Source organism: Dermacentor variabilis, chromosome 7, assembly GCF_050947875.1.
Source record: "Dermacentor variabilis isolate Ectoservices chromosome 7, ASM5094787v1, whole genome shotgun sequence".
NCBI lineage: Eukaryota > Metazoa > Arthropoda > Arachnida > Ixodida > Ixodidae > Dermacentor > Dermacentor variabilis.
The window spans coordinates 121,068,614-121,140,702 of NC_134574.1; the positions used below are offsets into that span (position 1 = coordinate 121,068,614).

The 72,089-nt window shown below is 43.9% G+C and overlaps 1 protein-coding gene across 1 annotated transcript; it reads left to right on the forward strand.

Moving 5' to 3' along the window:
• The first annotated feature begins 17,316 nt into the window (after positions 1-17,316).
• LOC142587080 (sulfotransferase ssu-1-like) lies at positions 17,317-31,805 on the forward strand. Its single transcript, XM_075697968.1, has 2 exons — positions 17,317-17,772; positions 30,798-31,805. Exons 1-2 carry the CDS (start codon positions 17,317-17,319, stop codon positions 31,284-31,286), a joined length of 945 nt encoding a protein of 314 aa, XP_075554083.1. The 3' UTR covers positions 31,287-31,805.
• The last annotated feature ends 40,284 nt before the right edge of the window (positions 31,806-72,089 follow it).

The following is a 72,089-nucleotide window of genomic DNA, read 5'->3' on the forward strand; positions in this document are numbered from 1 at the left end:
GAAAGAGGGAAGAAAATGGTGTATGATGGGTGACGATGACGATAGAAGCGTGGCCGTACGTACAACTCATGTAGGTGAGCACGAGGGCATGATTCTTTATCATGGCTTAATATATCCCCTCAGTAAACTAAAATGAAAGAAGTAGCTCCAACATGGAGCAGTAGTTGCCGTGCTTCATTGACAACCACATGCAATACAACAACATATTTTGCGCTTTAACAGATGCTTACCGACAAAAGCGAACAAAATGTAAGCGTCTCTGGTATAACACAGCACTCAAAACGCACAACTAAATGAATGAATATTAGCTGGGAACCAAGAGAAACCGTTGTGAATCTTGACTAATTCACAAGCAGGTAGCTTGTGAGTAACCCGTGAGTTACTTGCATGAAATGAACATGTATACCATAAAGATCCCGGAATATTGAGTAATATCATAATCGTCTGTTCCAGACGGCGCTCCGAGGGATGGTTAATGATTTCGGCTAGGAAACTCGACTCTGTGATGCTGCAACGCAGTTTACGTGGGGCCATCACTATTTTATGAAATGTTATAATTTGATGAAAAGTGTCAATGAGGAAATTGTATAGTAACACAACATGAACACCTCCAGATCTAGATTTCTGTTGCCCTATATATGTGCTACACAAAAGTGCTTTTGCAAGCGTGAGAGAAGCCCACGAACACACGAATAATCTGCCGACCAATGGCAGCTCGCGACACGTCGCGTGTATTCGCGGGCTTCTCTCATACTTGGAAAAACAATTTTATATAGTGTGTATTGAGCAATGTGTGTATGGGAAATCTTATTGCATAAGCATTCCTTGACGAGCATTCCAGCTAAATATATTCGTCGCGTGATACCTTATACCGGCAAAATAAATGCATAATTGGTCAAGGTAATACATGTAATCGTTATAATATTGTAAGAGTAGGTAACTGATTGCATTAGAAAAAAAACAAAAAAATAAAAATAATTCGGACCGTGATTTGAACCATGGACCGCAGCTTGGCAACCACATGCCAGTGTGGGCGGCATTGCATTCATGGGAGTGAAGTTTGCTCTGGGCTCAGTTCACATCACGCCCGGTTCAAGTGAAGGGGATAATAAGAGGTTTCTCTACATTTTGTTAGTTTCCTATAGTCGCGCAGTAATGCATACGCGTTTTTTCTCAAAAACCCCAGCGAAATCTCTCCGTCCCGTGTCGCCTTACACCCGCAATGTAAGTGCATGATTGGTCAAACTAAAGCACATGATCATGATAATAGTGTAGTCGTAGATGACTTGGTAGCGGTAGAAAACATGAACAAGAATATGAAACTAAAGAAGCTGGTTACGTCACCGTCACGGTGTATAGGTAGTAACAAAAATGTAACAAAAAGAAGTTAAGCCATGCAATCGGCATAGCAGCGTATCAGCAGATACTGGTAGCGTTACACCTGCGGTGACGACTGCGATGTTACCGGACGTCGCAGTCGCCGCTTTGAAGTCGTAACAAAAAATGCAAGTATAAAGCTGTGGTGTGGTAAAATAAATAAAAATCGGCTGTGATGTCGTTTTGCGTCAGTTGATACGATGAACCTGCAAAATAAATCATAATTGGTCAAGGTAGCTAATGTATTTGTTATAATAGTGTAACAGCAGACGATTGGTAGCGGTGGGTAGATATGCATACGATAGCCAAATAAGCAAGCTAAAGCGAAATAGAGCGGCTAAACCAAACAATCCTTACGCAGTAAGAGCCAATTTTCAGAATTATGCAGGGTGTGTCATGTTACTCTACAATTTTTTTTTCTTTTACACACATCATCTGAATATATTTCAGAATTTCATTATTTATTTAAGACTAATTGTGTGATTGGTTCTTTCTAGTTTCCATTCCTTTCATCTAACGTACTAAGTATCGTACATCTAACGTAAAAACTAAGTAAGAGAAACATGGACGGTAAGTCCATGTTTCTCTTACTTAGTTTTTTTAATGAATTATGGATGCATATTTACACATGCCCTTTCCTGCATGCGTGTGGTATTTCGTAGATTCTCTTCTGCTTTTTTTTTTAAAGTGAAACTTTTTGACGTTAAATTTTATTTAGTAGGGCTTCTCTGCTGCTGGATCTGTTTCAGTCTGGAGTATACACACTCTTTCTTGCCGACGTTAGCCCTAATTACGTCTCTGATGAACCACAGGGCGTGGTTTTCTACGAAGATGTTACCGTTATCTTTTGTAGCCATTGGCGAATTTTTAGTTTATGCTCCGAGTGCCCTTACTTGGTTCCAATATCGTTTGCGTGGGCCTTTATCTTGTTTTGCGAATGTCATGCGCCCAACTTCCACTTGTACACATTTTTTTGCACTGGTTCGCTCGCCACCTTTCTTTTTCTCATTTCTCGGTTCTTGCTACATCTAAAAAGTACCTCTTCATCACTTAATCCTAATTTTTTAGCTTCTCGATTAAGTCTACACGCCTACTCACGTGCTTCAAAGCCTGGTTTATTTCATTGTTCCATAACCTGCACTGTTCCCTCTTTCCATTGTAATGATATTTTAGTCGTGCATGTCTTATCTTCTGCTGCGTGAGGTCTACAAATTTTTGCAATGAGAAACTCCTGTAGAAAAGGCCGGCATTTTTTTCACTGCGCTTTTTGCTATTTCTGATTTTGCAATTCATTTAGTTTTAGGAATTCTGCTGCTGTTGTTACGTGTCGTGTGTCGATGTCTGCGGTACAGGCTACGCTTATATGCCTATGTTCGCTATCCATGCTATATGTACCGTGTTCAACGATGGTCATTTGGCCTAGTCGTCAGTACAGTCAATAGGTAAACGACTGTCTATTTCTGCACTGTGACCTTATGAATTCCATGACACTGATTATCCTTGCTAAGTACTTAAAGGTTCTATTCCTAATGAACCATCGTGATCAGCATATCCGGCTTAATCCTTTATGTGTGCATTGATGTCTCCTACTAATACCACCTGGCCTGATTTTCTAATCTCATTAACATTCTTTCTGATACAGGCAATCAGTTCCCTATTTTGACCTCTTGTATTGCTACCTGTCCATAGGTAAACTACTTCCAGCCACGTCATTTTTTTCATTCCCATATGCAGCAAATCTATAAATGCCCACAACATGTATTTTTTTTACTTTGTGCTACTTGATACCTGGCCTAGTTAACATGCCTACACCCCTGCCTTTGTTTCACCCAGTAATTCTATTGCACCCTTCCTATACGCAATTTTCATTAACAGGTGGTTGCTAGAAATATTGTAGACGCACTTTTGCCAACATTTACACACTAATAACTTTGGCATTCAGCTGGGTTTGAATTTCCAGACTTTTATCCAGCTTGCTAGCACCCTGCGTATATATGTAAAAAATTTTACGGTCTACATACTTATACTGTGCGCGTCTTTTTTAAGTACCCGTGTTTTTCTTCTGCTCTATGAGACAGGGGACGCATCTTTGACACATCACGGCAATTCACGAGAAGTGTAACATCACCTTCAATCAAGGGTTGGCCCTGTTCTGACATCTGTGGAGAGGAAGAAGAAATTCGAGTGAATGATTGTTGTAGAATACGGGGGTTTAGTGCTCCTTAAGAGTCTGAGAAGTCGCTTGTACCACTTCGCTCTGCTTTATGTGTCCAGTGCTCAGATTGGGGAACATTTGTGAAAGTTTCCCTTTTTTGCTTGCGTTCTTGGGTGTTTAATTTGTTCGTTGAAACGCAGTCTGCGGCATAAAAACATTTCTGTCGCGCGGCACCCAAGTGAAAGTCATTCTTATTCTTAAAAGTTATTCTTAAAGCAACACTGCGAGCAAAGAGAGAATTGGGTGTTTTTGTTTATGTGCAACTTAAATGTTGCTATGTGAAACGAGATGACCACGCTCTTTGGACACAAAAAAATTAAAATTTTCTTTCACATAACACTTACAACTCCTAACAAAAGAAATTAAAATGGCTTGCCATGCTTTATTTGTTACTTCGTTGTCAGCACTCATTCCGCTCTGCACCGAAAATGATGACGTGTGATTGTGCGTTTCGCTTCACAGTAATCACAGAAAGATATTCAGTAAACAACGACACATTTGTCGCTGGGGACGCAACATCATCGGAACAATTAGCTTGCAAGACAGGACAACTTTCTACTTCTACGCGCTGCGATTATTGCACAACTCGTTGTAGATAAAGCAGCATCGGTTTACCATATACCGAGCAATATATCGGAGCTGTCCGGTCTGAACTGACGACGTTTTACCTTGTGAAGGAAATCGCGAAACTCATAAAAATACGTTATGATGAATTACTAAGCATTCCCGTTCATAATCGTTTATGGATACTCAATTTAGGGAAATAGCCTGTTGAAGTGAGAGAAATTGTTATGAAAATATCTCAAACAAGAACTGCGTTTAGCACAAACTGGAGAACAAGACAGCCGAATATAGGGTTCGAGAAAAGTGCTGCCTTACAATTAGGTTTAGCGCTTTTGCTTAAGTTAGCTCTTTTGTTCCGACCTATTTTCGCTCGCCTTGTTCGGCTGTTTGTGCTAGAAGTTAAAATTTGCGATAACTAGCTCACTCGCATTGCTGGCTAAGTTAAAGGATACACAGATGTGCAAGCGCGCATACATTCAGATCGAAAAACGCACATGCACTCACATAAGAAACAAAAACATTTTTTTTCCGAATACCTAAGAACATATTTACCAGACGGACGCTTCTTTGTGCGTGCCTTTGTCCAAATATCATTGTTCACTACATAGAAAGTTCTCGGAACGAAAACAATTTAAAATCGTGAATATTTGCTTCACTAGCAGAAGCCATCCTCATTACAGAAAGAGTTGTTGGAAGTTATCTCTTGCTCCTCGCTTCATCAAACCTTTCTCTACGAAAGTGTAGGCGTTGCTCTTTTCTTTGAAAGGACTCTCCGTACGAGCACCGCGCTTGCCTGCTCGAAATGACTTTCTCGAGCAAGGCAATTTCAGAACCCATCGAGCATGCACGAGGCTTCATTAGAACTAGCTGAAAAGCGCGTTCGTGCTCTTCTTAATAATGTATCTAGTACGCGGCTTTCTAACCTGAGGTTTTTTTGTTCCCCCGATGAATGGGTATTAGGCAATTTGTTATGTTTATATATGGAAGACCAACCTGGGAATTTTCGAATAGTCATGTAGCATGCAAAAGTTTGAACCATTTCATTTTTCCTTTCAGTGTAAACTGCGTCCTCCATATGCGGAAGACTTCTTTCTTAGCCACGTCACAGTGTGCTTTTTCAATTTTTATTTTTGTAGAGCGAACGTCTCACAAGTAAATGGCTCTGGTAATTTAAGAGCGCCTTGTCGCAAGAGCAATCAATTGAATGTTCTATGCGGCAACGACTTGTGCAGGATGCTTTGCTGGGTGATTGATTATTCAAATGGTCACTGTTTTGGCAATCGAGGATCACACAACAGTGTTCAAAGACGCCACTGTGGCATAGAGTTCAATTGCTTGAGATTGGATGGTAACCAAGGTGTAGCATTTTGTTGTCCTTAGAAGTTAGCTTTTGTTTATAAGGAAAGTTGAAAAAACCTTCAAAAGACAATTAAAGTTAAGAAATACTTGCTGCTGATTTAAATGACACATCTAAACACACATAACCACCGTGTAATCATAGAATACCGAACAGTGTTCAAATGCAAGTAGGTATAAAGCGTTGCCAGTAAATAATGTGAGAAACAGGCACATAATTCAGTACGCAGAGTGCACATAAGATCCCAGACACATTCTCGTTGCGAAATGTTGAGCCGCTGATTGCTAATATTTAATGAGGTACTGTAATAAAACTTTCGCGTTCCTTTATGTTTTTGGTAAATAACTTTGGTTGATTTCTAAACTACAAGTATTATTAGTCTATGATTCGGCTGTATAGTTACTAGAATGGAAACTCGACGAAGAATTTTCAGCTTCACTTCACGGACCTTTATGAGTGGCGATGCCACGATGCAGAAAGTTACTTAGGAGCAGACCATAGGGATGTGTTCGCACTCATGATTTCACTCTGTAGTCCGCTAAGCTGTTACTCGTTGGGGAGACCGGCTGTAGCAGCTTATAGGCCACTGAGCACGCAATAGCATCAGCTTGAACATGGTGAAGTTCAGATGCCACCTGACCTCTTTCAGTGCCACGACACCACATCGCATACACCTCTTGGGAAGAAAAACTGAAACCTCACAAAGAAAATTGTGGTCAACGCTGAAGACCTCGTTTATGTGCATATTAGTCCCTTTGAGCTTATTGGCGTTTTCGAGGATGACACTTGTAGTCTCTAAATCCAGAAGCCTAATTTTTAGCGATCGAGTTTTATTTACATTACTGACAGCAAGTTGTTGACGTCGTCCTACGTTTTGTTCAGTCAGCTTCGTTGTCAACAAATCAGACACAGAATGAAGCAGTTGCTCATTGCACTTTCATGGTGTCTCGGTATTCTGTTTTCTAGGTGATCAATGTGATCATCAAGCTTTCGGACCTAACCAGTCCGAAAGAATTGTTTATTGAGAAATGTGTATTAAGACATGTTTGGACATCAAAAAGGTCAAAAAGCTCAGTAGCAGTTATCTATCCATTCTCAGGTGTACGTATCAGCTTTGTGCAACAACACAGTAGTTTTACAGTTGCAGTTGTTTGCTCAATTGTGCTTGCCTTGCACATCTTTACCAGCTGCTTGTTAACAAAAAATTTTGCGTCCTGGTGTGCATACACTGTGACACAAGTGGAAATGCTTTGTGGAACCAATATTTACTGTAGTGGGACATATTTGGAAAAATATTTAAGATCAATGAGTATCTTGTATTAATGAAATGGGAGACCAAGCTATTAATAATGGCGCCTAAAGGATTAGTCTTGTTAATAGCCATGCTCGAAGAACCTACGATTGGATAGCTAATTGCTTATTGCCAAATTTTAATGCAAAACATAATTAGGGTATTAGTTACAGATTCTTCCGAAAGCTTGACTGAGTGTTTACATATTATACTGGAGTTAATACGTTGTGACGTTTTAAAGGATCACATTGCGCACCAACCGCATTCAAAGTGGATGTAATGTTTAAGTAAACGTTGCTCCCAAGACATTTGACTCACAACTTTCAAGAAAAGAAATGACAAGTTAGGACAAACAAGCGACTAGCATTGTACATACAGAACACACACTCACTTGTCCTGCTCGCACGGCTCTCTTCGAAGTTGTGGCCTACAAGTTAGCTAGGATTCAGATCATGTCAGAGTTAAATAATAAATTAAAAACAGAAATTCGAAAAAAAATGCTTTATTTGTGCAAAAGACAAGCTATAACGATTTTCCTTTTTTTGTACCTTGTGACGCTTCTTCTGCAAGGAGACCGGCATACTAGAATGAAGGTCAAACATACGTAATTTCGGCTCACAATATCTCGGAAAGCGTGAAACCGTGATTCGCGGAGATTCTGGAGACACTGAAATGCGTTGACCATAATGGGAAGACGTGTCCATGTCGTGTGCCACAAGATCACGCGGAAAACGTTTCCACATAGAAATCTTCATCTACACAGTCAGAGTTCAAAATAAAACAGTCATTTTTTATTCGAATGAACGAAATGTGCTAGCGTTGTCTGAATGAAATCCGTGAGCTGGAAAGCGTTACGAAGTTAGTAGGAACAAGCAATTGCACATTTATTGGCAATTGATGCCGGCAGTGAAGCATTTACGCTCTCCTTTTGTTCTTTTCACATGTTGTCCTGACGAACTACAAAGAAAACGCACCTAATGGGAGTTTATAAACGAGTGCCTTCCGTCGTTATTACACCACAACTGCCGGTCACTGTCAAACGGTTAACACAGTGGTCTTGATTGGCACGTTCCTGCCCCTGTGCTGCGATATGGTTCAATGCCGGGCAACTGTCGGCCCCGCACATTTTCGCTTCGACATGCATCGGCACGCGGGAAATTTCGTAAGTACAGAGGTGCGTGCCCGCAGTGCACTGTTGGCCTTGCTCTAGAATTTCCGCTTGCTACGCCGGGACACCGTGTTTGAATACTCAACACAGTTGATAGTACTTTCTTTTTCTGTTTTGCTTTGCAGCAGCAGTTTGTGCGACGTGGCTGAAACCTTTTCGTCACATACATTAAAACAAGATAAGATAAAGAAGGTCTCACTCCCACTCGACATCTGCATCCGGAGGACCGTCAGGTCATGTGTTTAAAAACGTCTATCCCTCTACTTTTTTTCACGATAGGTCTATTCTTTTGTTTTTACAAGGACTTTCGGAAACATGTAAGAATAGTGCAGTAAACTAACCTAAACGCATGTCCAGACGTTCTGACGGATGCGGCTGTAGGGGAGTATTGACTGCTCGCCATTATCATAAGTAAGATGAGAAAGTGATTACTGCCTCTTCAGGTAAACTACTGCCGAGGAAGAAGAAAGAATAATGTAATGGCTTGATAACGACTTTGGGTACCATAGTGTAGAAATGCGTGATTTTACGGCTTACAACGGCCAACTTGTAGCTCCATTATTTGTAATATTCGCCACTCACTGCGAACTGTGCCAGTTTATACAGCATACTTTTTATCAATGTTGGCGTTTCCGGAGACGAATTTGAGTGCACATTACGTACATTTCACCCTAACCTTTATCTTTATTATATTTAGCACCTGCAGTTAACTCTAATGATTACTTTGTTAGATATAATGGGGACCACAGCCGGACTGGTACTGACCGTCATCAAAGTGAGCTACTTTAGGCATATTCTGTTCATGTTCGCGCAAAACCCAACCATCAGTTCTTTGCTGTAACCATTTGCTGTAACCTAACTTGTTTTGATCGTTCTAATTAGAACAGGAGGTCCCCCTACAGCCTTGTGCTTTGGAACCTCCTTCTGCATATCTTTTTACTGTGATTTTATTTTCGTGAGTGAATAAATTAAATTCTTCTTCTTCTTCTTCTTCTTCATCAGGACCCTCTATTTTAGGTCGAAGAAGCAGGGTCAAACTATAAGTATGGATGGATACGGTGGAGTATGCTTTTATTACTATGCAAGAGCACGGCGTCCTATATGACGCCATGCCCAGACCTTAGGATTTTTCAAGTTTTCATCATAGATCTGCATAGCGGTATGCTTAAAGCATAGTTTTCCACAGGGACGTCAAGAAGGAACTGCTTCTGAACGATAAAGCAGGCGGCGTGACAATAGTCGCCCGCACTTGTTTCCGAATGAAACCTGAAGGCGATTTCAAAAGTGCTCAGTGGAGTTACTCGTTCGGTGTAGTATTGGGCTTCGCTACGTCGAGTTAGTTAACATATCTGTCGTTTGTGCATAAGGGTCTCCACTTCGGATATGTTAGGATTTCTTAAACATTCGGACAGCTGCAACACGCATGCCTTTATGCAAATTAGTCAAGCGGCTCGGTAGCCAAACTTAATTGCATCAGCGGTCCATCAGTAAGACGGACACGCTGTCATAGCATCGATTCAAGAGACTGCAAATGGAACAGATTTGTTTTTTTTTTGCTGTGAAAGCGCGCATCAAATTTACGGAACCTGATGTTGCAGTTACAGCAGCAGTGATGGCCACTCCGATTTGCGGCAGCTGCAATCGACCGTAGCACACACTCCGAGAACATTGACGTGGGGAAAGTGCGCAATTGGCTGTTCAGCATGCCTACACGAATGACGTGTCTTAATGCGAACGTAGCCGAAACTGATGGCATAGGCCGGATGAACTCTTACTTAAAAAAATATCTGCTAGAGGTGCCCTATGTACCGGTATAAAGCTAAAGGGATACGTCCGATGTACCTTTACCCACAGCCGAAAGTAAAGCCTCTAAAAAAGATATCCTATTAAAAATTACACAAAGAAAGTGCTGTATAGTCCCGCCATTTCCGTACATCGGATATCAAAGCTGAATAATTGTTGACGTCCGCTGTCTTTCGCTCTTTTTTTCTGAACTCTTTGCGTACATGACGTTCAAATCCTCCTGTACACGTGTACATACCGATAATTTGCGAGGATATATTGATTGATGCATTTGTCGCTGTGTGCGAACGTTCACTACAATGCAAGCGAACGGAGCTCTAAATGTCAGCGTCATGAGCGCAGCATAGGCACATGCCATGTCGACGGTTAGGTTGAAATCACCGCCCAGCCCAGACGTCCGTCAGTTATCAGTCCACAAGCAGCAGATCTACATTCGTGGCTAAGAGAAGCTGCAGCAAAGCCTTTTGCAGTGATTGCAGGTAAGAGGTATTATCGCATTTTCTTTCAACTTGCCAGCATTCCCATTCTGCCCGCATGATAATGTCCTCCATAAATCAAGACAGTGAACGCGCCACTTTTGTCGCGCTCGTATTCGTAAGGCCGTAAACGCGTTCTTTAGAAAGCATGTGCTGTTAGTTGGCTTGCGTTTAAGTGAGAGATGTCGATTTGTTTTAGGGAACCAACAGAATCATAATAAAATCTTAGGAGCGCTGCTGTTCAGTGCCAGCATGCACGCGTAGCATAAACGAGCCGCCTTAAGCCAGCGTTACTATGCGACTACACCACAAATACTACTGCTGCTTGCGTCACAAAGTGGGCCCCTCACCTTCATGTAGGCAGATTCTTAGAAGAAAAACAGCCTCTACACTTTTACAGGTGTCAGTTCGTCAACCACTTCGACTTCTGAACAGCCACTGAAAGTACGTGATAGAGAGACGGGCTCCTTCGAAGAATGATAGCGCTCGATTGGAGGAGTGGGTCTCAGTATTTCGCTAAGAAAATCAGTTATCACTGAAATAAATTGCCGCTGGTTTTGGTTCTTGCACACGGCAGACAACGGCTCGTGAAAGGTAAAAAGGGGCCTAATAAAATGCAGCCCATGCGCATTAGGACTGAACCGACATTCGTGCGTTTATGGATAAGCATTCTAACGCCCACTACATGAACGCTTCCCATGAAACCCATATTATAACACCATATTATGACAATTATCTATACCAGCAAACTAGTGTGAAAGCAAGTCGCGGCGCGTACATGTACAATTTTTTGCGAGAATATATATCGTCGTGCTTTGTACCACCTGTCAGAAAGTAGGCCGTAGTAAGAAAAGATGATGCATAAATAGATATATGGTGTTGTTTGGTTGGCCAGATGTGGTACCAAAACTGGAGAACAAAAAAAAACTAGATAGTACGGTAGTCCATCATATTGACACCTGTACTTGTTTTTCTTTATCAGGTGACCGCGTTTAACCGTCTCACAACTGTTATCGCTCAACGCCGGACGCGCCTGTATCTATCGGAAGTTTCTCGCATGTTATCGATGGGTATATCCGCTGTCTGTTGTCGCCAAATCTTGTGTAATCTGATTGCTTGTATGCGCAACTCGACTTGAGTAGAACTGTCTGAAAGACACGCGGGCACCAGTTATTTTTCTGGAACCTTCATTGACTCATATATAAGAGTTGACGCGCTTGACCCGCTGATCACACTTTGACGCTCGCCCACAGTGTTCATCGCTATCATTGGGCTTTCAGTGCAACTTGGTTTTGTGGGTACAAGTTCGCTCAATAAAAGTCAGTTTTGCCAATCAGAGATTTCCCGCTCTATTATCCACCGTCACTACTACCTGGCCATATCAAGAGGAAAATGAGAAAGAAGCGTACTAGTATCTCAGTCACAAAAATCCTAATTAAACACTTTTATAAAGCTATTCCATTCGAGGTCATGTAAAAATAAATTCGAAATCAACGTCCTAATGATTTCTTTCGAGACGTACAATAAGATCTCGCTTACAAGCAGTGTATCAATTGATAAACCGGAGATATGGGTGGCTAGTGTGTACTTAAGGTGCTCAATTATCATTCACAAGCACATTTGCTCGACTATAAAACAGATGTATCTCTAAAGTGCTGAAATTCAGGCTGTGCCTGTATATTCTGCTCGCTGTCTTGCTTATAGTAAAATTAGCCCAGTGAACGTTGTTTGTAAATTTGCTGCTTAACTAATTCTGTTTTTATCTGATGCATATTGCTAGAAGACCTTACTTCACAGTTTACTTTCCAAGAATTTTGAGGCACCTTGCTTCAAATAGGTTGGTCTCTGTCTAAGCCCGTTTCGGACCTCCTCAATGGAAACAAATGCGTGGCCAGAATTTGGACCAAACGTGTTACCTTCAGCACAGCCCATCATCGCTCTAACCATCAGGCTACTATGACAGACACAGTGATCTTGTGGCGAATCCCACCAGCTCTGTGAGACACGTCACGTGCCAGATTCTCACGTTCTTCTCTCGCGACGGCTAGTGCTTCCACACAGCGTGTTATACTGCATGTGCTTCTGGATGTGTCCACATTCCACGGTTCTTCTCTAGCAGTGCCTTTTATAACAGCACGCGTAGAAGCTGCCTCAAGTCAAAACATGTTTTTAAAATTTCCTTGTTGAAGCATAAATGTCATTGTAGCTTTTAACATAGGCGTTAATAATTAAGGAGTTTTACGTGCCAGAACCACGATCTGGTTATGAGGCACGCTGCAGTTAGGCACTAAATCTAAGTGCACGGGTGCTTTCACATCTCGACCCATCAAAATGCGGCCGACGTGGCCAGTACTCGAACCCGCGACCCCTTGCTTAGCAGCGCAGCACCGTAGCCACTAAGCCACCACGGCGGGTTACGCCACATAGCCTATACCTATAGTAAGTCTGATTTCACAGCTCTTGGTAACAATTTAAATCAATCTGTGTATCTCTGGGTTACGCCCATTCGGCACCTCCACATAATTGTACGAGTAACATGTCGTAAATTCGCGTCGACCGGCTGTATTACAAATGGTACTTTCATGGTAGTAATAGCGTCGTCAGCGTCGTCATCGACGTCGTGCGGCTGTTGTCACGCATGCGCACACCTTGCTCATACACTTTGCCCCATCTGCTGACTTCCTGCAGAAACACAAATGGTGTTGGACATTTTTTTTTACATGCTGGGCATGCATAGAAGACTTACTGACAACACCCTTCGTTTCCCGTATTCACTTGGCACCCGTCCTGTAACATTAATGGTCCATCGGTTATCTGGCTTACGCATTACTTGGCCTGCACTGCTCTTTCTTAATGTCAACTGGGATATCTGCTATCCCGTTAAATCTCTCACCCGCACCAGTTTATATTTTGACGTTACATTTAACATTTCCATGCCATCGCTCTTTGTTTTGGGCTTCATTGTTAACCTCCAAGTTTATGCCCATTCGGTTAGCACCGGCAGAACACAATTATTGCATACTTTTGTTTTCAAGGTCAATGATACACTTTCAGTAAGGACTTGGCAATGCGGTAACGCTTGCCGTATGCTTTCCAAACCTATCTTTATTCGGTAAATTTCCTACTCATATACAGGGTGTTTCAGCTAACTTTAGCCAGAGTGTAAAAATATGCCGATGCACTCTAAGATGACGCGACCAAACGCATGTTGCTCGCTTTTGTATGTAGTGTGCCACGCCGTTTTTTTTATTTTTGCCTATTTATATTATTAGTCAAGATAAATTAGCCAACTTCTGAAGCAACAAATTTAGTCAAAAAAATCCAATTAGAAAATTGTAGCAAGCTTTGTGACACGTCTTTTTGGCAGTTTCTTGCTTTCTATATAATAAGTATTTGTGTTTTTCAGCTTACTGTGGTTGCCCGTGAAATACAAGAAAAAATACCATGTGACATAGCTGCTTGCGCGCCGTAGTTGCAGCGTTCCCAAAATGCCCACGTACAAACGAACATAGCATCTAGCCGGGCGCGCTGCCGCTTAAAAGTCGACAGGGCAGTGACGAAGGCGTTGGCTGTGCCATTTGCGCCAGCGATGTGCTTCCCTCGTGGCGGTTCATGATCGTGATAAGCAGACGCAGTGGCAGCACACCCGGCTAAATGTTATGTGCGTTTGTGTGCGGAACGCTTAGGAGCAGTGCAATTACGACGCGCATGCGGTCATGTCACGTGGTATTCTTTTTTTTTTATCTCGCAGGAATCCACAGTGAGCTGAAAAACTCTAGACAGAATCTGTTTATTCAGACGTTTTGCAAACCACTCTGCAACTTTTTAATTTGCATTTTTTTAATTTGCAAAGGCAGATTAAACTTCCTGCCTTTGCAGGGAGGTTAACTACACGCACGCCCCTCCCTCCACACATACGCACCTCCCTCCCTCCCGGATTCTGTTAACTAATCATCATCATTGGCCTGGCTACGCCCACTGCAGGGCAAAGGCCTCTCCCATACTTCTACAACTATCCCGATCATGTGCTAACTGTGGCCATGCTGTCCCTACAAACTTCTTAATCTCGTCCGTCCACCTAACTTCCTGCCGCGCCCTGCTACGCTTCCCATGTCTTAGAATCCAGTCTGTAACCCTTAATGACGATCGGTTATCTTCGCTCCTTATTACATGCCCTGCTCATGCCCATTTCTTTTTCTTGATTTCAAATAAGTTAAGATTCTGTTAATCATGACCATGTAAAGCCAACAGACACTGAAGCCAAGGCAAGCATATATATATATATATATATATATATATATATATATATATATATATATATATATATATATATAGAGAGAGAGAGAGAGAGAGAGAGAGAGACAGAGGCGAGATGGGAGCTCTGTATTGTACGGCAGTGATGTTCACTTCAAGTCGTATCCTGCACATCTAACCTAGATAATAACGTGTTTCAGTTGGTAAACAGTGGCTTAGTATTCCATGTCGACGCAACCTGTACCCAAATATGCAGGGCTACAATGGTGAAATATGTTGTTATGGCATTACATTATTGGTAGTTCTATGCCATTATTCTTTAACTGTAGGGCAAGTCTTTTATTTAGTTGTACTTTTTTAGCTGAGAACACCGCCGAATAAATTGTAACAGGAACCAGATAGGCGTTGTCTGAAACGTTATGACTGCCGATTGTAATAAAAAAGAACGAGATATTTTCTGCCTTCTCTTCACTAGGTCTGCGCAAAAGATTGTTCCTTGCTCACAGAGAAATATACACTCTGCGATAAGACTTTATTGGCGTTGTTAGATGCGGCCGATAGCGATGTCAGTGAATTTCTGCGCTGTCGCCAGCCCAACAGTTCAACAAGGGGGCTTATTCCAGAGGACAGAACTCGCATCAGTAGCAAGATTATTTAAGGCAATGTAAGTGACTTTTTTTCAAATATTTTTACTAGTCCGAATTTATTTCTATGCTATATGATATCATTGGAACCATTTCTGTGTTCGTCAATTCAGCCGAAATAGGCATTAGTTGTGCCTAGCTATGAGTCACTACGAAGAAGCTGCGTTATACTAATGCATGCGGCTATGGTAAAAAGGAAAATTGAAATAAGTTGTCTCCATGTGCATGGTGGCCAAGCTATTTGATTTTGGCTTTCATGCTCATTTTGTATTTTACTTCATTTAGAACGTACGGTAAATAGTCAGGCTATTATTGCGTAGGCTAATTGGGATGTATGTCACAACATTCCATATCAGCGCAGTTTGCTGAATTTATTCGTTGGCTTTAATTTTCAGTTATTGAAATCCACTGGGCTTACCACATTATTTAGTGCTGCACTTATGTGCAATCTGAACGAAATGGTAAATCAGTTTTGTGGTGACTAGTAAGGTCTAGGAAAGTTCAATTGAGGCGACACTATTATGCACGTGTCTGTTGAGGGGAGCTGCAAGTTTATCTCACTATGTTTCTTCAGTGGCTTCATACAACTCCCGAACGGATCACTGCGACACTGTTCAACATCAATGAAATTATTAACACTTCACTAAACACTATATGCAGTCTTATTGCAACATACATGTCTAACTTAATATGTCATCGAGATATATAAATTACGATTATTACCCTATAACTTCTGTGTGATACTAAGCAACTGGCCCTGGGCCTCGGAAGAGGATGAAATTACTCGTTGAATAGACACAAATTACTCTATTCGATCAGGGCCTGGCGTAATAACACATTACAAGATTACACATAAGCAATGCACATTGGCAGTGCTTTGCCGTTGGCGGGTGTTGCTTCTACAGTTAGTTGATTGAAGCTTTCAAGCAGCGGTGACTCAGGCCTCCATGATCATAGTATCCTTCAGCAGTCCTCACTTCCACCCAGGCCAGATTCACGCCTAGTACTCAGTGTCGTTGGCTACATAGTCAACACGGGTGCTGGCCAGGGAAAATGCGGCAGTGTAGCTGCGTTGCCGGCAAGAAAGATGCTTGGACAGCAAGTCAGTCTGAAGCCGAAGATGACCGTCCGAGAACAAGCTTTGACGCCAACGGGTCGCGTTGACCGGTAAAGGTCGGGCGTCTAAGCCGAGTTCAAACTCGGGTCTGAAATAAGAATGGCTAAGCTGAGAGTAGCCGACTGCGTGGAGATAGCAGGGTGCACTGCTCGTTTTTCTCCACCGGCATGCACCGACGTTGATGTCTTAAAACAGATCGTCACCATGCGTACACATTCCTCTTCTTCAGCAACATGAAATAACAAAAAAAACCAACCTGATACACAAGAGAAGGATAGTTGAATATGGGCCTCCTCTGCCAACTTTTTCACGCACATTCTATAGGTTGCCGCAGTTTCTATTTTACGTTATAAAACAGGGGAGAAGACGAACACCGTTTCGTCTTCAAAACTTTGTTCTTTCAACATGGCTGACATGTGTCTTGCTTGGATGCCTGGGTATTAAATATATTGGTTGCTGAACCTAAAAATAACTCCTCCTATATGCGCTTGCATAATACAAACTAATACTGCTGTCATGATTTCTACCCGCCGTGGTTGCTCAGTGGCTATGGTGTTGGGCTGCTGAGCACGAGGTCGCGGGATCGAATCCCGGCCACGGCGGCCGCATTTCGATGGGGGCGAAATGCGAAAACACCCGTGTGCTTAGATTTAGGTGCACGTTAAAGAACCCCAGGTGGTCAAAATTTCCGGAGTCCTCCACTACGGCGTGCCTCATAATCAGAAAGTGGTTTCGGCACGTAAAACCCCAAATATTATTATTATTAGTCATGATTTCTGAATATTCATTCGTTGTGCGTTGTAACCTAACGCAACGATACTATTCTTTACGCAACAAAATCATACCGTATTAGGCCTTACTTTGCAGTGCTTGTCCATTCTATTCATGGCAGCAATATGACACGCACATGACTGGAAGCTACAAAAATATTACAAGAATAAATATCAGTGTTTGGAAAGCCTAAAGGCGGTAATATTATTGGACATTCATTCGCTGAATTATGTTTTAACATTCGTTACTTACACGTGCAGGGTTCTAACTACTGGCACAATGGACGAAGAGCTGTACAGAGACTTCGAGGGATTGCGAATTTTAGACCTGTACCATGACGAATCCCTCCGCTCCGCAATGAGGTATAAACCTCTGGACGGAGACGTCATCCTCGTGACGTACCCAAAGAGCGGCTCCAACTGGACGCAGTTCATCATTTGGAACATACTGACGCGGGGTAAGCAACCTGAAGACGTCGGTGAATTCGGTCTGCTGTCTCCGTTCATTGAAGTCACTGGAGCTGGAGTTGCCGAACACCCGGCGAAGATTGGCCCCATAGCCACTCACCTTCCTTATAGCGTCCTGAAGCCGGCGAACCACGCAAAGTATGTCTACGTCGCTCGGAATCCTTACGACTGCGCCGTCTCTTTGTACCACTTCGTCAAGGGACTCACACCGGCCACATACACGGACGTTTCCTTCGGAAAGTTCCTTTCATTGTTCCTCACAGGAAAGGTAACCCATTGCTTCGGGTGCATTTTATTCTTGATACAGCAAAATGTTATTTCGCAGTGGACATGATCGGTATTCTTCTGTCCAAGTTATTTCACTTTACGCCTTAAATGCCCATCTACTTATAATGATTATTCTAGAGGTACCAGTTGGGAACTACAAGTATTAAACTTTTCAGGAAGAAGCGTTTAACAGCTATGTCCTTTCTATCCACTTTTGGCTATTGTTGTCTTCTAAACTTAACTTTGATAGTATATTCTGCGTTTACCGACCAATTGTATTTCGCCCCATTTTCTGTCGGGGAAAAATACTGCTGTTGCGAGTAGCTGTGCGTAGCCGGTGTAGTAAGTGACTGCAGAGGTGTGCAAGTTGGGCTCACTGTGGGGAAATAAAACCTTGTGCAAGTTACGAAAACGACTTGTGCACAGGTTGAAACACTAACGGTAATAGTTAAAAGAACTGATTTCAGTATCATCCTCCCGTGTCATATGAGCAGACAGGTCCGTTTCGCTAATAAATTGCCGACCGAGTTCATGAAGCTTGAAATATAGCTATCGCGTGCTGTGTTGTTAAGAGCAACATTGCTCAACAATATTATTCCGTGATAGTGATCACTTCGTTAAACATGCTCGCCTATTTTAAACAGCTGCGTTTATTACTTAATGTTAGCAGTTGGGAATTAATTTTCGAAGGCTGTACGTTTTTCGCGTTTTGGTTTTGGTTCATAGTTCGTGCGATGTTTCTTTCTTTGTCAGCTTAAATTCGTGAAGAAGCATTGCCGGGCATAATTCTCAATTTCGCGACAATAGCAGGGCAGATTGGCATGGGATAGCATGTTGGCAAATAAACTTGCCAGAGAAATTATCAATGAACAAGTTCTTATTCATAATCAGAATGTGAATGGATTATTAAAATTTTCACTATAGGCCCACGCACGCGGTATACAGAGAGAAGTTGCATTTTCATCAAATGTATGAGGACCACCTGAAGAAAACAGAAAACAAAACGATGTCTTGGGATTATACGAACTTCTTGTCACTTTTTAACGAGAGTTTTCATTTTGGCTGCCACGCGCTGCGATCCCCTTTAAATGTTTGTTTTGCAACACTGTAATTTGCACTGATGACCCTTGAATTCTACATCATCACATTTACTAATTTAAGGTAAAACAGTATGTGTAGAATGCTGGTGCGAAACTTGCCACTTTGCGCAAGAACCAGAGAAATCAATATGCCATGAAGAAGGAAGTTTTACTTTCGAGACTGTTGGCGAATCAAACTATAGAATTCTTCGATGATGCTTTATATGCGACTCTTATAAGCCGGAGAAGTCTAACATTAGTGAATCTGCGAATGGAAAGAATAATAATGATCGGGTAGTGGCATTCTGAGAACCGCTTCTCTGGATACTGATATAAGGCTTGCACTAAGTTTCAACTACAAGTTTACCGATTGAATCCCTGCCGTGCCGCAAAGCGACAATATATATATATATATATATGTGTGTCGTCACAAGTCCAAGAAACAACGATACCAAGCGTAACATTGGGGAAATTACTTGTACTCACTAAATGAATAAAGAAATGATAAATTGATGGAAATGAAAGTGGATGAAACAACAACTTGCTGCAGGTGGGGAACGATCCCACGTCGTTGCATTGCGCCTGCGATGCGAAGTCGTTTGCATGTGTTTGCATATATGGCATCTGCCTTTCCTGCATGGACGACATCCGATTCGAGGCGTTCTTTGTGTGTTTGAGTGAATGATGTAGTCTCTAATGCTTTCTTGGCGCCTATACACCACGCGCCGATAATCGCTCGCTTGGTTCGATTATGTTAAAATTTATTTAATATTTCGTTGACGTTATAGAAGGAGGGTAGTGCTGATCAAGAAATACGCATGCGCCTACACTTTTCGCAGAAGACGTTCGTGCTGGAGGACAAGGTTCTGAATCTCTGTGCTTGCAAAAAGAAGATGCAGGGTGTTTCAGCGAACGCTTTCAAAAAGTTGCCTGTGGTAGATATCACAATTCTAGTTGATGAGCTGGTCTACTCGAAGCGATTGACAATACGTACACAAGAAATTGAGGTCCAAAATCGACAAATTAATAAAAACTCAGTAATTAAGTCTTAACTAGTTACATTAGGGCCCATATTGCAATTTACAAATTCTATCCGTGGAGTTCGCAAGGCGGATCCACTTGGAACGAATTTCTAAGAAGAGACCAGTTTCGAGATATAAATTTCCGAACTTTGCGGAGACATGCATTTGCGTTCCAGTTAATTCGTTAAGAAAACGTCGGTTCATGCACTCAAGCACACAAGTAAGGAACGCCAATGCATTTCTCCGCAAAGTTCGGGAATTTATATCTCAAAACTGGTGTCGTCCTCAGAATTCGTTCCAATTTAATTTATTAATTTAATATTTGGGGTTTTACGTGCCAAAACCACTTTCTGATTATGAGGCACGCCGTAGTCGAAGACTCCGGAAATTTTGACCACCTGGGGTTCTTTAACGTGCACCTAAATCTAAGCACACGGGTGTTTTCGCATTTCGCCCCCATCGAAATGCGGCCGCCGTGGCCGGGATCGATCCCGCGACCTCGTGCTCAGCAGCCCAACACCATAGCCACTAAGCGACCACGGCGGGTAATTCGTTCCAAGTGGATAGATACCCCTTGCAAAGTCCACAACTAGAATTTGTAAATTGCAATATGGGTCATAAGGTAATTAGCTAAAATTTATTTAGTGGATTCTTGTTAATTAGTCAATTTTGCATAGCAATTCTTTGTGGAAGTAGTCTCCACCACTTAGAGTAGCACGGCTCATAAACTAGAATTTAGCTATCTGCCACCGGCAATCTGCAAAAAAAAAATTGAAACTGATCGCTGAAACACCTTGCATAAAGTCCCGTGCCTTAAGGTGGCCTCGTCGCCTAGACGTTTTTTTGACGGAACTATTTCGGATGCTCGGTTGCGATCGTCAGAAGTTCAAATCCTATTTGTTGTGTTCCAATATAGCTATGTGCAGTAAGTGTTCCATTAGTACCTACGTGGCTGAGGTGGTGATGTGGAGCTGGGGTAAAAAATCTGGCTTCTAATCTGAGGGTCCTACGTTGTCCAGTACACTGCATCTCTTGGCTTGGAGTGGCGCCTGAGAGCGGCAAAAAAATCCCGAGGGCAAGTGGGGCTATAGTAGTCCAAGTGCAACAAAGTTAGGAAGGCCCTCTCAGCTTTAACAAAGACGCACCCTAACTAGAAGGGGAATTGGCCTCCCTGGGGCAGCATTCGGCCACTATATCCCCCATGACTCCTACAAAAAACCCATGGCGCTCAGTCTCCAGCAGCTGCGCAGCACCTGACGAGTGCGGCGGTCAGACATGCGACGCGGCAGAGGGTGCTGAGAATCGCGGAACCCAGGAAGGCCGCCCCTGCAAACTGATCCCGGCAACGTTCGACACGCGATCTCTTTCGGGTGAAGCTAGCTTAGCAGGACTCTCAGGAATTTTATCAGGCGTGGGATATTACTAGCCTTAGTGAGGTCTGATTCTTTGTTACAGGAGACTTGTAGATAAGCGACAATACGGGGTAGGTTTCGCAATCCATAGAAGCATTGGGAGAAACATTGAAGAATACTAAAGCACTGATGAGAGGGTAGCAATAGCGATCAAGCTGAATAGGAGGGATATAATCAATGTAGCACAAGCCTGCGCTCCAACCTCCTATCACAACGATGAAGGAATGGAACAGTTTTATGAAGGTGCTGAATTAGAAAGTAGAAAACTGCAGTCTAAGTGTACTGTAGTCATGGGCGACTTCAATGCAAACGTTGGGAAAATGCAAGCAGGTCAACAAACTGTTGGCAAATATGGTATTGATTCTAGGAACACTAGAGGAGAGGTTTTGGTAGAATGTGCGGAAAATAGATTCCCAATAATGAAAACCTTCTTCACGAAGCGTAGCAACAAGAAGTGGACCTGGAAAAGGCCTAATTGAGAAACAAGAAATGAAATGCATTTCATACTCTCTGCCTATCCCAGCATGGCGCAGGATCTCGAAGTGTTTGGTAGGGTACAGTGCAGTGACAGTGTGCAGTCTAGGATTTTCCTCAGTATGAAGAAATAAAATGTTAAGTTAGTCAGAAAGCAACAGGCCAACATTGACGCAGTAAGGGTAAAAGCAGACCAATTCAGACTGGTGTGGTATGGTATGGTATGGTAAAACTTTATTGAAGTCCTGCAGATCGTGAGTCTTCACGAAGCGGGCCGCGCCCACCTGGGAACCGGAAGGCCGAGCCTCTCGGCCGCAGCGTGGGCCTGCTGGACAGCCCAGAGTTGCTCAGCCAGACAAGGGCTGCGGAGAATCGCCTCCCATCTGGCCGAGCTGTTAACGATGATAGAGCGTGACCGGACACACCAGAGCATGTGGTCTAACGTGGCTATTTCTCCACAATCGTGGCAGGTAGCAGTGGTGTAAGTATCGGAATAGATTTTATGTAAGAGTGACGGATTGGGATAGGTATTCGTTTATAGTAGACGGAGCGTTAATGCTTGAGCTCTATTGAGGAGCGAATGAGGAACAAAGTAGGTTCTACGCCTGAGATAGTAGTGTTTAGTAACCTCGTTGTAGGTGGAGGGCGTGTCCCTGTTCTTTGAGGAGTCGACTTCCGATTCATCGAGGGTAGCGCGGTGGGCAAGTTCAAGCGCAGCCCCGTGAGTCGAGTCGTTGAGGTTGGGAGGAGCGCCCTTTATCTGATACTGATGTGCGGGAAACCAATAAATGAAGTGGTGCGTGATTGCCTTGCCCCCAATATGTCTGAGGGCCTGTTTCGATACGGTGCCTTTTTCAAATGCTCTGACTGCAGATCTCGAATCACTATTGATGACATTCCGTTAGCTATCCAGCAAGGCTAGTGTAATAGCCATTTGTTCAGCTATTTCGGAGTCCTTCATTCGAACCGAGGCAGCATTGGTGATTCCTTGCCGACCATCAACAGGGACGATGGTGAACGCCCGACGACCCTTACAAGAGGCGGCATCGACAAAGCTGACCTGTCGCAGATCACTGTGTATTTGCCAAAGGATGTTGGCCGCGCTTGCCCTCCTTCTACCGCGATTATGATCGAGGTGCATGTTCCTAGGTATTGGCATGACCGTAATGTTCTCACAGACTGGTGCTCACAAACAAATATGCACCTTTGGAAGAGAGATCGAGATGACACTGAGGTAATTAATTAAACCGTAACTAGGCTGATTTCAGAAGCAGCAGTTGAAGTAAGACTTCAGGGACTAAGTCAACCAGTCGGCAAGGTCCCAAAACAGCAAAAGACAAAATAAAGAAGCGACAAAGTATGAAAGTGTGAAGTTAAAGAGATCACATAGAATTTGTGAAACTGTGAAAGTTTATCAACAAGGAGAAAGTAAGGGATATACGAAATTATGGAGTATGAAAGACTGAGGAAGGAGCAAGAATGGTCCCATCATAAAAGCTGTCATGTCTGGCATCCAAGAACTGGGCGGCGTAGACGTAGCGTCGAAAGAACGTTTATTCCTGTTACTTGGCAGGCAGCCAACAGGTTACATACTGCGCGCGGTGGGCCCGTGCGAGCGGTCTTTTAAAACCAGCACGGGCTACCCGATAAGAGATAGCCGGGCAGAGAGCATGCGCAGACAGCACGCGATAACACGCGTGCTTGGTTTCGCGCGCACACAACATCTCCTTCCTCCTAATGAGCACAAAGTCCTTTTGCCACATTATACAATGCAACTAATGCTATGGCTGATATCTGTCAGGAGGTCGCCGGTCCCTCTGTGGATAGCGTCGCTCCCCTGGAGGGTCGGTCGTTGCCGCAGGGGCCGCAGCTGGAAATGGCTCGTTGGCGCTCTCAGGATCCCTGAAATCTGGAATAAAATCTTCCGTGATGCTCTGCTTTGAGCTGTCGATGCTGAGCAGTAGCTGGTCTTGATGACGACGCCAAATGAGCACCCCATGATTCGTTCTAACGCGAACCTTGTATGAAACGGGGCCAGACTGCTGAATGATAGTGCCAGGGACCCATTTCTCAGGACCTCTGTAATTCCTCACGAGGACCTCATCATTGATGTTGAAAAGTCGCTCACGTGCCTTGCGTCGCACCATATCGGAGAGCTGTTGCTGAGCCACTCTTCCCCCGACAGAAGGCTTGACTGCGTCGAGTCTCGTGCGCAGTCGTCTACCTATGAAAAGGTTTGCTGGAGTTTCTCTTGTAGTCGCATGCGGCGTGTTGCGGTACGTCACCAGGAACGTCTGTAAGGTTGCCTGCAAGGAGTCTTGGGGTCGTCCTTTCCGCAACGCAGATTTCATTGTCTGTACAAATCTCTCCGCAAGGCCATTCGTGCTTGGATGGTACGCTGCACTCACGATATGACGACCACCGAAGCCTTTGACGAAGCTCTTGAATTCTTCGGAAACGAACTGTGGTCCATTGTCGGTCACGATGGTCTCGGGTACGCCAAAACGCGAGAACAGGTCTTGGAGACACTGAATTGTGTGGTACGCCGTAGTCCTCTGCATGACATAAACTTCCGGCCATTTTGAGTGTGCGTCCACAGCAACAAGGAACATTTTGTCTTTCATGGGTCCAGCAAAATCCAAGTGAACTCTTTGCCACGGCGAAGTCGGCCATGACCATGGATGAAGCGGAGCCGGTGCTGGTTCGTTCCGTTGCTGTTGACACTCTTCACATTTCTTCACGTGTTGCTCTAGGTCCGCGTCGATACCAGGCCACCAGACGTAGCTCCTCGCGAGTTCTTTGCATCTTACGATACCGGGATGACCCTGATGAAGTTCCTCAAGCAAGAAGGCTCGGTGTTTTGAAGGCACAACTACTCTCATGCCGTACATTAAACACCCTTGATGAACTGCGAGCTCCAAACGCTTGTCGAAGAAATGTTTCAACTCCTTCTCAGCGACATGCGACGGCCAGCCAGCACTTGTGAAGTTCAGTACCTTGCTTAGTAATGGATCACGCCTCGTTTCACGAGCGATGTCTTGGCCTGTGACAGGCAGCGTTTCCAAACGAAGCGAATAAAAAATTTCGCTTTCTTCTTCTGATTGCTTTTCGCTGCTGTCGAGCGGCAAGCGCGATAAACAGTCTGCTTCCGCATTATCGGAAGATTTCTTGAATTCAAGAGCATAGTTGTAGGCTGACAGCGTCAGCGCCCAACGCTGCATGCGGGCAGCTGCCATCGCGGGAATGCCTGTTTTCGTGCCGAGAATTGTTTGCAGTGGTTTATGGTCAGTCACAAGCGTGAAGAACCTACCGTAGACGTAGAAGTGAAACTTCTTTACGCCGAATACGAGGGCAAGGGCTTCTTTCTCGATCTGACTGTAGTTCTTTTCGGCACTTGACAAGGTGCGGGATGCGTAGGCAACCGGTCGAACTGATCCATTTATCATTTTCTGCGAAAGAACTGCGCCTATACCGTACTGAGATGCGTCGCAGGCAAGTTGAAGCGGTCGCTTCGGATCATAATGGGCAAGAACTGGAGGGGAAGCCATAGCTGCTTTTATCTCCGTGAAAGCAAGCTGGCATGACGCATCCCACGTCCACTCCGTTGTTTGCTTTAGCAGCCTGTACAACGGCTGTGCCAAAGTCGAGAGACGCTGAACAAACTTGCCGTAATAATTGACCATCCCAAGGAATGACTGCAGTTGCTGCTTGTCTTTTGGAGCAGGCGCATTTAGTAGTGCCAGTACCTTTTCAGGCGATGCGCAAACACCCTCGGCGTTGATGACGTGGCCCAGATAACGGAGCTCTCGTTGAAAGAACGAGCACTTATCGCGCCGGATGCGCACACCGCGTTCCTGCAATCTTGACAAGACGGCTTCCAAGTTACGGAAGTGCTCTCGCTTGGTCTTGCCTGTGACCAGGATGTCGTCAAGGTAGCAACTGACTCCTTCCAACCCTTTCAGCATGTTGTCCATAATTCTTTGAAATATGCTTGGGGCGGACGAAATGCCGAAAGCCAGACGGTTCATAGTATACAAGCCCTTATGCGTGTTTATCGTCAGTAGTTTCCGGGAGCCTTCCGCCATAACTACCTGCTGGTAGGCCCTACTCAGGTCAATCTTCGAAAATTCCTCCCCTCCTGCAAGCGCTGCGAGAAGGTCATCTATCCGAGGTAGCGGGTAGCGGTCTACTTCTAGACAGGGATTGACGGTGGTTTTATAATCGCCACACAGTCGGAGGCTTCCATCCCTCTTCACTACCGGTACCAAGGGCGTTGCGTATTCGCTTGTAGCAACAGGCGTTATGATGCCAAGCTTCTCCATTTTCACAAGTTCCGCTTCTACTGCACGTTGCAGAGCAAAGGGAACGCTTCTTGCCTTTACAAACTTCGGCTGTGACCCTTCGCGAAGGACAAGCTCGGCCTGCTCTTCCGTGATGGTACCTAGCTCATCCTTGAAAAGTTCGGAATGGCTTTCTAGCATGGCTTCCAGCTTTTCTTGCCAGTGCTTTGATATTTCTCGAGAGAGACCAAGGTGATTAAAAAAAACTAGGTTCTTCCAATCCAAACGAATATCTTGCAACCATTCTCTGCCGAGGAGTGCCGGTCCTGTAGAGTCCACGACGTACAGGGGAAGCTCCACGCACTGGTCGTTGTGGCGCACGACGACTTTCGCCAGACCCTTCGGTTTTACTATGGCCCCAGTATACGTGCGCAGCTTTAACGATGCTGGCTGAAGTCGCTTACGTGGAAACAACCTCTGGAATTCGCGCCATGATATGACGGATACGGCTGCGCCGGTGTCAAGCTCCATCGTCAGTAGGACACCGTCAACGTTCACGGGTACAGTAAATGGGTCTGCGTTGAATGATTTAAGTGAGACAGACGACTCGTTTCGGACGGACGTGAGCATCTTCACACGTTTCCGGAGCTTTGCCTCCCTAGCTTTCTTTCCTTTCCTGCAGGCGCGTTGAATATGCCCTTTTCGGTTACAATTGTAACATGTATCGCCGATATGAGGGCATGCTTCGCTAGAGTGATTGGGTGACCCGCAACGGAAGCAGCTTGCCGACATCACAGACTGCTTTTCGCCTCGAACCTTATTCACTTCGTACGCCGGGGATGCGCTGTTATGCGTGAACGCCGCGCTAATCGTTGCAGTTTCCATGGCAAGAGCTCTATCTACGGCCTTTTGGAAGGTTAGCTTTTTGTCTTCCGTGAACAACACACGCTGAATGTCCTCGCGGAGCAGGCCGCAAACGAAACAGTCCCGGAGCGCTTCATCCAAGAAACTTCCAAATTCGCAACTCTGCACCAGCCTTCGAAGTTCCGCGACAAATTCGGTAATGGACTCACCGCTTCGCTGTGACCGCTTGTAAAATTTAGCACGCTCTGCGATGACAGACGACTGCGGTGCCAGGTGATCGCTCAGGAGTTTCAGGAGACTGTCAAACTCTCGTGACGACGGTGCGTCCGGTGCCGTCAGCGACTTGAGCAGCGCGTAGGTCTTCGCGCCGATGAGACTCAGGAACGCAGGAACCTTCTTTGCTACTGGAACATCGTTGACCAAAAGATAGGCTTTCAACCTTTCCTCGTACGAGCGCCAGTCACTCGTGGTCTCGTCGAAAGGTTCAATGTGGCCGATGTGACTCATGACTCACTTGGAAGTTTCGGCTGCCGTGATGCCAGTTTCAGGAATTTCACCGCAGGGAAATCTTCGTGGCGGGAAGCTTTTACACAGAGGCCAGGTTCTTCACACTGCGAATTCCGTACGGCGGTCATCCCATCCTCGTCGCCAATATGTCATGTCTGGCATCCAAGAACTGGGCGGCGTAGACGTAGCGTCGAAAGAACGTTTATTCCTGTTACTTGGCAGGCAGCCAACAGGTTACATACTGCGCGCGGTGGGCCCGTGCGAGCGGTCTTTTAAAACCAGCACGGGCTACCCGATAAGAGATAGCCGGGCAGAGAGCATGCGCAGACAGCACGCGATAACACGCGTGCTTGGTTTCGCGCGCACACAACAAGCAGGGTAAAGAAAACTTGGCATAGGACTAGCCAAGATGTACGCATTGAAATATAAGCAGGACAATATCATCAGCAATTTCCAAAATATAGTAAAATCAGCGGAAGAATTCTATGCTGACCTTTACAGTGCCCACAGCAGCCCCATAACCTCCGTTCGAAATAGTAACAAACAAGATAAAAATGCTCCTGCTTTAACTAACGATGAAATTAGGACGGTCTCGCAAGACATGACCCGGGGGAAAGCGGCAAGAGAAATTGGAACAAAAGTCAATTTAACCAAAGGTGAATAGCTCGCGGCCTTTATACGCAGTGTCTGACGACTTCAAGAATTCGGGAGAACTGGCAGAATGCCAATATTATATTTATCCACAAAAGGGGAGACCTTAAAGAATGGAATAATTATACACCCACTAGTTTTCTATAAGTACTTTTATAATATATTCACCAAGTTAATTTCCAAAAAAACTAAAGGCAATACCATTCAACAAAGAGAACAGGCTGGCTTCAGGAAGGAATACTCTACATTGGATTGCACCCATGTCATCAATCAGATAATTGAGAAATCTCGATTATCCACCACTCTAACCTCTAACCACTGTAATGGCTGTCATAGATTACGAAAAGGCATTTGATTCAGTAGGGATACCAGCAGTCATAGAGGCACTATGCCATGAAGGAGTACAGGAGGCATACGTGAATATCTGGAAATACGAGCATCTACAAAGTTTCACTTTTGTTTAACAAATTACTTTTGTTCTCTCTAAGTAGAAAGATGTTAATAAAGAAAGGGGTCAAGCAAGGAGACAGAATCTCTCCAATGGTATTCAGAGCATGCTTGGAAGAAATATTTAAGCTATTAAACTGGGAAGGCTTAGGAATGAAGATCAACGGCGAATACCTCAGCAACCTTCGGTTTGCACATGAAATTGTCCTGTTCAGCAACACTGGAGACAAGTTACGAGAAATGGTTGAGGACTTTAAGAGAGAAAGAGTCAGCGTTTGGTAGAAGATTAATATGCAGAAGTCAAAGATAATGCTCAATATCTTGGCAATGAAAGAAGTGTTCAAGATCTCCACTGAGCTTCTAGAATCTGTGCGGGAGTATGTTTATCTAGGTCAATTACTCACAAGGGCACCTTTTCAAGAAATGGAATTTACAGAAGTGGGTTGGAGTGGAAACAGCAGGAATTGCCAGATCCTGACTGTGAGCTTACCACTATCACTGAAAAGAAAGGTGTACAATCACTGCTAACCACCGGTGCTAATATATGGGGCGGAAACTTGGAGGTTGGCAATGAAGCTCGAGAACAAGTTCAGGACCTGGTAAAGGTTGATAAAGCAAAAAAGGTAAGGCGTAACGTTAAGAGACAGGAAGAGAGCGGTGTTTATTAGAGAGCAAACGGGGATAGGTGATATACTAATTGAGATTAAGAGAAAAAAATGGTGCTGGGCAGTACATGTAATATGTAGTGCATATAACCAGTGGACCATTACAGTTACAGAATGGTTGCCAAGAGAACGGAAGCGCAGTCGAGGACTGCAGTAAACTAGCTGACGTAATGAAATAAGGAAATTCGCCGGTGCTAGTTTGAATCAGTTGGCGTAGGACAGGGGTAATTGGAGATCAGAGAGAGAAGCCTTCGTCCTGCAGGTGACATAAAAATAGGCTGCTGCTGCTTATGATGATGGTATATTCTTGCTAGGCTGTAATAAAAGTATGTTTTGTCTGCGTTTGACTTTTGTAGGTATTCCATGATATTGTACAGCTTTACGACTCTGTTGTGATCTTATCTTTGATTTGAAGTTTCTGTTTCTTTTTTCTCCGTATTTTATGCACATATATAATTTCTAGATCATGTAAGATGAAAGATTGCTGGTGCCTTGCATTGTGTATTGTCGTATTGTATTGTACTCTTCACCAATCCTCCGTGGGCTGCTGAGTGTAGTGTTTGTCAAGACTACTCAATCTGTCCTACGCAGCTTCGTTTTTTTCCTGGTGATCTGCAGCATCCGCTCTGTTTGTGTTTGCTGCAAATAAGTTGCCACTACAGTTTACCGCAGTACCCCTGTACCCAAGTAGTATTAAACAATGTGTGTCAGAGCCTATTAAGCAATATTGGGCGTGGCTCAAAAGAAGGAGAAAAAAAATGCTGGAAATGGAAAACGGCGAAAGATATGGCTGCTTTACATCAGCTTTTGAGGTAAAGAAAAAAGATGAGCAGGGTTATGAGCTTCTCCTTCGGTTGAATTGTGTAAATGCAATGGTAGGGGCTCCCATCAAAGGACACCGATACGAAGAACTTCCTCTTTGCGATGCATGCACTGTTTCTCGTTAACTGCAGTACAAGCTGTTACGTATTTGAAGTATGTGCACTAATGCCACCGCACATACAGTTTGCTGCGTCCAATACCTTGCACAAGTTAAAGAGCGCGATTGTTGTGCCCTGCACCAGTGTTAACTGCGGCCGCTTCACAAATGCACAATAATGCAACATATCAGTTTGGATCGCGCAGATAGGAAGTTCGCTTGTAGGTGCTTATGAGATCACATTGTTAGAGGTTCGAAGTAATATGTGCCTTAATCAAGTTCAGTATAACGAGCTTCGCCACTTACAAAAATACGACGTCATAGACGAAACACTGCATCATGGTTGAATTTCACCCTTTTATTGAACCTGTGATCCGCGTCTCAGCTCCAATACAAAATTCGAATTCTTTGAATGTCAAGTCATAATAAAGCTACGTATTTCATAAATATAAAAAGAAAACAAACACATTTTTCAATCTAACGAGTGAAAGAACACGATTTGCAAAAGTTATCAAGTGAAGTTAATGGTTTATTAGAGTGCATTCATATTTATTAGGCCAAATTGACACTCCCGTGTTTCATGGCAGCTTCACGGAATCGTCAGCGCAAATATGTCAGTAGTGAAAGGATTTACTTCATAACGGGAGGAATATTTTATGGAAATTTGTTTGCTTTGAGTTTACTTGCTTTCCTTTTCTATTTTCAGGCATATTATGGTGACTACTTCGACCACGTTCTACCGTGGTACGAGAACCGACACAAGTCCAACATCCTATTCATCACCTATGAACAGCTCAAGGCCGACACAAAAGGAATGATTCAAAAGATTGCGGATTTCCTTGGTGACGAACACGGCGCCAGCATGCGTAATGATGACACTCTAGTTCAAAGAATATTGGATAACTGCAGTATAGATAGCATGAGGGCTTTCTTGACGGACGCAGTAGTCAACCGGGTGAAGAAAATAGCCAAAGTAGCGTCGGAGAAGCAATATAAGTCTTTTAAATTATTCGAGAAGCCAGATCAGGCGAATGTACAGATGCATGAGGGTGGTGGCTTTGTTCGCAAAGGAATAGTGGGCGACTGGAAGAACTACTTCACACAGGAACAAGTGGAGCGCACGAAGACTTGGATCACGGCAAAGACTCGAGGAAGTGATGTCATGTCACTTTGGAATGACTTGTGTCTACCATAAAGAGTCGGCTGTCGACAGACTTTCAAAAGTCTTAGAAGGTTGTAGAAAGAGGAACAAATACTGATATGAAGCGATTAGAATTGACTGCTCGATGATCTTCGGTATACCCTAAAGTTATGCGCTGTCAAATGCGATACGATATTGGCATTGCATGCACCTCTTTAAACGTTATATGCACCGAAATAACATTTACAGACAAACAATGCCAGATGCCCCATTGTGCTGGAAGTTCACTGCACGATCGTTCTCTTACAGAAGAAAAGGTTCTGGTGGCCTAGCTTCACAGATGATCAGCGATAAGTTTGAGTGCCGCACTGTAGATACGCTGCACCTTGCATAGTGCGCATCAATGATCTTAACTCGATTGCTATCTCTCCCTTTTAGTGACGTAAATTCCCCTCCCGAATACGTTTGACAGCAAACTGGAAAAAATATACTGAATATCCCGGCATTTCCTTGTTTCCTTCTCTCAAGCACCCTCTTCCTTTTCAAAGTTTATGACTTGAACATTGCTAATAAAGCGTCTCGGATACGCAAAATGTTTCTTTTCATACCCTTGTAAAACGACTCAATGGCCTGAAATTGACACTTCGTAATAAATATAAAATGACATAAGCATTAATCCCAAACTCCATTTGAGCGATTTTGTGCGTGACAACGAGGAGCGAAGGCTTCGAGTGAATGAATGGGCTGTCGTGTGAACGGATCGCTTGTTCTTGTCGCTCGATAGGTTGGTTCGGGAAATCTAGAATTCGTCAGTCATCATCATGACGTGCTATGCTCGACTGTCCAATAGCGTGAAACCAGAACAGCATGCACATCTGCGACATAATACAGGTTATCGCACGGAACGAGCGCGCGACCGAATTTTGATAAGTTACTGCCCTTCCACTATGTGAAGAAGGATAACCAGCGAAGCTGCAGTGAATGAGTATATCGACAACTATAATGATTTATATTGATTGTTAAGGGATTGTTACATTGACTGAATAAAGACACATACACGTAACTTCGTGTATGTATGGTCTTTATTTTGTCTTATTCGTTACCACAGTGACCCTTGCTTTGTGGTCGCTGTGATACACCGCGATCGTTTGTACTGCTATGCTAGACACGTTCTTTCCAAAGGGGTCATTCCACGCCAAATCAACCAGCGTTTTTTCGACCACCACAGATATAGCTGAAAAAATTTCCACATGTTTGTTAGAGTTCAAAACTCATCCTCCATGTATATTTTCCCTTGCAAAAATTTTGTAGAATTTTGAGGACAATTTATTTTTCCGGCCAAGCTGAGCTAGACGGCATCCATCAACATTTTTTCTCAAAGACACAATGTATAATCCACTTCTCCATATTGCGTTTGTGGCAACCCAAAGATGCGATGTGACTGCAAAAATTGCAAACTTTATAAAAATTTGAATATTTCTATTGGTTCTGGCCCTAGCAAAAGCGTGTAAAATTGCCAAGTTTGAGTTTTTTTCTCGGAACGTAGAAAAACCTCGAAGTCACACATAAAATATATACCGGTAGACCCGTTAACATAATACAGCTGAAAAATATTTTAAGTATCGAAGGTTTAGCCGTTCGCACGGAAAAAAAATTTAAAGTTGCATTTTTTTTGCAAGAAGCTCCATATTCAAGGTAAAATAAGGTGCCTTGGTGGTCGGCCTAAAAATATATGCATTACATCATTAGATAGCCCTACGTGTCTACTATGCATGTGGGAAGTTATGAAAAGGTATTATATTTTAAACGCAAGAAACAATTTTTTGAATTTTCGTGTCAGCAACGGCCTTTTTCCGACGCGAGTCAAGATAGGTAGAGTACTGATTCCGGTGCTCCGCGGCCCAGGCTTGCTGGCCTGGGATCCAGACGACAAAGCTAGCATCGTCTGCAACGCAGACGAAAGGCAGACGGTGTGATCATCTGCATTTCATTGCGAAGAGACGCACGCTTCAGTGCAATGCGGCTTGTGCATGGTGTGTGCCAGGTAAAGCATCCTCCAATTGCACATGGAACTTTACGACTGCTTAATTTGCCCAGAGAATCCTGCAAATTGGCAAGGTATGTTTCATGCATTCATAAATTGAGATATTTACAAGTATAAGTATATATTAAACGCAGAAAGAGCACTCGCATCATTCACACAACACATTATAAATAAAATCTAGCCCTCAAATCGGTGAATTTATTTTCTATATTCAGATGAACACCTTTTGCCCTGCTCACTGGGACGCAAAGACTGTCATAAGACGACACAAGTGAAAAATACCTTCCTGATTAGAACTGACAGCCTAGAGGAATGTGAACTTAGTCTTCTGGTATTGCGTGCGAAAAGCGACAAGGACAGTTTAGAAACAGTATGCGCACACCATTATTACGTCTATATTAAGAAGTTCAGGACACTATGTGCATCAAAGATGTGCTCGGACCCTTTCTCCGACCATGGGTCAAACCATCGGGGTACGTGGGTCATATCTCTGGGCCTCGCTACAGCAGTGTCTCTCTTGGGGCTGGTTCCTGGTGAAAGACTCTGTCCACAATGTAAAGTCAGGTGTTTCCAAATGCGGGCGCAGTTGGACGCAGCCAATAAGAGCTTGGCAGATTGCGAAACAATATGCGAGTCTACATTTGAAGGGAACGCATCCACCTCAACAAACTGTGCTGAACCACGAGATGGGACTGGAAGGACCTCGAGCAGAAAACGGAAGCGCCATGAGGAAGAAGCGGCTGTCGCAGGTGGCACCTTGCCCAATGATGATAGTAAGGATGCTCAAGTGCAAAGCGTAGCCTATGAAAGGGCATCAACCACCGCACTTGCGGAAGACTATAAAAAGCTTCTTGAAGACGTGAGAGATCGATTCGTACGAGAAAGAAAACGGTCGAAAAAAATTTCTCTTCGGACATCGGCGCCTCATTCATGGTCCCGAAAAAAAGTTGCTGAGTACTTTGGTGCATCGGAAAGTCAAGTTCGCATTGCTATGAAAATTGGGCAACAGGGAGGAATTTTGGGCTCTCCTACATCAAAGTTAAGTAGACCGCTAGACGACAGAACAATAAGAAGCATAATGAAGTTCTATGAGGCTGAACATACATCCGTCTGTCTTCCAGGCAAGAAAGACGTCGTCCGAGGAAAGCAAAAAAGATTGCTGCTAATGAATCTTAAGGAAGCGCACGAGGAATGGAAGAAAAGTAACACAGAGCTGAAGTGCGGCTTTTCTAAGTTCGCCTACCTGAGGCCACGCCACTGTTTACTTGCCGGTGCCCCGGGAACACACTCCGTTTGTGTTTGCATTTACCACCAAAATGTAAAATTGATGTCAGTCCTTGGGCATTTTACAAACAATCGAATCGCTCCTTCAGATGACTGTGTGTGAGATAACGAATGAATGCTGTATGACCGGTATGTGCAGCAATTGCCCAGGAGATTCATCGCTCAAATCGCTGATATTGAGCTCTCCTGCATTGAACCGGGATTTGGCAGCAAGTATTTCTGTCCGTCAGTGGGCTAGTGGAGTGCGGTGCCGATTGGAAACAATGTTGTTTACCCATAATTACTTCGTAGACCGGCTCCTTGAGATGATAAGCCACTTAAAATAGCATCACTTTGTCAGCAAGCACCAAGCTCGGCACCTACGCAATTTGAAGAACGCTCTCATGCGTGCAGAAGCCATAGTTATAATGGATTTCTCTGAAAACTACAGCGTTCTCCTTCAGAGCGCTCCACAGTCAATATACTGGGACAACTCTCAAGCAACAGTACACCCGATTGTAGTCTACTCCCGCTCGACGAACTTTTCTGATGAACCAGCTGTGCAATCGTACGTAGTGATATCCGGCTGCCTCGACCATACGACTGCCGCTGTTTCGACATTTCAGCAGGTGCTGATGGAACAACTTAAAGTAGACATGCCGCTGGTAGAACATGTGCACTACTTTTCGGATGGGGCTGCTTCCCAGTATAAGAACAGAAAGAATTTCGCAAACCTGGGCTACCACAAGGAAGATTTTAGTTTGGATGCTACATGGCATTTTTTTGCTACATCACACGGAAAAAGTGCCTGTGATGGGGTGGGTGGCACCCTGAAACGGTTGGCAGCCAAGGCAAGCCTGCAAAGGCCTTTCTCAAGGCAGATTTTGACACCGTTTGAGCTGTACAAGTGGGCACGTGAAAGCCTTTTACATATAAAACCAATTTGGGTGCCGGAGAGTGCAATATCTAAGCGGCAGGTCGAACTGTCGTCCAGGTTTGCGAATGCTATGCGCATTAACGGAACCAGGTCTTTACATTATTTTCAGCCGACGTCACTTTCTCAACTAAACGTTGCATCCACGTCTTCGTCTAAGCCAAGAAGTGTTAAAGCTGTTCGACAGCCGGCACCTGCTCGGCTATAAAAGTGATACGGGCTATGTTCAGGCTAATGTATTCAAACGCGGTTGACATAAAATTTTCGTAGCCATGGAAAAAGAAGTCAGGGATACGGCGTTGGAAATCACCTGTCTTGGTTTGCATACAATAAAAAAAACCACAAGCCCCTTCCTGAATAGTTCCTTGGGCTCACTTTGTTGCCAATATGTCTTTGCAAGACGGCTACGCTTCATATATGTACGCTGTTTAGGTGATCCACATACAGATAATTAAAAAAATCGTTTCTTGCGTTTAAAAAATAATACCTTTTTATAACTTCCCACATGCATAGTACACACGTAGGGCTATCTAATGATGTAATGCATATATTTTTAGGCCGACCACCAAGGCACCTTATTTTACCTTGAATATGGAGCTTTTTGCAAAAAAATGGAACTTTAAAATCTTTTTCCATGTGAACGGCTAAACCTTCGATACTTTAAATATTTTTCAGCTGTACTATATTAACGGGTCTACCGGTATATATTTTATATGTGACTTCCAGGTTTTTCTACGTTCCGAGAAAAAAACTCCAACTTTGCAATTTTACACGCTTTTGCTATGGCCAGAACCAATAGAAATATTCAAATTTTTATAAAGTTTGCAATTTTGCAGTCACATCGCATCTTTGGGTTGCCACAAACGCAATATGAAGGAGTGGATTATACAGTGTGTCTTTGAGAAAAAATGTTGATGGATGCCGTCTAGCTCAGCTTGGCCGGAAAAACAAATTGTCCTCAAAATACTACAAAATTTTTGCAAGGGAAAATAAACATGGAGGATGAGATTTGAACTCTAACAAACATATGGAAATTTTTTCAGCTATATCTGTGATGGTCGAAAAAACGCTGGTTGATTTGGCGTGGAATGACCCAAAGGTGAAATCTGCGCATGACCGGTGACGCGTGGTCGGAACATTGAGGTCCGTGTAACCCTCAATTCCAAACCGTTGCAACAGGAAGGATACAACCCGATTGGGGGAGCGCTCTAGGTCGATGTTGAAGTCGATGATTGGTGGGTGCACTACTGCGTTTTGTTAAACTTTTGGACCTTCCAATGGGAGGGAAGGAGCGCCCTCATCCCACTTTTCTATGCGGCCGTTAAGGTCATGCGTCGTAACATGGTCGATAAGATGATAATATTCAGAGCGCCCACCGTGACTGATAACACAATGCGGAAGTGGTAATGTACTCTTACATAGACGGGACATGGTAGCATTCAGCGCTGTTTCTTTTTTCTTTGGCGCATGCGCATGGGGTTGCTCCGGAGGAGTTTTCGGCGTACAGGCGACACACGGACCGACGGGCGAACGGACAAATCGGCTAGCCATATACAGCTTCGCTGTAAAAAAAAAAGGCTACTGCAAGACTTTCAGAAATATTAGGCATGAATTCCTTTTACCGCCCGTTGTTGACAACCTTGAACTGACCTTGAGCCCGAAGCTGGAGCCGTTATCCTGGCACTCAAGGATATCCGGGTAAGCTGCGAGAGCGAAATGAGATCATCCGGACAACCAGTCAAAACATATAAAAATGTGGTCTCTGGCCCCCATTCTCTTGCACAGGACCACAATACATACAATTGGTACTGCTTAAACAAGTTACAAAAATATAGCTACCGAGTTATGCCTAATTTTTGTTCACAATACCACTCAAGCTGTAACTTCTGGTGTGCTGACGTTTCCTTTGTCGCTTACACCCGCCGGGTTTGCTTATAGGCTATAGTATTGGGCTGCTAAGAATGAGGTCGTGGCATCGAATCCCGGCCACGGTGACTGCATTTCGAAGGGGGCGAAAACACCCGTGTAGTTGGATTTGTTCTTGGTTTGTAGCACAAAGTGACACACACACAGATTTAGGTGCACGTTAAAGAACCCCAGGTGGTCCAGTTTCTAAGTTTCTATAGCACCCATACACTACCGCGCGCACAATTGTCAGCTCGTGGTTCTGGCTATCAAAATCCCTATTTTAATTTATTTATTTGTCGTTTCCAACAGCGACGTACAAAATGCAGATACAGGGCAGCATACACTTCATTGCCATCGTTTGGCGCTGAGCGGTCTTTTTGCGTCGCCTCGAGAGGTGGCGCCACGCTGTGTGGCACCTCCATCAGGGGCATCTACCCGCCGCGATGGCTTAGTGGTTATGGTATTGCGCTTCTAAGCACGATGTTGCGGGGTGGGATCCCGAATGGGGCGGCCGCATTCCGATGTAGGTTAAATACAAAAACGCCCGTGCATTGGGGGCACGTTAAAGATCCTGTGGTGCTGAAAATAATCCACAGTTCTCCACTGTGGCGTGATTCATAGTCCAGTCGTGGTTTTGGCGTGTAAAGCCCCATAATTCATTCTTTTTTTTAGCTGTGCAGTGCGCTCTGGTCTTCCCGGTGTCTTTTCTGACTGTCATGTGGCCTTTAGCCGGTTGTCTTTTTGCTGGACAGCGTTGATATGGACCGGTACACAGTAAGGCGTAGGTTGTGTGATGTGAGGGAGTGTGCCGTTGCGGCAAGCACTACACCCATTTTAAGATTGTGGCTAGTATCACCTGGGAGCGGAAACTCCCTAAACCTCCCTTGGGACACTCGGTCCTATGTCGATACTAGTGTCCCTGTATACGCTCCCTGCGGGAGCATATACAGGAACACTAGTGGGGATAAGCGGCGGCAGCGCCGCTTCCATCACTGAAGAATGCCGGATATTCAACTGGAAATAATTCACAGACAAAACAATGCCTCCATGACGTCACGGATGAGGTAAGGTACTAAAAGGAGAGGTTGTGAATCGGGAGGAGGAGGCTTGCTGCGAAGCCCTCCTTTCCCACTTCGTATGCAAGCGGGCTCTGTTCGTGCTCCCTTGCAGGTCCGCTGGCCGCGCAGCGACCATGGCAGAACCAGCTGTAGTGTGCCGTGTTTACGAAGCGCTTCCTTTTTCTGCTGCGTTTATTCATTTTTTAAAGCATGGGACAGCGTTCGTACACACAAGTGCCAAACAATTATAATGAAAGACATCTATATAGCAAACCGTCGTTTACTATCGAGTGTCCAAAGTAATACATTACATTCCGTCATTTCGTGAAAGTAGTAGCTTTGAAATTCCTAAGTTGTAGTTAAACTTAGTGTTGCAGTTCAACTAGTCCACATATATACTGGAGGGTAGTACAAATACCTTCCTGGCACCATCAATCGTTAATTTTGTTCGCGGGCTGTGAAGTGGATCAACTAAAGCTGGCCGATTTCTCCATCTGCCAAAACTCAACACAAGTAAAAGCTGAACGTTTTTGGTTTTATTCACATATTCCTTACTTGAAAAAGACTGATCTCCGTGCAGTGTGAAAGCGTCAGTATGCAGAAGCAATTTTCATTCCCAACTGAAATTTTTAGATGAGTAAACACAGATTCTAGATGATTAAAAACCAATGCGAAAACTAACCATCATGGGCTGGGCACACCGAACTTCACTATCACGTATCGATCACGACAACACATTTTGTAGCTTAGAGAAAGAAGGTAGAGTACAATACATTTATTTCATTAACAGTATGACAAGTAAGGAGCCAAAGAATTTTAAACTTGCTACACCCACCTGTATGTACAGGAAGTAGCCTATAATTGCTCTAAGCATTTGAACTAGTGCCAAATCAGGGAGCATATTTCTATAGCCCTTACAGGCGCATATAATCAGCCTGTCATCATGCTTTACGTCATATTCATACATACAGAAAAGCACGGCGAGTATTAGGACACTGTTTTGACACAACATCAACGTAAGGAGCCGACCATTCACAAAAACAAAAACTTATTAGCACTCTTCATCGCGAGGGGGATTACCATTTCGCACTTTACATTAAATACTCTATGTTTGTATTACCGGTGTATTAATTACATTCTTGCCAGCAAAACAAATAGCATTGCATCTGGTCTATAATAAAGGGGCTCAAAAACTTGCGCACAACGAAGATGTGCCTAAAGCAAGGTAACGGAGCAGATGGTAGCGTCTACCCTGCAAAACTCAGGTAGAATAGACAGCTTCAACCTTCTTCTGTACGATACCTCAGTAATGTTCCATCAAAATGCAACAAGAAATTACGTTCGTGCATGCTTTTGCCGTGATTGATCTTGAAATTTTATAAAACATCACTATTTCTTTCTTTAACCTTGGCGATATGTGTCGACAAAGTAAAGAGTGCACAGAACGCATAGCCCAACAAACACGCACTCAAGCCCTTCAGTACAAGTATTTCAGCGACACCACGCAGGTAGGCTAACGTCATGACGAATGGGTCGAGCGACACTGCTCCTATGTCAGTCCACTGAGGTTCGCACAGAGCTGGTTTACTCATGCAAAATGAATAGCTGCTCAGAAAACAAAGTGAAATACTTGTGCTTACCAGCTGTTATGAGGAAGCCTGAAAAACTTCGCAGAACTGAAATTTCCGGTGTTAAAACACCACGGAGTCGCGCAACACATGGGATGCCCCGTTTTAGCCATCTTCGTCTAATGCTTGGTTGGCCTCGTTCCCTGCGCCTTCGGTTCATTGCACGCCTGATCGAGCTTCTCTGTCTTATTTTTCTTATCTTCCTACTTGGAACAACCGAAGCAGATGACCAAGCGCGATACGACTTTTGATATCGCTGAGCGACTGGCAAGGGTTAGCGGAGGCAAGCTCGACAGACGCACGAAGACAACCACTTCCCGCGCTTAAAAAATAAAAGAAAATATGTTAGGATATTCGGCAACCGCTGGGAGCGCGCATGTTCCTTGAAACCGAAACTAACATTCGCCGTCCAGGGGTTCCTATCACCCCCGACCAATTTGCTTTGCCGGTTGCTATTTCATGATTACATCTACTCTCGGTTACAGGAGAGCCATCATTTTTGCATTGCTCAGTGCAGCGAAGCAAATGATCTTAAAGGGACACTAAAGGCAAATATTAAGTTGGCATGGAATCCTTAAATACCATTCCAGAAACCCCACAGCGCTCATTTGGTGCCATAAAAAGAATTAGTTTACGACAGAATTCACCGAAATCGCCGTTTTTCGGTTCCCTAGGTGGATAAAACGGTGCTCGACAGATAGCAGCGCGTGTCAAACCCAAACGTGCGGCCACGGAGAAAATGAGCCAAGACAGAGCGTGGGATTTACCGCTGAAACTGCTTTTGGTCAAGTGGTAAGGACAGTTCGGGCATCCCGTCACATCACCTGGAAGTCGAATTCCCTGCTACTGGCAATTTGTGCGAGTTTCACTAGCGAACAAAAACAATGCAGCGCTACACCATAACGAAACTACTGAATCGTGAAAGCGCAGGCGGCACAAAGCCAATAAAACAAAACCTTTCGAGCGCCCACATCGTTGTCAAGGGCAATGACAATAAGTTCTTTTTTCTACAAATGAAATAGAACTGGACAAGTAGCATTTTATTTCGTCCTATAATGAAATAAATTATGTTTGTGTAAGAACTGGTCGAGTAATAGTGAGCGACTTTAAATGAAGAGTACCTTCGTCAATCGAATCTGCCAGCGGAGTCTCTACCTCAATTACCTCAATTTCCCTATTATTGAGGCTCTATTCGCAATATTACTGACACCTTAGATATTGACCAGCATTAATCTATCAATTCAGCTTGAACTAATATTTGCCTTAGTGCCCCTTTAAATTATTAGAGCATGTGTCACACGAGTTTTGTTGCGTAATTGTCGCCACCATACCGGCGAAAGTAGGGAGACGTCAGAGTCGTCGCTGGCGTGTTGAGACGGGTGCAAGCGACAGTCATCTCCGTTGCCTTGATCGTCGCCGGGCAGCGCAATATTGCTTAGATTGTGTTCACACTTATAGGTGGCGAGATAGGCGACCGCCATTGCCACGTGGACGCACAGCGGCCAATCGGGGACGCGATACGCTGTGGACGCTCTGCGCAGGCGGATTTGGCTTACGCTGTATGTTAAAGCGAAGCTTTCTTGGCCCACCATACCATGGTTTGGCCTGGTTCAGTCGGCTATCTGTCGGCTGCTAATCGCGTTCTGACCAAGTGCACTCAATTTCAGTTTTAAAAAAATGAACGTGCGCCCAGCAGCGGGATCGAAACCTCACCCCGCCAGCAGTGAAGCGGGATGTTCAAACCATTATGCCACAAACAGTTTTTTTTTTATTCTTTAGTGTCGGTTTTGACGGGACAAAATAAAGTGCAGTTATTAAAGCCAATCAGTCTATTTTGTCGACACAACTAGAATAAATGTTTTCAGTACAACCTCACCACCTGCTTTGTAATCCAATCAGGCCATTCAGCCAAGGCCCTCACACACAAGTGTACTTCTATCGTGCCAACACTAAGCTGCTCCTTCAGTTGGTCGCAACGCGTTCAATATGATGATGGTGTACCATACAATGGCGAAGCCGATGATAGACATCGCGAGACCTAGTTCCTTGACATGACCGCGCACGTTAATGATTGTAATGGTTTCAAAATTATCTGGCACATAGCAACGGTGTAACCGCTAAGAACCGTGCCCGCGTTTCATTATGAAGATAAGTTCAAAGCTACGCCACATCCCCCTAACGAGCGATTGGCCGAGTAGAAGGCGGGACAACACGTTGTGCCACGAAGTAGCTCTTTGAGATCATCGTCACGTTTTGAAGATGATCACGATTTTTTACTACGGCACATACCAGGAAATCGTAGGAGCACAAAGAGGGATCAGCCAAGAATTGTGCCCACGTGTTTATAATGATGACGATGATTTTGATAGACTGGCGCATATACAATAAGCGGGTTGTCCGATGGCACACGCCCACAATAGAAGCTTGGGCAAAAATGGGGTGGTGCATATTGTGGCAATACCAACTACCCATTTGAGATGATCACGTACGTTCGAGGGCCAAGTATCTCTGTATGTATGTTTCTATTTTTCTGTGTTTCTTTGTAACCATTTTCCCGCCTAATCGGGCGCTCGGTAGTTTGTGGTTAATAGAGTAGCGCAACGGGCTCCTGTACTCACGGAGCATGGTTTAAATCAATCGTCGCAACCACTTGGGAAACTGAGTAGGTGGCAAAGTTTATATGTGTACCGCTCTCCAACGAACCTCCTTCGTGCCTACATGAATCGCAGCAAAAGCGGGAGTGGGTGGGTACCACTGTTTCAAGATAAATCTTCCACGCCGACTTGTAGCACTGGGTATGCGCCACTTGGTTTGTGCTGGTCTTCAATAAACCTCTTTGATGCCAACTTGGGTCAATGGGTACATGTGAGTAGGTGTGTGCCGCTCTTCAAGGGACGTTTTCCATGTGAACTTGAGCAACCAGGCATGTGCCACCAGGAATGTTCCCCTAAACAATGACAAAAAGGAACCTTTAAATATCGCCCATGCTGAGCGGAGTCGAAACCACGTCAAAAGGGTTCAGGGATACCAGCTCGACGCTTGATCAGGCTGTGGCAAAAATAGCCTGGGTATGGTGTCACTTTTCAATCAACGACTTTCACGTCAACCCTTTGGCGCGCTGCCCCTTGAATTCAATGGATGTGTGCCGCTTTTCATTAAACCTTTCGCCAACTCAGGCCACTGAATTTGGGCCACTTAGCGTGCAGTCAGCGATATAACAATTCTCTGCCTTCTCAGGCACTGTCGTGCCACGCTTGTCGTCTCGAAGGCCACGGCCAAACTTCTCTGCAACACCACTAGGTGGCGCAGCGTTTCCACATAGAAGCGCGACAGAGGAGCCCGCTTACAGCATGACGCGATTCTATGCCTTGGTAGGCACTGGGGGGCCATTCATCTCTGAGGCCACGAGCAGGATTCAGGGGTGGCGGTACTAGATGACGCGGAGCGTTCTGAGGGAAGCGCGAAAGAGGAGTGCCGCTGCAGTAATAACTAGCATAACTTGTTTCGACAGTGGGAATGCGTTGTGTCACTATATTGATTCAACCGTATGCACATTGCGGTCGACAGTAGTTGTGGGATATTTTCTGCCTAATTTGTTCATACTTTCGCACATACCCACAACGGGGTATCGTCTATGAAGCGTGTGCATGTGTTGATTATAATAGTAGTTTCAATATTATAGCACATACGCCCAATAAGCGAGTGGCCAAGAAGTGGGAGGTAGACATTGCGCCACTAATTGAGGGATCCGCCATGAAGCGGGTCCACGTGTTTATAATGATGACGATAATTTACATACAATAGCGCGTACCCAAGAAACTGGTGGTACACTTGCACATGTCTAGAATAGGAGATTGGCCAAAAAGTTGCACTAGATATTCTTATAACACCAGTTATCGCTTTGGGATGATAATCGAGTTTTCATGATTATAAGTCTCATGTTATGACTTATACCCACAATGATGGCTCACCCAAGAAGCTTGTCCACCTGTTGATTATGAGGATGATTTCTATTCAGTGGAACATACGCCCAACAAAGGATGAGCCTAGAAGCATGTACGTGTATTCATTATAATCATAATGTTGATTTCAATACTATTCTACATAACCACAATGTGGAATAGTCCTATAAGTGCGTGGTACATACAGTGACCCTAATTGTCTCATAGAGAAGGTCGCCAGGTGTATTTATATGAGGAGTGATTTCATACCACACCTTATTATCACGCGTGGATATGTGGGCATTTTTATTGTGTGGTAACGCCTAACATATACGATTTCTTGTTCAACCGGTCAGCATATATGAAATACAGAGATAGACGTTCGAATAGGGAGATGCCAAAGATTCAAAACGCAATTTCATAATTTAGTGTAATCTCGCTATTCTCGAGTACATAACAGTACTGGCATCCAATTGGTAGCTGTTTACTAACAAAGACAGGCGGTAGTGCCACACTATAAGCCTTATAAGCTTAACGAGGGCGCCGCTTTGCTAACAAACAAGTTTAGCCACCTAACCATGTTCAAGTGTCTGCTGTTTAAGATAGATATGTGAATTTTCTTTAATACTACGGCAGTTTAACAGTAAATTTCGAGTGAAGCATGAAATAATTAATAATATAGAAGATGAACATTTTACAGTGGGATTGTTTTTCGATCTAAAAAACGCTTTTGATTCTGCGAATTGTAAAGTTCTCATACTTCAATTGCGATACTATGGAATAAGAGGCTCCTCGTTAGAGTTAAGAGCTACCTAACATCTAGGACATATTGTAGCAATATTAACTTTGTTTCACTTAGCTACATGGATATACGTACTGGCGTTCCGCAGGGTACGATTTTGGGACCGCTATTGTTTTTTCGGCATATAAACGACGTAGTCAGCATTCCTCACGCTTCCTCAATGGTAATTTATGCAGATGATAGAAATATTTTACTTTTTGGGTCTAATATACACTTTATAGGGAGAGATGCAAATATGTATGTGCCTGCCATCACTGTCGAACTGGCTCAAAGCAAATAAAATTGAACTTAATGTACACAAGACAATTTTTCCAATATTCAGGTCAAAATACAACATCGTAGAAAGTCAGCCTATCATCGCTTTTCGTAGTAGTGCCTTCTCGGGCGTGGTTCAGTTCTTAAGTGTTATTTTTAATGAAAAGTTAACATTCACACATCATATTAATCGTGGATGTTCTAAGGTCTCTAGTTCGGTTCGTATAATGTACAAAATGAGGAAAATGTTGTTAGTATGGTGAAAGAAGCAACTGTATTATACGCTTGTGCCGCAATACCCCCATTGTAAAAAAAATTAGGGGGTTTTACGTGCCAAAACCACTTTCTGATTATGAGGCACGCCTTAGTGGGGGACTCTGGAAATATCGACCACCTGGGATTCTTTAACGTGCACCTAAATCTAAGTAATCATAATAATAATAATAATAATAATAATAATAATAATAATAATAATAATAATAATAATAATAATAATAATAATAATAATAATAATAATAATAATAATAATAATAATAATAATAATAATAATAATAATCGGCCTGATTACGCCCACTGCAGGGCAAAGGCCTCTCCCATACTTCGCCAACAACCCCGGTCATGTACTAATTGTGGCCACGTCGTCCCTGCAAACTTCTTAATCTCATCCACCCACCTAACTTTCTGCCGCCCCCTGCGACGCTTCCCTTCGAATCCAGACCGTAACCCTTATTGACCATCGAAAGATGTCATTAATTCGCGTTTGTTCCCTCACCCAATCTGCTCTTTTCTTATCCCTTAACGTTACACCCATCATTCTTCTTTCCATAGCTCGTTGCGTCGTCCTCAATTTAAGTAGAACCCTCTTCGCATGCCTCCAGGTTTCGGCCCCGTAGTTTAGTACTGGTAAGGCAGAGCTGTTATAAACTTTTCTCTTGAGGTATAATGGCAACCTGCTATTCATGATCTGAGAGTGCCTGCCAAACGCACCCCATCCCATTCTATTTCTTCTGATTATTTCACTGTTATGATCCGGATCTGCAGTCACTACCTGTCCTAAGTAGATCTATTCCCTTACCACTTCCAGTGCCTCACTACCTATTGTAAACTGCTGTCCCCTTCCGAGACTGTTAAACATTACTTTAGTTTTCTGCAGATTAATTTTTAGACCCACCCTTCGGCTTTGCCTCTCCAGGTCAGTGAGCATGCATTGCAGTTGGTCCCCTGAGTTACTAAGCAAGGCAATATCATCAGCGAATCGCAAGTTACTAAGGTATTCTCCATTAACTCTTATCCCCGATTCCTCCCAATCCAGGTCTCTGAATACCTCCTGTAAACACGCTGTGAATAGCATTGGAGAAATCGTATCTCCCCGCCTGACGCCTTTCTTTATTGGGATTTTGTTGCTTTCTTTATAGAGGACTAAGGCGGCTGTGGAGCCACTATACATTTGAGTACGCGGGTGTTTTCGTATTTCGCGCCCATCGAAATATGGCCTCCATGGCCGGGATTCGACCCCGCGACCTCGTGCTCAGCAGCCCAGCACCATAGCCACTGAGCAACCACGGCGGGTCCCCATTGTAGTTCACTAGTATAGGGAAGCACAACTCAAGCTAACTTGCAATCAATACTTGTTCTGCAAGAAAGTCATTAGGGCCATTACTAACATTACGTATCAGGTAAGCACAAAATGCCGGAACAAACTGGGTAAAATAAATATACATAATTCAATGGCTTGTGCCGAAATGCGAAAACACCCATGTACTTAGATTTAGGTGCACGTTAAAGAACCCCTGGTGGTCCAAATTTCCGGAGTCTCCCCTTACGACGTGCCTCATAATCAGAACGTGTTTTTTGCACATAAAACTCCTTAATTCAATGTATTAACATACTTGAATGGTGCGTGGACGGGCTCTTGAGACACATCCTTTACTTAACAATGACTACGCATTTTCGCTTACATTACGGAACCCACAACAATTACTACCCTGCACACTTCACCACTTAAATTACAGAAATTACAGACCCAGGACAAACTACGGTTCCCCAACGCTGCATCGACACATCAGGAGGTTCTTGAAATACAACAAAACTGTAGAAGAAATAATAAGAAACCATAAGTCTGAAAGAATAATAAACGGGGAATAAGTCATTTACTACATTCGTAGTTTTTTTCTCTCGAGAACTATTCAGATTCAGAAAAACGTAATTAGTTTGTGAGCGCTAGTGTACATTGCTCTTCAATTTTATGCAATGATGCACTTGCACAACAATGATGCATTTTTATAGAATGGTGCGTGATGTTCTGTTTTCTCATCTTTGTATAAGTAGTCAAATTCTAATTGGGCTTGTAATTTTGTGACTTTTCCTCTGTGTGTTTTATATGCTCAGTTTATTTGTACCGCCTCATCACATCCGTTTTGTTTGTCAAAGAATGTGCGAAAACTGTTGTCCCAGGTCGGGAGACCCCGTCAGTCGTTACTGCCTTTTGTCCTCTCTTGCTATGTGTACAGATGGAATTGAATAAAATCAATTCAATTCAATATGGGAAGTTAAAGATACCCTGTGTTCGACAACTTGAAGTAAAACTGCCGAGCTTAATAAGTATACCGCTGCTTTAAAATGTCGGGCACACGATGTACCCCACCATAAGGCGTCCAGTTACTCCCCACCATAAGGAAAACTATGGCGCTCCAATTAGCTCGCACGATAGTCTGAACTCCTAATTAGTGTGACACCTCATCCTGCAATTGCAAAAACTGCAGCGTCTCGGAAGCCCATAATGCATGCCAGTTGTGTTTATGAATGAACTAAAGTGCCCGGCTACTTTAACATCAACGATAAAATGGCTGGACACTGAACGTGACTCAAGTTTCAGGACGCCTACACCTAACATTTTGCCCTGAAAGCCAAGAGGACGCTTGCTACTCTGGATGTGAGTGCTAATCACTGGGCCTCTTTTAAATTAAATAAAGAGTACCAGTATGCTGCTATTGCTGGTGCTGTCATTTGCTCCTGCTTTGTTTGTTTACTGTGAACCGGTAATGATGAAGTTCCATCTAACGCCGTTCTTTTCTAATGGTATCTAACAATTTAATTTTGTCGTGCAACGGCTAATTACTGAGTACGTGCTTGAATGACGTTGTGCTGTAGTTGTTTGGCAGCGTCAACATAAGTTTACTCCCCGTATCTCGGCTCAATAACCGGTTAGGATAGGTGGCGCCATTCCTCTTTTGTTATGAACAGACCCGACAGTCAACCCTATCTTAGTTTACAATATCAGTAAGCAATTTAGTGAATCTGACATCTTAATTTTGTCATTCGTCATTTAATGTGGGCTGAGAATTTATTTTGCACAAAATATAAGTCCTCCGATATTGTGTTCGTTTGGTAGCGCTTGTCTTAAGCTTTCAAAAATGCACAACACTGGGGTGAGCGCGACTTTTCAAATACATATTTAGTTCATGTCAGTCGCGTCGAACAGAAATTGGGCATGGCCCTTTGTGGAGTGTCGATTCCATAGTAAGCTTTAATCACATAAAGACAACTTCCGCACGAGTACTCTTTTTGGTTTTTCGAGTTTATTTTTCCATGCAGTGCGTCTTACAGTCATTAAGGGGGTCTCTATGACGCTTTTACGGTACTATTTTGTTTGTTTATGGTTGAAAGCGTGCTTCAGAGAGTACCTCGCGTCGGCCAAGGAGCTATTTTGTGCTTCTATTGTTTTTCTGATGGGGTGAGCGGACAGAATGACACGAAAACGCAATCTTTATAACAGCCGCTTCAAGCGTGTTATTGCACCAAGGTTTCACTCCTGAACCTTCGCATGTTTCCATCCTGACGGCATTCGATAAACTCGTGGCCGGTAAGAAAACTTACGTTGACCTAAACACCGAAGCAAAAAACCAAATGAAAGACAACAGAAACAGAAGGAAAAGCTGCAGTAATGCTGACCAAGAAAGACACTGCAATACCGGGATGTTTCGATATCAGGTAGTCTGATACTGCTTTCATCGAATTTTTCCTCAAAACATAATGGTAGGACACTTTTGTACCTTTTCTATGTAACCGATTGTTGAGGAGCATCCGTAGGCGGAATAGTTGGTGCGAATACAGATAATAACAGATTGTTGTATGTGAAGTGAATATTGTAAACATGTGGGTTAGTGCCTCGTACAATTTTTTAACTAGAATGTATTTGCGGAACATAATGGGTGCTTAGTAATTTGAAAGAATATATCACAGTTGCAGTTGTAGAACATAAAATATATATTTCCCTAATTTTAGGTCTTTTCTTAGTTCCAGTTGAAAATGGGTAGTGTCCTGTTTTTCGCACAATTTGAAAGCTGTTCGGCTAGACGTCTCGAAAAACGTTTACACTTTTAAAAGCTAAAATAAAACAAAAATTGGGGATGCAGTTTTCTAATACGCTTTATTTCACAAACACACAAATTGCAACGTCGCATGATGAATTTAAAAATCAGAACCATGTTTATGACTGCTCTGATTGCAATTCCGGCATACTATTTTCAAACTTTCACCGCAGCCCACACCGCACATATTCAACATGGTGAAAGCAACAACGTAACACTTCTCAATGCATAGGCTATCTTCAATTACCTATAATATTCTATGGATTACGATTTTATTCCTATTATATTGATTTAAAGAACGCGTCTCAACAAATAATTAGGGAGGATGAAGAAGTGCAGTAATAGATGTCAACAATTATTGTTCCCCTCCCCTCAAAATAAAAACAAATGGACAGATTACGGACATATATAAACATGCATTATTACATATGTTTGCAGTTGAACTACGCGCAGAATACACCGCAAATTTATTCTCTTTTTGAGAATAAAGTCATCTCTTTTAGATGTCATGGTGCGAATGTTAGTAAATAATATGACTGGGTACATTGGGGAGCTGCCTCCCCCGTCTCCCCTACTACTTCCCTAAGTCCTTGCGCTACCTAAGCGTAGGTAGCGTAGTGACAGACTGTTTGCGTTAGGCACTACCGGTGGCATGTTATTGTTACTGTGGACTTGAACGTCGTAGAGAGTGTCATCAGTGGCATAGTAGCCATATGATTTTCCACTATCACGCAGTCTGCTGTGGTGAAGATTAACAGTCACATCCAGAGCCTGGACGCGCTGTGATAAGCGATGTGTTCCTCGGCTCGTCCCTTCAGACAATCTTCCCACGTTACGATACGGCTACCTTTCAACATTTTACGTTTCGAAAAAAACTAAATCCCTAGTGTTGCAGGCAGCAAGCTTGACTATGATTTCACGATGAGCTTTGTTGTAACTTGCGGTTGTTTTTGTGTCACAAACGAATTATTCCGCGACGGGCACAATTCTTTGATGTTCCAACGAGAGCGATACGCAATGACCATTGTTGTGTCTTATGATTTGCGCAGATTCATAGCAAAAGCTTTTGTTGTGAGCAAATAGAAAGATACGGGAGGCAGAATCGCGGAACAGTGAATGCGCGACGGAGATATCTTCGCTGCTCTAAAGAAACCGAGAACTTTCGAACGTGCGTTAAAACAAAGCCTGCCAGAAAGCTGAAGTAAGTGCGCAGATAAAGAAAGGTTTTCTTGTGCAAGAGAAAGTAAGCGGGGACTCGAGCTAACGGCGAAAAATCGATACGTTCACCATGACTACCCTTTGGCTACCGTCCCCACCATACAAATAGCTCGATAGAAAAGCGTCGCTACGGTCCAAGTGCTTTTCGCGATATGCAGGGGGCGGATAGCGCCTGCAGCGCAGTAGGATTCTCATGTATAAAACAAGAGCAGCCCACGCGCACTACAGAGCTGTGATGCTCTCATTCCTTCTGCTTGGACTATTTCCAGGGTGATCCAGACGTCAGGCTTGGCGCGCAAAAGCCATTATTCCCAGCAATGAACCTACTTGAGAAACGATGAAGGAAATGCCTTCGTAGAAAGGCAACAGTGGCAAGTACTCTCTTACAAAATTTTAAAATTGTGGGACATCTGCAATGACAAACATGCATCACCCCTTTTGAATAGGCTCAGGCATATATGCCGTAGCGTAAGTAGCTTTGTTAACGTACTCTATTTTTTTCTTTATTCACAAATGAGTTGAAAAGCTTTCTGTAACCGAAACAATAGCTTCGCACTTTGCTGAAGTAAAGGTTATCTAATTTTGCCTTGACTGCTCTTACAGTCTGATTTCTTTTGGCTTAACGATATGTGTATAAGAGTGACAGAAAGTGCGGCTCAACAAACAGCAACGTGAGAGGCATATTTTTCAAAGATACTAAATATGACTAAACATCTAGTACTGGACTTGTGCTGATTAAATGGAGTCATCAGTGGCTTGGTATTTATGTCCCAACATACTTTCCAAGCGTACAAAAATACTTATGCAAGTGCTGCTTAGAATATCTTATTTTCTATGGAAAGCGAGTGTGTCCAAATAGTTAATAAAACAGCATACTTGCCGAATACTTAGCAGAATACTTAGTAAAGCATGTTAATACAGCCTCCCTGCATTAATTAGCACGCTTTATTAGAGCAATCATTACGTCAGCTCGGAAAAACGTAGAGTGATGGTAGCCACCATTTAAAGAAACATACGTAAATTTAAATACATGTTATACACAAGATTTGGAAGTTAGGTGATTGTGAGGAATTCGACTGAAAATATTACATTGCAAGGCTTCCTCCCCTGTAGTAGACGAGTGTGTAACTCCGCTTTTTCAGTACCACTGGTGTTGTAACCGTGGGTTTAAATGTGGCATCTTTGCCGTGGCTGCAAAGCACTGCACAAAGGGATCTAACTAAATTCTGGCTATTAGGCACACTAACGTGATAATACGGCGGAAAGCTGAGCGAGTTGGAATTGATGGATTTTCGTGATGACGCGATCACCCTGTGTCCTTCCCTATTGTGTTGTCGTTTTCTTCACCTGTTTAAAGAGTGCAACTGTGTGCCACTGTTCAATGAGCGTCTTGGACGCGAACTTGAAGAACGAGGTATACGGCACCAGGAATGTTCCTTTCAGCAACGACAAGAGTGTTCCCATAAATTGCTCCCATGCTGAGCGGAGTGGAAACCACGTCACAAGGGTTAAAGGACACCAGATCGACGCTCGAGCAGGCTGTGAAAAAATGACCTCGGTAGGGTGTCACTTCTCAATGAAGGACTTTCCCGTCAACGCTTTAGCGGGCTAGCCGGGTATGTGCCGCTCCTCACTAAACCTTTCGCCAAGTTAGGTCACTGATTTCGGGCCAGTCAGTGTGCAGTAAGCGATAGGACGATTCTCTGCTTTCTCAGGTATTGGCGTGCCATGCTTTTCGTTTCGAAGGCCACGGACATACTTCTCTGCAGCGCCACTAGGTGGCGCAGCGTGCCCACATAGGAGCTTGGGAGAGGAGCCCGCTTGCAGCATGACGCGTTTCTACGCGATGCCACGCACCGGTGCGCCATTCATTTCTGAGGCTTCGGGGGTGGTGGTACTAGATGACGCGGAGTGTTCCTATGGAAGCGCGAAAGCTGAGCGCCGCTGCAGTAGTAACTAGCATAACCTGTTCGGACGGCGGCAAAGCGTTGTGTCGCTACATTGATTCGATGCTGAAAGCATCGCCATCGACAGTCGTTGCCAAATGTTTTCTGACAAATTTATTCACACTTTCGGACATACCCACAACAGGGTATTGTTCGCGAAGCGTGTGCGCGTGTTGATTACGATGGTAAGTTCCATACTATAGCACATACGCACATCGAGCGAATAGCAAATAAGTGGGCGGTACACACTGTGCCACTAAATAGGTCTCTGGGAAGATATACCCGTGTCAATGACGAGAACGATTTCATACTATGGCACATAGTAGCAAATCGCAGTAGCTCAATTTGAGGCACCCGCCAAGAAGGCTCTCCGCATGTTGATAGTGATGACGATGATTTCCATACAATGGCGCCTGCCGAAGAAAAGGGTGGTACAATTGCACACATCTCGAATATCAGATTGGCCAAAAAGTTGAGCTGCATAATCTGATAACGCCAACTATCTCCGTCAGATTATGAGCGTCTGTTAATAATTATCGTTCCAATACTATGGCCTACGCCCACAATAAAGGATCACCCAAGAAGCGTGCCCGCTTATTGATTATGATGATGATGACTTATAATCTGCGGGACATACCCACAAATGGGGATCGGCCTAGAAGCATGTGCGCACGTTTATTATGATGGCGATGATGATTTCAGTACTATGCCCCATACCCACAACAGGGAATTCGCCTAGAAGTGCTCGGTACATATTGTGCCCCCAATAATCTGATTGAGTTCATCGCGATGTGCTGATCATGATTATAATCTTCATACTGTGGCATATACAATGGGCGATCGGCCAACGAACAGCCGGTGCAATAAAAATAAATATGAGAAAATATAAGCCAATATATTGTTTGTCACAGTGTGTAGTAAGCGTGAACGAGAGCTCGTGTCCACGCCTGTTTCCTGTAGGTGGAAGACGAAGAAACGAAACGGACAAACCAGTGGAATTCAAAGCAAGCTGTGGCAAAATTTTGGATGATCAATGGTATAGCTTAAGCGTCACTAAAACGGAAAACCACACAGAGAACTCGACCGAAAGGGGGGGGGGGTCTAGCGATGCTGTGAAAAATCGCATTTGCGTTGAAATGCGAATATTTACCGAGGTGAAGCTGCAGTCATCGTAGTATATCAAACGCACAGTGAAGACGAATGGACAGTGAAAAAAAATTGCTGGATGAACACCTTGAATTCATTTTTGTGTCTCTTTATCAGGGTGGTTCATGTAAACGAATAAAATTTGAGTTAACAGCACCTATAGTAGGTCATCAAAATGAACTTGAGGAGTATATAATTTTTCAATATATTGTGTTCAGACGATTGCATTCATTGTTTTTGTCCCACTAACCAGCCGATTCGGATAATAGACTATCACGCCACGTCCTTTTGAGCGTATAATAACGTCATAAAAAATGTAAAGTGGCGAATTCATGTTGCTTTCAGGCACCTGATCAGTATAAAGCGATTCCTTTCAACAACGCCCACGCACGTACTGGGCCATGCTAGCTCATGAGAAAGAAGAGAACAGAAACAGCTAAATTACATTTTTAGTAAATTTGAGGGATGAAGCTGGGGCGTTGCGCGCGCTAACAGCACTTGCGCGCAACTGTTCGCCTCAAGCTGCAGTTCATCTCAGAGGAGAAATAGAGGCCCTGAATAAATGGACGACCTTCAACTAGCTGCATGCGTACGCGTCCTCGATATTGCATAACACCATTGCTAGCTACGTGTTTCTGTCGTTGCCTGTAGAAAATATCGATATCTTTCACTTCAGTGAACTCAATTGTGATGACGCCTTTCTCTGTCGTTTAAGGATGGGAAGAAATCGTTATTTTTCGCAGTATCATTGCGTCGAATCCACGTTGCGGTGTTGTCTATAAGTATACGTATACTACCGTAGTCTAAGTTGCATGCTGATTAGTGTATCCCTAAACAAATGTTCATTCAATCGTCCGCGATCCTCAACAGGTGTCATTAATGCATCACATCTTAAGCAATTATCTGCTGCTAAGCGCTTAGAAGGGCCACGCACCGGTACTCCACCAATTCGCAATTTATCATTTCAAGTGAAAGTAGAGGGGCAATTATGGATACACACACAACATAACTGATCAAAACTTTAATTTAAATTTGTTACATTTATGCCCTACCACTGACAGCGGACACCATTTTGGCATGGGTTGCCTTACCTATGCAAATGTGAGACCTATACTGTTTCGAAACAGACTGAAACCACATCGCGCGTCTTTCTCCCCACGACCTGGCACCCAGAAATGGCGTCGCCGTTGAATTGTACCGTCAGTGGGTTCACTCGCAAGTTAAAAGCAGCATAAACTAGGGAACGGCTGCAGACACAATTCGTGCTGCTCACTGTAACGAACACGCAAAAGACAAGACAACCTGTGGCTACCATGGGATATTTCCGGCTTCTTCAATCGCGTCCGGTACTTGCACTGCACAAATGCGTAGCATAGGAGATAAGCTTTCTCTCACTCGAATGAAGCCATAGCTGGAGCATGAGTTTGTTTCGTCACCAGTTAGTGTTGCCAGAGTCCTGTGCAATTCAACGGCAATCAAAAATCAATTCCAGGTTTTTACAGCATTGAATGCGCTGAAATTATGCAGGCTTGTGCTGCAACGGGAATGGGTTATCATGCAATGAATAAGTTAATCTTTAAAATATGGTGTCATGGCCCATTTAGTAACCATGAAAGTCGCCAGCCATATCCGCTCATGGCTCTGCAAAGCGAAACTAAAAACGCTGATTGCTTCACGGAACATGATACATGCGGTTGAAATCCGCAGTTGGTCCAAGCCTAAATACGATGTTTTTGTAATTTTGCGATTGGAAATTGCCTTTGTTCTCGCCACGTCTCTGAGAAAGTCAACTTTTCCAATTTTCCAGTGGTCGTGTTGGGTTTGCCTGGGGCACTTAGGTGAACTTCCTTTCCAGGTACGCGCCTGGAAATGAACCCAGTGCGACGGTAAGGATAAGGCCACTATGCTAGCATTGACATCCGAGTGTTGCGAAGCTAAAGAAAACAAAACTCAGATTCCTCATAACGATAACATAACGAAAGTGAGCAAATTCTAGATGTTTTAAAATAATTTCGGAGATTAGCCGCAAGGCCTAAACAGTAAGAGCAGTCGTTCGGGAGCACAATTTGTTTTTCTTCTTTTAAAAGTACGTACAGCGGAACAAATTGCATGGTTGCAACTTCGAAAACTAAAACTGTGCAGGTGCACACGGGCCCTGCGTAAAAAAAAGAAGGAACACTAGGCTCATCCTTCTTGAACTTTGTACCCTCCTCGTGTTTCTAACCGCGGATTTCCCGAGAATTTACCTTATTCGTTGGTGGAAAGTTCCAAGCAGAGAGGTTGTGCTGCAACTGAAACGTCAACTTCTGCCCACGAACGTACACTGTGGCAAAGTATTTCACCAAGTTTTATCCTGCTGCTTTCACTGGGGCCGCCAAAGCCTAAAAACTTCATAAACTTCAAACAAAGTAGGCAGGATAAGCGCACTACACTACGTCGTTACATGGCGAAATACGTAAAGCATTAAATGAACGTCTATCTTGCGTAAACTGTTCAAAAATATTAGCATCGCATGAGCAGATTTTATAAAGAAATAATAAAAATCAACAAAAGAAAAATTGTACGCCGGTCAAATTCTCACTCTGTTTATTATCATCATACAAGACAGGAAATTACGTAGTTTATTGCGATTTTGCTGCCTAACGCCATTCAAACATTGCCTTGACAATATGACGGTTTGCTAAACAATTTACACGCTCCCTGCAGCTACAGTTCGCGTTCCTTAAAGAAGGAATTTTGTTCCTTTAAACATGAGACAATGGAAAAGGCACGGGTTTCTAGTTTTGAGGCGGTGTGTCCTTGCTATGCTGTTGCAAACGTATTTTTTTCGCACCGTCCATCCGAAACCGAGTCAAGCTCTCAGCATTACCTCGCTTCGGCTTCCAGGACAAGATCGTTTCACACTTCCGTAAGCCGGCGAAATTACGAACAAAGGGAATAACACGGCTCGTAAATACAGAAGTCACATGCGAAACAGCGCCGCTTGAGAGGAGAAGGTGATGGGTTCCCGCGAGAACCAATCACACTCGCTTTCCGGTCAGTGGGTTCCCCTTAAGGGATTACGTTTGCTTGCGCCTCGCTTCATATTATCGGTGCTGAGTGCGGAGTCTTATTCTCAGAAACTGGCGAGAGCGGGTGAATCAAAAGAAGCGGCTCCGTGCTTTTTTTCTGCTGTCACTGCTGTTTAGGGGTAAGAATATTATTATCGAAGATGTGATTTTACTGAAAGTAAATGTTCACCAATTAACAGAGTTTTTGGACACACTTGCACGTAATTATTTATTTCTTCATGAACGCCATTTCCAACGTATCAGTCCTGGCGGTAGCGCCACTTCACCTGGCTGAGCCATCACGGTTGGCTGTGCTGAAGGAAATAATTATATATGTGAAGAGGAGGATAAAAATTATTAAGTTATTGCGTCCAGCAGCACCTTTCTTTAGATTTTTAGGTAATTCGCAGCCGGGCGGATTTCCTTTAAGAGCAATCACGTGCCTGGAGGGCGATACAGCTAACTCCTTGAGCAACGGAGATGAATACCTACAGTCTGCGACTGAGAAGTTCGGCAACTCAGTAGAGACTCGGGACAACATCAGTACAGTTATCTATCTGCATGCTAAATGTACAAAAAGCATAAAACGAGAGTCCCAAAACAGTAATAGAGTTGCTTGCTCAACCGCTAAACGTTGCTCAAGTTATATGACGCAATTTTTAGTGAAATCATATTGTATTTTGTTGCTTTCCATTACTTGCCTATTCTCCAAGCGGGGTCTTTGGTATTTTGTTTTCGCGCAATAATTTTTTTAATTGCATCTGAATTCTTTATACGGAATATAAATAATGACAGCGCAATAAATGCGGTTCGAGTGCCATGTAGATGCCAGGCAGTTGGAAAGAGTTAGACATGAAATTTTTGCCACATCAAAACTTAACGAGGAGCGCTAAACGACGGGTGCACAAGGTAGCGCAGACTGTGTAGAGAACTACGCAGCGTTGAACTACATTATACGTGTCTACGGGGCAGCGGAATTAAATTAAAATAGTTGTTTGTCTATGCACATGTGTTAGCTTTTACGATCGTTTAGTACTCCTCCCAAAAGATGCCCCTTAATATTGCTGAATTTCAACTAGAGTGTATTCACGATCTCAAAAAGAAGCTAAATAAACCATCGAAACACGCCTTAGTCTATACGATCTTTATATAACTACCCTTCTGTGAGCCTCTATGCAACAATATATATATATATATATATATATATATATATAGGACATAGGGTTAATTAAGGCCAGCAATATTTTTCGCAAAACGAACGCGTCTCAATGGCTACTCCCGTGACATGATAAGGAGAAAACTCCAGTTAGTCCTCCATTCAAAACGCCGTCCCTACAAGGCATATAATTTGCCATATCATCTTAGACGGCGACAGCAAACAAAAACGCATAGAAAAAGAAATGACATTCCTAATTGCAGAAAAGTATTTTAATTTATTGTTTGTATTTGATTTGATTGATTGATTGAAAACTTTATTATTCCACCGAGCTGGGGTGCCCGCCTCTTAATCTACACGTAGGTAGGGGGGGGGGGGAGGACGAAGCAGTCCCCGCGCGTTGAAGACGGTGAGTCTTCTCGGCTTCAACGGCCAGGCGGATTGCTCGAAGCTTGTATTTGATACCATGGAACTGCATCACGTTTATATTAAAGAAACCAACGTTGTTTAAATACAATGTTCCCAGTGAATTGTTCTACCGCTGTAAAGCAGTATACAAAGAAAGTGGGTAAGATTAACACGGCGAATTGCCGAACAATATCCGCATTGCGCCCGTTTTCTAAGGTTTTTGAGAAAGTAGCGCTAGGGCGATTGGATAAGTCTTTCACAGCACACAACGTTTATCCTAAAGAGCAATACAGTTTATAAAAAGAAATGGACTGATACACCGTTAATAATTAACATTGTGGAATAAAAAAACTAAAATAAACTTTGAAAAGAAATTCATAACCTAGGGTATTTTCGTGGGCGTAACCATGCATTTGATCTTGTGAACCATGGCATACGAATATGTTTCTTTTTTAAATTGAAAGGAGTGGTACTCATGGGTACACTAAAGCCCAATTTGCACATATTTGGGAAACCGGCAGCAGTACGCAGTGGTTAACAATATGTCTTCATCCGAAATGATAACCGCGGAATTTCTCGGGGATCGATATGAGGGCCTTTTCTTTTTGTAGAATTCATCAACGATTTACCCGACTCTCCCCTAGAAGATTGGATTTTATACGCGAACGATGCCACTATTTTCCTGCCAGCTGATACATAAAGAGATCTTTACAAAAAGGCAATGACGTCCTGCTAAAGCTAACTGGCGTAAAAATAACTGCTTTCTCGCGTAGAAAAAGACAAGTATAACTATATGGTTGACACTGCAAGCAACACCTGACTAATGAACATTAAATCGTTAAACTTCAACAACTGTCCTTTGCATAGGGTTAACGAAACTAAATTTTAGGCGCCAACATCAACAGTGAACCAAAACTGGCATAAACATATTCATAAATCTACACTAATCATTTTAAGATAATATCAATGCTGTATAAACTATGTTACCTTTTTTTCCTTTGAAAGCACTGCGTACTCTTCATGTCACTTTTATACATTCGCGTATTACGCATGCTATTACTTTATACGGACTCACACACCCCACCCCTTTATTGCAAGTTAGTGCAGCGCAGAATCGAGCGCTTCGAGCTATTCTCTCCATAAAAAGATCGGATTCAATCACAATCGCGTAACCATTACTAAATATACTGCCCATGACACATTGCATTGATTGCCACGTTCTCATTTTGCTTTACAAGATAGTGCCCAAATTTATAATATGTCCTGCTGTAAAAATTAATTATAAAGATACCACACACCCATTGCGATCAATCACCTTGAAAAGAATAACCGCTAAAGAATATCGCACTAATTATGCATCATTTACATTTTTGCATGCCGCATCGCAGCTTTGGAATAAATTAGGTGCATGTCTAACAGCACTACACAAATTTATGAGCTAAAGAAGTAACCTTCGTTCATTTATATATACTTGCTGAATGAGTACCATACGCGTCACTTGTTCAATGAGTGCCATATTTGTACACTTTCACGCATCGTTCTTTTTTCTCACGCGCTCTATTACTCGTATAATAGCATAAACATAGGGGCTCCCTTCCCAATCCCTACGAGGTTTAAAGGCCACCTCCTTTATGCGAGTGCTAATCTACCTGTCTTCATGTCATTAATAAGAGAAGAGAACATGAGCATAAATAAATATTAGAATATTTATGGATTTTACACGCTGCACGCTGGCTCTATTTTTGAGAAGTTTATATGTTGCTCCTTGGTTACGTAGGGGTGAAACTGTCGCTCATTCATTCTGTCAGCGACAAACAAGGTAATGTTGGGCGCGAACAATATTCTGTATTTGAAAATGTTGCTTGACATCATATTCGAAGCTAACCACACTTGCATTTTCATTCTAACATTCCATTTTTGTGTGTTATTAAATGCACCTTTAACAGAATTTCTAATACGTTCTCTTTTTGTGTGCGTGTGAACATGAATACTACGAAAACAGGGCACCTGTACCTTCTCTCATGCGTCGCGAGCAGTGAGATGCAGCAACGTACGGTCGTCAACTAATAAAGAAAATTTATATGTATTTCTGTTAAATACTCTATGTGGACAGTGATCTAGGGCTCAAAGTGCACCAAAATTTGCTTCGTGTAGCAGCGCCTTCTGTTCGTTTTGCAATACATCAAGTAATGCGCTGATCCCCATTTAATTCCACATCACATCGCTACGGACATCAATGACAATGTCGAAGAAAGTGAGAAACATCAAATACAGACCCGTCCAGAAACTCAGTACATTAGGGACAATCTTGTGGGAATGGTTGCACGAATGACAAACTCTCTGCAATGTGTCGAGGAAAGGATACAATGAAAAATTTGAAAAAAGATGTGCGAAAACCTCACACGTGGCGGAAACATTTTACGTCAAAGGTGCCTTTCCTTATACATAGCATCCAGCCGTCAACACGCTTTTTTCAGCGCCTGTCCCTCATACATTCTTGTTGGCAGAAAGCATTGTTTAAAGTAAAAACTTCGAGCACTGAAATCACAAAGGACGTATAAGAAACACACACCACAAGCGTGTCGTATGTGTTTGTGGTGCATGTTACTGCTTTTAGGTCCTTTGTGTTTTAGGGCCCTATGTTTTATTATAATGCATTACCGACAAGCCAACCTATCCATCATTTTGCATCGTTTAAAGGAGTACTGAGAGATTTCATAGTAAAATATTTTTGCGCGCACAATTGACAAGGACACAGTGAAGGGGGGACACACGAGCGCTTGTGTGCCCTTCACTGTGTCCTTGTCAATTGTGCGCGCAAAAATATTTTACTATGAATTCGTACCAACTCGCCCAACTATCAGTTCTGCTGAGTACTGAAAGACCCCTCAGGCTTGGTGAAAAGACATGTTGCGCGGATAGCATACACTGCTAACATCTTAGCAAAATTTCGCACTCATGCAGGGCGCGTGGACCTCGCAAGCGGAGCGCAAAGCCATTATTCTCCCAGACACTCTGTTTTCAACAGAAGCTTGCTCCTCCCACTTTTCTGGACGCTTTATTTTGTAAGGTATCCCCTTCCAATCATCATTATCATCAGCCTGGTTACGCCCACTGCTGGGCAAAGGCCTCTCCCATACTTCTCCAACTACCCCGGTCATGTACTAATTGTGGCCAGTTCGTCCCTGCAAACTTCTTAATCTCATCCGCCCACCTAACTTTCTGCCGCCCCCTGCTACGCTTCCCTTCTCTTGAAATGCAGTCCGTAACTCTTACTGACCATCGGCTATCTTCCCTCCTTATTACATGCCCTGCCCATGCCCATTTGTTTTTCTTGATTTCAACTAAGATGTCATTATTTCACGTTTGTTCCCTCACCCTATCTGCTCTTTTCTTATCCCTTAACGTTACACCCATCATTCTTCTTTCCATAGCTCCTTGCGTCGTCTTCAATTTAAGTGGAACCCTTTTCGTAAGCCTCGAGGTTTCTGCCCCGTACGTGAGCACTTGTAAGACACAGCTGTTATACACTGTTCTCTTCAGGGATAATGGTAACTTGCTGTTCATGATCTGAGAATGCCTGCCAAACCCACCCCAGCCCATTCTTATTCTTCTGATTATTTCAGACTCCTGATCCGGATCAGCGGTGACTACCTGCCCTAAGTAGATGTATTCCCTTACTACTTCCAGTGCCTTGCCATCTATCGTAAACTGCTGTTCTTTTCTGAGACTGTTAAAGAGTACTTTAGTTTTCTGCAGATTAATTTTTAAATCCACCCTTCTGCTTTGCTTCTCCAAGTGAGTGGGCATGCATTGCAATTGGTCTCCTGAGTTACTAAGCAAGGCAGTATCATCAGCCAATCACAAGTTACTAAGTTATTCTCCAATATCTATTATCCCCAATTATTCCGCTTCCCATACACGGCTATTATTGGCCAATAGCTGACATCAATGAAGAAGGGCGTTTGGATTAGTGTGCTTCTTTCTGCTTTTACTGCGGATATTTACTGACGACGTTCACTTAACAGGCTGAAGTAAGCGAAAACCGCGTTTGAATTTCGATTATAATTACGTACTTCCGGAAGAAGGCGACTATCGACTGGCTCAGCCGCGGCCGCCCGCGTTAAAAATTAAACTTTGGCCAACCTGCTTATCGGTTTCGGAGCGTACAGCTCGTTTCGACTAGTTTTTAACACCCGCCCGCGAACGCTCCCGGAAGCTTTTGGTTAGACCATAGAGAAAAAATTTCAGCAATAGCGGACACTTCCATAGAGCACAGCGGCCGAATTGTCTGCAGTGGACCAAGCGGATGGTATTAACACCTTCCGGTTTAGGGCGCGTGCGTTTTGCACACCACTTGTTACACGTCACGCCGGCTCCGCTGATCGGCGCAGCATTTATTTTTTTTACGGTTCTACTGCTGAACCACGCGCGGCCTTGGTGCGTAATCGTTTTATTATTTAGTAAAAATGATTGCGAACGCTCTTTGCAAGCCTTCCCCTAATCTGTGTCACGTGCAATTTCATAAAGAAAACGCAAGAGGACTACTGAACTGATGGATTGTTTGTTTTGCTCTATATAAATGCTCGTTCCGGGCTTTTTGTGCATTCATCCAAGGTTGTGGCACCAGGTAAACAGCAGTCATTGCCGTACGAAGCTCCACCGGATGTCATTAGCTGACAGAAATTAAATTACAAGCATGTGTGATTTTGTCATATTGACCTAACCGGAACATTGCGTGTATATAGGCGAAACGTGCGTAAGTGGTGAATGATTGGCATTACAGATAAATTCACTTTTACGTACATTTCGCAGCAAAGACTCCTCCCCAGACTGTGCCGTAATATCTGAAAAAAAAGATCCGGTTTTCAAGCATCTCTCCCTTCCTGGGCAATATTGACTGCACCTTAAGAGCACCAATACACGGGTGTCTGCGCGTTTCCAAAACAACTTGGCCTCAGTCGACGCGATGGTACGCCAACTACACAGAGGTGGCTACAACACAGGCTCTCAGCCAGACCCTGTTACAACCTCGCAAAATGCCTTCTAGTTGCACTCAAGGCAGCTTCGTGGGTCCAACGCCTGTTTTCAGTCGCTCAGAAGACACAAATGTCAAGTTCTTCTGCTCCTCGGCGTTGTCTTTTACGCGTTCTGCCGGCGCAAGCAACACACTCCCGTGAATCACTCTCGGCAATCGCTCGTCGCGCTTTCGACAAGCGTGAGTACCGAAATAAGGTGTACGTTGTTGCAGGGCCTTAAAAAGCGTCACAAAATTGTTCCATTAAAATTCAGTGCACGCAAAACTAACTCACCACGGCCCACTTGTTTTGCGAAGAGCTTCACAACCCCAGGCACGGCGAGCATGCCTCAAAAGTACCCCAAAGATTACGACATGAATTACAATAATTTTTAAGGTCAGAGAATGCGTCACGAACTTCCCCCAGTAATATTCAGTACACGCGAAAGTAACTGCGGCACACGGCCGAGCTGCTTTGCGTTAACTGCGCCACTACGACGAGCGCGGCCACTGTGCTTAAAAAGTACCCCCAAAAAGTAGCGAACTTAGTTACAACAATGTCTGCGGTCAGAGATAGCATCAAAACTAGCCCCGGTAAGATTCAGTGGACGCGAAACTGCGTCACACGGCCGAGGTGCTTTTAGTCACACAGCCAGGTGCGGCGAACGTGCCCAAAAACTACCGAAGTGTGTTATAATAATGCTTGAGTTCATACAAAGCGTGGCAAACATATCCCAGTACGAGTAGCTAACTAAAATTAATTAGGCCTGGACGGCGGAGCTGTTTTTCGATAACTGCGGCACTCTATAGGTTCAGCTTGTGCAGGAAGCCTCAATGTGCTTGAAGTGCGTCGCAGACGGCCAAACAAAATTCCTCACCTTGCTGTAGTCCAGTAGTGCAGCGGTGCCGTGTCGAAATGCAGACGGAACACAAGAGAATGCCGGGAGCCCAAAAAGAAAAAAAAACTGGCTACATCCAAAACAGACGGGTCGCCGAGAACGCGCGCGAAGCCCGCCTCGCTCGCTCCTGTGGCATGTCCGGCGCATGACGTATGCACGCACGTCTGGCGTTCCGCTAGCTGCCGTTGCTAGGCAACGCAAGAAAAATTAGTCGCGAAGTATAACTTCATTTACACTCAGAACTTCTTTATTTATAGTGGGAAAGAATTAAAAAAAATGAAACGTTGTCTGTAAGTTCATTTAACATTCTTTCTTTTTCCAGATGCTCCCGTCAAATAACGGATGGAGTTGAAACTAGGCGTGATGTGTTTCCTTTTGCCAGTTTTTTCTAAGTGTCCCCTCTTGTTGATTTCTTTCTCTATGGTTAGACGCCTTGGCCGACTTCCGTTCGTAGTGATCTACTGATAGCGCTTCAAAATTCGCGAGTTGGATTTGGCTACCATCCGTCGGCCAAGCTGGCGCATGACAAAGCCGGCGCGCGCGCCACGTAGAACGGCCAGAGTGGAGCATAGGCGCGTCAGCAAGCACTCGAGCCTTGTCGTGCAGAAAGCAAACGCTGCGCATTCGCACTACAGCGGCACGTAGCTGCGGTCTGCTACGTTAGGGCTCACTATGTTAAACCTTGGAACTTTTCTCATCAAAAGTGATCCAACACCAATTACGTATTCACGCCATTCTCAGGCTGGATGCGTACGACCCGCTAGTCCAGTTTTTCAATGCGTAACGTGGGACATGCGCAAAATGAAACCTATGGTAACAAAGAGAACCAAGAACGGCTGCTTCTAAGCGCAGAAATGTGGGAGTCTGCGTCTGCGAGCAGCTATGGCTGAGAAATGGTGCCGTCGAGACATCAGATTGAACCATTTTTTCAGTGTTCGTTTCGAAAACGTGTATCTGTGCTTCAAGAATTACTAATGAAAATCGCAGCACTAAATTAGTGTTCCTCGTTGACGTATTCCTTAAAAAAATCACGCAGAAAGTCCTATGGGAGTTGTCTATGTATGCGTACGCATTGTGCCACCTGCCTGCCTCTGCGCAGCCCGGTGTAACTATCAATGTTATGAAACTCTATTCGACCAGCATAAACCGTTATCAACAATCATCGCTCGTTATCAACTTTATTGAACAAAACCTGAACCATATCAACACTTATCGGTCCTAATCAACCTGTATGTCCAGCGAATCCTTTGCAAAACCACAAATGCGATTCCTGAGGGGGGTTTGTAATGCTTTATTGATGGTTGGCATGCTTGTTTTGAGCTTATTCTTTAATAAAACGTATGCTGTACTGTTGGTTGTACGGGTAATTTAAATGAATACATGCATTGTTCGCTTCACTGTGCTGAGCGCTTGTAGCCACTGGCGTAGGTGGGTATTATCCATTGAATTTTTTTCTTACTTAATGCGGTATGACCCAGAGCTTACGGTAGTATGGGGCATTGGTTAGGGCGTATGATCCTTTGCATTCGTCTTTTGTGACGGATGGAGAAATATCGCGTTGGGTAGGCAGAAATATGCTTGCGTATTTGAAAATTAAAAACTAAGTTTTGATTAATTTCGCGGCAATTCATTGATATTAGCGAAATTAAACTGAAACTTCAATGGTTTTTGTTTTATTTCTCACCGAAGCCCCAGCGCTGGTACGTCAGTGTGACGTCACGGCTTTCGAAGTAGTGTTTCGAATTTAGGCCGTTGTGGAACACTGAAAGTTTTCAAAAATTGAAAAGGTAATTCTTTGGCCGCTTGAGAACACAATGTAGGTTCTTACTGACAACAACGAAATTAAGCTGAACTGAGCAGACGCAGTCTAAGTGCATGACGGCATGGCATGCTGGTGTGGCAGTTTCAGGGTGGTGACTTTACGTGTCTTTCGTTTTTTCGTCTTTCATGGCTTATGAAGCCTCCTTGTACAGTTAGAGTCAATATTTTTTACTAAGAAGACGGATATTTTGCCAGTCCGCTTCAAATACCTTTTCTCTTTAGTGTCCCTATACGGCACAAGGTGGCATGATTCGGCAGCTGCATGCGCAGTTAGGGAGGCAGTGTACATGCTTAGTATTTACTGGTAGCTTAAAAGTTCGAAACGCAAAGGCCTAAAGGCTGCGAAATGGGATACCTGATGCGCTCTAACGGGTTCGGTGTCTCACCATGCACACACGGCCACTTTGCCTTTTGCAATCTTTCGATTCTCTTCGGCGGTTGCCTGTTGAGGCCTGGTTACCATAGCAATGGAAAGACCAGCTGTTAAATGGTTTTTCTTGCACCAAAAAACTCCAATTATCATCATTATCATGCACAAAAGGTTCACTTTGGCACCTTCATAATCTCCCCCCCCCCCCTTCCCAAGCAGCTTCCAGGACTCTGCCATTGTTTTCTGCAACATGTTGAAAGTGCACCACAATGCCTGCTGTGCAAATTATTTCCTCATCTGTCCTGGACTTATACGTTGGGTGTATCCGTACGCTGTGCTGTGAATTGGCAGTGGTCACTTCTAAGAGTGTGTCCCTTTCTGAATCGCGTGGCAGTTGAACTTGGCATCATGCGTAGTTGCAAGGGCAAAATGCTAGCTACAAGACTCCAAGGCAAACGCAGTTCTACAGCATCACCGCTATGAAGTTATGTAAACAGGTATTTAATTTTCATTGACTAGAACAAAATTCTCTCGGTATATTTCCTGAAAATAATGCTGCAGGTTATGTCCATGTATCAATTTAAAGACATTTACGCTAAAACCCATAAAACGATACGCGGACTGCCCGGGAACACTTCTGTAATAAAAATACAGTTGTTTCAAGCTTCTCCACGGTAATAAAGTTCTGGGGCACTAAGGCGTCAAGGGTGACGTAAAAAGCGAGAGCGTGTGGCAGAAAAGTTTGTATACGGACTTTTTAAAGCTATTTCAGAGTGTCCTCAACATAGTTCATTGCTGTGCAAGAGTTTACGTCAGTTGCCTTGGCAAAAAAGGGGCAAGCCTTTATTGCGGCAAGACCGTTAACTTTATTGGCATCATCTTTGCGGCACCAGATTTTAATATCACCGACAAGCAAATTTTATTACTGTATTGCTATGGACAGGGGATCACGAACTCATCCTACAGAAGGCGTGCTCGCGTAGTCACAGAGTAACTCTTCTCTTTTATTTAGTAGACCATGTCGTAATGGCGCCTCTTCCCATGTAATAACGATTAGTAGGTTATATAAAAGATAATGGTTCGCCGAAGTACACGAGTTTCTGGAAACGCATCGTAAACATTGCGTGGGCCTAGATCAGGCGTTGCCCAAGTTATGAGGCTCTCTTCAAGTTACCTTCTGAAAACTAAACAACAAGAAATGCTTAACTTCATGTCACCTGGCCCCCAATAGTAGGAATGCGACGAAAGAATATTCAAGAAACGTTACAGAGAAAACCCACAAACAAGCCCTATAAGTTCAAAACGTAGACATAAATATGCATGCTTCTGTGTAATGCTCCAATGCAGCCGTCTAAAGAAACAGTGTGAACCATTACCTTGACTAAATAAATCGTAGACGAAAATTTACAAATACATCATTTTTGAGCATCTCAATTTACTTCGCCATTCTAATTTTTTGAAAACAGAGAGTTAAAGAAACGGCATATTACGACCACCTTCCTTTGTTTTATATGGCACTGCCGTAAGTCATTCTTTCAGGAAACCCTAGAAACAAAAGCATCAAATGGGGCATAACCTTGTCTTCACAGCCCTATTTTTCCACCCGAGCTTGATTCCGCACCTTCTCTGCGAAGACTGGCGACCCACTGCCGCGATATACCATAAAACACCTGTGGCTGGAATTATGTCTGTGCAATTGGACAGCCCTTTCCATCATACCTGATTTATTATGCTTGATTTGGATCCCTTTATTTATCTCTCTGTCTCCATGTGTGCTTTCTTTCTTATCTTGCTGTGTCCTCTTATGCCTTTCCCAGTGCAGGGTAGAAACTAGATATATATATCTAGTTTCTAGAGTATCTAGAATATCAAGAAATATCTAGAATAGCCGAAATATAAATATTTCGGCTATTCGCTCCCGCTCTTGGTATCTCATTTATCTGTCTGCGTCTTTTAGAATCCTTCCTACAGATGTAAAGCAAACGCAGAGTGATGCTAGCAGCATATAGATGCTCATGAGAAAATTACGAACAGTCCAATCGAACCTGCCCAATTCGTACCGTTTTACACGTTGCTGTTTGCTTACGCTAGATAAGATAAGCAATCCGGAGCCCTCTGCACAGTTGACGCCTCACTCAATTCTACCATGGCTGTAACACGAAATTGTTTTATGCCAGGCTCCACTAAAATTATGTCCCATATACCTACGCCACGCAATCATCCTCACGCAAATGCTTGGGATACTGTGCCGTTTTATGCTTGCCCAAGGGTTAGAAATGTAGGCACAGAAATGATAGAACGATTTACCTTAATAACGGTATTCTGCACCTGATGACGCACGTTTGTGGCAATGATTACATTTAGGTATAACGTATATCGATGTTTGCATAGTTTTGTAGAATATATGCCCGGCAGCCTGAACACCTTTAAAGGTAGTCACAATGTTCGTACTTTGAAGTGTCTTGCGGTTTAGCCAACCCGCGCAAGGCGAGTGCTTCTTTCAGTTTCAAAGAACATGCGCGCTCGTAGCGGTCGCCAGACATACTGAGATCTGGTGGAACGAAGTGAAGTAGATGTGGATGTTTGAATTTCTTGTCATTTGCAAGTTTTAAGTAATATAGAAATTTGAATGAACGGCAAATAACTCTTCTTTCTGTTTAGTCACAGTTTTTATCTCTCTTTTTGTGAATTTGAAATGGGGAAAAGCGCCGAAAGTGGTTGACTTCGTGCGTCCATCGAGCTTTCCTCCGCTTACCCTTGCCACTCGCCAAGCGATATCACAAGTCGCATCGCGCTCGGTCATCAGCTTCTGCGGTGGTGCCAAGTATGAAGATGAGGCAGCTAGGAAGGAGAATCTTGATCGCGCGTGCAAGGAACGAAAAACGCAGGAAAATTAAGTTTTTGAAGAATTTGCTTTGCGAACAGCGATTGGTCGCCGCCTGGGTGACGCCTTGCGTCGGGGCGCGCGCACATATTATGATGACGTCACGCACATATCAATCATGCGTAAACGAATCTGTCATCTACTGCAAAGCGAAGTGGCGCGAGGCGCTTCGGTGATCAGAAGGCTTAGTGTGCCGTGTGCTGAGCCTCTGCGAGCCATCTGCAATGGCGAGATCTGCGTTCAGAGCAAAATGGCGGCGATGATGACAATTGCGGCGCCTGTGTTATTGCTTAGTTGGGGTCTGCCAACAAAATTTGGACTTGGCCCAACTTAGATTTGGGAGGGGCCAATCTCAATTTTGCGGTAGGCCCATGTGAGATTTGGACATGGGCCAACATGAGTTTGGGGGTATGCTTACGCATACTTAGAGAACTCAATGGGAGTTTCTGCACGCTATCTTAGCTTACGACGTACCACATATAGGCACAAATGGGTCTACCTCTGCAAACCTAATACGCTGTATCAGTCACCGCCAGTATGTCATACACATGCTTTATAATGAAAAACATAAACCTTATCAAGAGCATGAACAAATTATTGTTTTATTTAACAAGAAGCGTTACTAGTTTCCTTTATTCTAGCTTGATTTGTGGCGCTCACTCCCAGAAAGGAACCTGCGCGCCGATTGGCCCATGTCCTTCTTCTCTTTCTTATTAAGTTAGCAGTCGACCTAAATGCGATGCCATCGCCAAATCAAATTTTTCTCAAATCGAATCGTTAGAGAATATGGTTCCAGGTCAGCCAAGCGTTTGACGAAGATGGGTAAATCGATCTATCACAGGTCTTGTGCGGCTCTGTGGTGTTCTACCACCGAAATTTCCAGTTCTGCGAATTTCTTCAGGTTTTCTAACGACAACAGGCAAGCATACATATTTACTCAGTTTCCGGAGCAAGTATTTATTTTGCAAGAATAAAACAGTTTTGTACAAGCCTCAGTTGACTGACATTACAGCAGTGTATCTCGACTCATTCGTAATGACGGCAGTGCAACTGCTGCCGGTGAAATAGTTGTAATCAAGGGCTTCAGTGCGTGTTCTTTGGGCTATACACTTTCTTCACTCTTTGTTTACACGCACAGTCAAGTCTAAATTAAAGAAAAATAAAGACACAGCCCTGATGTTCTATGAAATTTCAAGAGCAATGACGGCGAAACGGTGCACACACTTAACTCCTGGTTGCGTTTCCACGCCCGACAACTAAGATATCGTACTGAAGAAAGTTTGGGCTGTCTATTCATAAATATTTCTGCAGATTCACACTTTTGCACAGCGAGGAGGTCTATGTTTTTCCAGTATGAAATGCGTGCATAAAACAAACGTTCAACATTTACTTTTGTTTTGCCTGTCTGAGGAACCGGCCAGCTTTATTTGATCCACTACACAGCACACAAACAAAATTAACGAATGACGGCGCTAGGAAGTTATCTTCGTTATGCTAGCCCCATCTATACATACGGACTAGTTGAACTGCATCCCTAAACATAACCACAAGTTATAAATTTCATTGCGACTACTTTCACGAAATGCAACATTTTACCAGCGAATGATGGTGGTTAAGGACGGCCTCCTATATAAATTCTCATTATAATTGTTTGGCGCTGGTGTGTACGAGGGGTGTCCCAGTACTTTAAGAAAGAACAGAAGCTTGCAAGGAAAACGCACCAGAAAAGAAGCGCATCGTAAACACGGCACACTTCAGCGGCTTCTCCACGATTCGTCCTATGTCACCGCGCCGCCAGCGGACTTGCAACACATCCCGCTTGCGTGGAAACTGGGAAAGGAGGGCTTCCTCGGCAACGCCCTCCTTTCACCTGCACATCCTCTCTCTCTTGCTTCCGACCTCACCAGTGACGTTATGAAGGCATTGTTTTGTTTGTAAATTATTTTCAGTCGGATAGGCGGGAGTCGCCAGTGGTGGAAGTAGCGCTGCCGCCGCGTTTCCGCTAAGCCGCCTAAACTTCGTAAAGTAGCGACACTCTCCTCCTCCGCCTTCACTCCTCCTCGTTTGTCCTCTCTTTCATGCTCTCTCCTCGACCGTGGCGCCGCCTACGCCACTCGGGCGTAGCAATGGCGCCAACACATGCTCCTCGCCACTCCGTAGACGCTGTTTGATCGAAAATGGCGCTGATGCACGGCGCGAGAGCCCAGGTGGTGCCATTAGTCCAATAGCGACGCGGCGTCGGCCAGAGCACGCGAGGAGGTGGCGGCATTCTTCAAAGGGTGGGGCTACTTTACGAAGTTTAAGGGGCCTTCAGTTTCGGCTAGAATCGGCGAGTAACCGAGTGCCCCAAGGGAGGTATAGTTTCCGCACCCTGGTTTAGCGCATGCGGCGTCTAAGGACAACGGCATTGCTGGCGCATTTGTGGCGCCTTTATTGCGATAGCAATTATATTGACACTCCAGGCGCATATCTGCCGTCGCCGTCACCGTGAGGTTCCGTATGAGTGAAAGCGTGTGAGGGTGAGCCGGCGAACGCGTTTCAATCTCGCGTGCGCCAGCGAGGAACGCGGTCCGGAGCATGTCCTCTCCTTTGGCGCGCGAGGGAATGGGGGTCAGGTGAGGAAGGAGGCCTGTTTTTCTCCGGTGGCTGCCAAGGTGCCTCGTTGTCCTTCGCACCCGCCGCTCCGTACAGAGTGGAAACGTTGCGGTGTATATAAGGCGTTGGCCACGCGAATTGCAG

Coding starts and splice junctions, on each gene's coding strand:
- LOC142587080 (XM_075697968.1), top strand. CDS start 17,317: ATGGACGAAGAGCTGTACAGAGACTTCGAGGGATTGCGAATTTTAGAC. Junction 17,773..30,797: donor CATTGTTCCTCACAGGAAAG/GTAACCCATTGC, acceptor TTCTATTTTCAG/GCATATTATGGTGACTACTT.